This window comes from Syngnathus scovelli, chromosome 12 (assembly GCF_024217435.2).
Source record: "Syngnathus scovelli strain Florida chromosome 12, RoL_Ssco_1.2, whole genome shotgun sequence".
NCBI classification, from domain to species: domain Eukaryota; kingdom Metazoa; phylum Chordata; class Actinopteri; order Syngnathiformes; family Syngnathidae; genus Syngnathus; species Syngnathus scovelli.
Genome location: NC_090858.1, coordinates 9997648 through 10069736, shown reverse-complemented (window position 1 = coordinate 10069736; position 72089 = coordinate 9997648). Strand labels below are relative to the sequence as shown.

General features: G+C 39.0%; 2 protein-coding genes across 4 annotated transcripts; both read right to left on the bottom strand.

Moving 5' to 3' along the window:
- Positions 1-39095: 39095 nt before the first annotated feature.
- npas4l (neuronal PAS domain protein 4 like) lies at positions 39096-49649 on the bottom strand. The gene is made up of 8 exons (XM_049736615.1): positions 43314-49649; positions 43101-43246; positions 42918-43023; positions 42003-42258; positions 41817-41926; positions 41284-41425; positions 39906-41077; positions 39096-39831 (listed from the first exon to the last, which is right to left on the bottom strand). Exons 1-8 carry the CDS (start codon positions 43489-43491, stop codon positions 39803-39805), a joined length of 2139 nt encoding a protein of 712 aa, XP_049592572.1. The 5' UTR covers positions 43492-49649; the 3' UTR covers positions 39096-39802.
- Positions 49650-49659: 10 nt separating this feature from the next.
- On the bottom strand, positions 49660-69067 carry klhdc3 (kelch domain containing 3). 3 transcript variants are annotated; one of them, XM_049736616.1, is made up of 12 exons: positions 68921-69067; positions 67304-67369; positions 66651-66871; positions 65788-65964; positions 64994-65109; positions 63815-63886; positions 62881-63094; positions 62644-62730; positions 61236-61344; positions 52056-52129; positions 50614-50692; positions 49660-49845 (listed from the first exon to the last, which is right to left on the bottom strand). In XM_049736616.1, the coding sequence occupies exons 3-12, from the start codon at positions 66802-66804 to the stop codon at positions 49779-49781; spliced, it is 1149 nt and encodes a 382-aa protein (XP_049592573.1). In that variant the 5' UTR covers positions 66805-66871; positions 67304-67369; positions 68921-69067; the 3' UTR covers positions 49660-49778. The 3 variants fall into 3 exon arrangements, with proteins under 3 accessions (XP_049592573.1, XP_049592575.1, XP_049592576.1); XM_049736618.1 differs by lacking the exon at positions 67304-67369 and having other exon boundaries at positions 68921-69043; XM_049736619.1 differs by lacking the exons at positions 49660-49845; positions 50614-50692; positions 52056-52129 and adding an exon at positions 60545-61068.
- Between the last annotated feature and the right edge of the window lie 3022 nt (positions 69068-72089).

Genomic DNA, 72089 nt, shown 5'->3' with positions numbered 1-72089 from the left:
TAAAATTGAACACAAGGTCAGGAACGGTACAAGTACCTGGGGTGCGATATTAGTGTCACAAAAAAAAAAAAAAAAAAGTCTGACATTTCTCCAAAATACACTGAGGCATAAGATCAGGCTGTTTTTACTTACCGTATTCTCCAGACTATAAGGCGCACCGGACTACAAGGCGCACCTTCAATGAATGGCCTATTTTAAAACTTTGTCCTTATATAAGGCGCACCGGACTATAAGGCGCACCATTAATGCATCATGTCAGATTTTTAATCCAAATCAAATCATTCTCCATTTTATCTTTTTTATTTCGTCTTCAGATGCAACAAATTACTTTATAATCACAAAATAATGATCCATTTTGATTCATGATTCATAGTCTTCAGCGGGCCACTTATGATTGATTTCATGACACAATGCTTCGGGCCAGTTTAAATTTAGGAATTTGGTCCATATATAAGGCGCACCGGTTTGTAAGGCGCACTGTCGGCTTTTGAGAAAATTTTAGGTTTTTAGATGCGCCTTATAGTCCGGAAAATACGGTAATTGCAGTGACAGTGGAACATTACAAGCAATACATTGGGGGGAAAAATACGGCTGGTTCTCTCTGCTAATTGCCCATGAATTGTCAGACTAGAGACTGACCCATCCAAATTGTAAATGAGTATCTCTTTATTTTTGCTATTATTCGCGCCTGACAGCCACTTTGACTGCGCTTAGTGATTGAAAGTTCACACGCAAAGATTAATGGACTTCAAAGTAGTCGAAAAAGACAAGCACATGATTAGTTGATGTTTTGTGCAGTACGCTGTATGATTAACTTATGAAAGCGTTGTCGAAGCAAAATTAGATGACAACCCAATGGTGTTGCTTCCACTGCAGCAGCTAATAGAGCGAAGGTGTTTCTGTAAAATGGACAAATCCGCCATGTGTATTCATTCCCTCAGTGACAGCGCATGTCAAAATAGGATGGAATACGCCCCTGTGACAAATCCCCTAAATCCAAACGACACATGCAATCTTGTAAACACACAAGGGCACAGCCTGCAACACTGTATGCCGTGACTTATAGGTGCACGATAGGCCATCCTTTAAAAAGAGGAATTTCAAGCAGACAGGCCAGGGATGTGTGATAGATGACTTGTGTCAGCTTTTATATCAGCCATTTAAGTTGTCACCCCCTCCACACAAAACAGCCTCTAAGGCAAATAAACCTCATATGAGAGCTCGTCTCATTCTGCAGTAAAGCAGACTGAGATGTGATATAAAATTTGCATCCCAATATTCTTAGTTTAAAACAATATAGTATAATTAGCCTCAACGGGCCTCTGTTTTTGCTACTTTCTGAGTCATTCTTAAGTCCAAGTGGATTTTTTCCGCCAAGCATCCCTCCTTGCCGCTGTAATGATATTTCCTCATATCAGCCATCTTATCAAGTCTAAATTCTGATGATGGATAAGTCTTCCTGAGAGGATGCGCTGGATTGTCCTCTGCCGCTATCAATCTATGTGTTACCAGGTGATTGTTCCCTTCTGGGATGCACACCATTATGAAGGCCCGGCTGAGTTGCAATGCCCACAATCACTCAAAGCCCATTTCTAAGATTGGGCAGTTTTGTGTCAACAGGGCTTACCGCTATTAGTACAGTTTATCCCGCCTTGCGGTATAATTTTAAACATGCTGTGCAAAAGGTCATTTTTACCTCCCACTTCCAAATGTTCCATTTTCCGTAGGACTGTGCATCTACACAGAAACCTTTTCTTCTAACAGAAGTGGTAGTGTACATACATACAGCAATTTAGTTTCAAAATGTGAAAAATTGAAACGCTGTGCAAGAAGCAATATTCTCGAAAATGATTGTCCCAGCTTCATCGGCAGTCTACTAGCTGAAGAGGAAAAACAATCCCAACTGCTCGAAAGTGTAGCCATTTATCCATTTTCTATTCTGCTTATCCGAGCAGGATCGCAGAGGTGAGCCAGAGCCTATCCAAGCTGGCATCGATGTGAGAGGCAGGGGGTAACTATGATAAAGTAATTCAATAAAGGTAAAAAAGACTCACCTACACTATATGTAAAGTTCAATGCTCAAGAAGCCACTATATATTTCCATGGAAGCCACATGAATAAACTACTTGAGTCCCAGCAAAGAAAGTTGTAGGGTCGATGACATACGTACACTTATAAACAGAATTGAAATCTGTTGAAGTTACTTCTTGAAGCGTTCTTTAACTACGTTCTTCTATTTGAAACCTGAACTGTAGAGTTCTTATTATGGCACTGCACCTGTCTGTCTGTCTGTCTGTCTGACCCAATCCATCCATCCATCCATCCATCCATCCATCCATCCATCCATCCATCCATCCATCCATCCATCCATCCATCCATCCATCCATCCATCCATCCATCCATCCATCCATCTGTTCAGCCCACAGCACCACCATCTATTCTGCCTGGCAAAGACTCCCTAAAAATATACTTTGGTCGGTTGAAGCTCACGTGCATTTTTTTTCATCTGTAACATGACATGATGCCACCAGGGTTTAAAATTTTGAATTACAGCAAAACCCGTGGGCTACTAATAAAGACTAGAAGCAGTCTGTGTCTGCTTTGCGATTGGCTGGGAACCAGTTCAGTATGTACCCCACCTACAACCCAAAGTCTTTGTGGATAGGCGGCCCTCATGTGGATAAGCGGTTCAGAAGATGGATGGATGGATGGATGAATTTGATCTAAACCCATCTGACCTTAAAGTCTGATTTGATAGACTGACCCTCATATCATACCACAGATGACTTCACATTTATGAATAGATGTTAGAATCATCAATCATTGAACACTATGTTAAAGTCAGTACAGCTTGCGTAATTCTAACATTAATGTGGCCTTAAAAGAGAGTGGAATACACAATGTGAAACAAGTGAAACTTAAAGGTCATTCCTAAAGTTGTTTGAGTACCGAGACTAAACTGAAACAATATAGACTATCGACACAAAAAAGAAAATGGGTAATTTATGACCCATGCTCCCTGCTGGATCAACATTACACACTCTACGAGACCATGAATATCTCAAGACAAATAAACCCCAACATTTCCTGCATAACAAAATCCCCCTGTCCTTTAGATTAAATTAAGGTCCTTAAATTGGGTGCGTGAGCAATCGATTTCCTTTGGCTTTTGTTCGTCTGGAAAATGAAGCCTTTGTAACCAGTGGAGGGAATGATATTCTGGTCTTTGTAAGGGAAGGTAAATAAACACCCAAAGATGAAGGAAAGAGCACGGTCCCCAAATGTTTTCTGAAATGAGACCGATAAGGCTTACAAAGGGACTCCGCAATTGTGTCTGGCTGCTGTAAAAAAAAAAAAAAAAAAACTATAAAAAAACGATTTCGGTCCTTCCTAAAACTCTGAATTTAGACGCCGGCTCAATTTAGCATACTTTTCATTTTGTGGACCACATTTTATATTTGACAACAATATGGATTGACAGATTTTGGATGGTTATCGTCACATACCGAGCATTTTTGTTGCGTCTTGTCTCCCTCACACGATAAAAGCCTCATTGACGAAGATATTTTGTCCTAATTTCCGTTGCTAAATCTTTAATCCTAAACAAAGGTACCAGACAAGATTGCTCATTATCACTATTTGCTTTTAAACGTTTTATTGAACCAGTCACTTTATAACACAGAATTGCAGCATCTCGGGATTTCAAATAATCCCACATTGTCTATATCCCCTTATATTATGCGGATGACATTTTTACTATATTTAACAGCTCCACCCATTTCCCTTTTATCAGTCCATAAACTCATCAATAACTTTGGGACAGTTTCAGGCTACGCCATAACTGGAGTAAATGCGGGATTTTGCTTCTCATGCTTATTGACTGGTATGCTGATTTATCCAATAAACGTGGAACCCAATCCGTCAAATACCTCGCAATCGATTTCAACAAGCCCAAAGGAGGGCATATTGAAATTGGAGTTCATACTACCGCTAGTACACAACACCAAACAAGACTTCAGTCAATGGAATAAACTTGCAGGATTCCTAATTGCATATTTTTTTTTGTAGTCACTCTTAGGTGATCATACTGTTCCACACTTGTTCAGTAAAATGTGCATATATGTTTATTGAAAAATAAAGAAACTGCATTTGACAAGTGTCTCTTTGTGGTTAAGGCTGAAGAAATACTACATAAATGTCCTGAAATATCACACCATAAAACAGCATCATTAAATGCTCCATGAATAAGCAGCCTATTCTCTCAAAACTGGATGGTGCTAAATTAGATCAGAAATTCTTGCTTTAGGTTTTAAAACTCCACCACAGCAACCGTGAGGGCATTGAGTTGATTGCACACTGCCTGTTCATGGTGGCCCCACCTCTCTCTAAATCTCAGCTTGTCGAACTTCCTCCACCTCTAAAGGCAACCAATATGTTCAGTCAAGTTTTGCCTCAGCTGCACTTCAGCCATTACGTAGTGAGTTGAAACGCATAATTGCATCCCTGCTATGTCGCCTATCATCACAGTCCTGAAAAAGAATGCACTGTCAGACATCTGACATTCTGTGACATGAAAACACTTCACAATGCAGGAACATTGCTTTTGTGTGCACAAAGAGGCAGTGCTTGCAAAAAACATTCAGAAATAAATGTCCCGCATTTCATATAAACACTCAGACAGTTGTTATCGGGCAAATGGCAAATGCTAGCTTGAAAGCTTAAAGTTCTCTGAAACCAATTTGATGGTACATATTATGGAGGTATGATGGGGCTGAAAAAGCTAAAATGATTTGCTTTAGCTTTTTTTTTTTTTTTCATTTAAATTGTTCTCATCTAATTACAATAATTACTAACGTGGTTTTATTGTGCGAAACTCCACAAAGGAGGACCTGAGCTGAGATTCAAAACTGGAACATCATGTCGATAAGACAGAAGATATGTAGAACAATACCCACCTTGCTGTCCTGTGTAATATTGCACATGTAAAGTTACTCAGACCCTCCAAGTTATGTTTTATCGGTGAAAGGTGAGTAGAGAGGTGCTGTGTGATGATGACTTTCAACAAGTAATGTTTCATGACAATCGTTTCTGGACCATGAACTACAGTTAATGTATCCCACGTTCTCCCAGTGGGATATTGTATATTAAAAGTCCTAAAATGATGACAAAAAGTTCTGTCTTTGAACGCAATGACAGATTAATGTTGCGTAAGAAAATATTAGGATAAAGAGCAGCTTTGGTTTAGCGCATCAAATAAATTACAGACATGTGAAAAAGTTACTGGAAGAAAATGTACTTCTGAAAGTAAAAAAAAAAAAAAAAGTCAAGGTAGATATTAAAGTTTGGGAGGAAGTACTGCACCCAAATTAGGGCCGGTGAAGAAAAAAAAGAAGGGGTGACAGGATATTTTCTCTTTTTTCTTTCTTTCTGACTTTAAAGTCAGAAAGTGGGAATTCTCATTTTAAAGTCAGAATTCCCGCATTAAAGTCAGAATTCTGAGAAAAAAGGCAGAATCCTGTCACCCTGCTTTCGTTTTCTTCACTGGCCCTAATCCTCTTCCATACAAACAAAAAAACTCTTGCCAAAGACAACATTACTCACTGGGTGGAAGTAATAATGTAGTTGTTTAAGTATTTTTCCAATGTCTGTGAAAAGAATGAAAGTAGGAAATTTGCATGTAAAACTCATTTTTGCAAGAACGCATAAAAGGCAAAATAAGGTTGATTTTCTTCTCTGCACCGGCTCATGTAAAAAACAGTCACGTTTTCTTTCTGATCTGGCTATTATTGCAAGTACAAAATCTTTTGTGTTCTGAAAGATCAGTGCAAGAAGAAGAAGAAGGGGGGGAGAAAAAAAAGTAGGGTGAGCTCGTCCATTCGGATCAGACTGATAAGTAAGAGGAGGACGTCTCTTTCTCAGGAGTTGAGATGAAAATAATCCAAGTCTGCTATCACACCAGCACAGTTATGCCCAAGAAATCATCCTATTTTTAATTTAAATTTCCACTGTGTCCACTTTGACAGTGTTTGTGCAAAGGAAATAATGGGCTCCGAGTTCAGACGCCGGCCACGCCAATCCACTCCACAGCAGGTGTGGATAATGAAATTAATGTTGAATTTTATTTAGCACGTCCTCTTTTAAGCAGCTTGGTGCTTTGCATTCCATCTCGCTGTCACTGTCACAGCTTGCTGAGACATTAATAGAAAAAGGCCCGTTGTTAGTGTTATTAGCTGACAACGATATTGAGAACAACAAAAAAAAAGAAATGTTGGGACTCAGGGAACATATAGTTGCAATCTCCTTCCAACAGTGAATACCAATACTTTTCAGACCAAGTTAATTATAGTTAATGAAATGAAAGTGAATGAAAAAACTAAAAGTGAAAGAACATTTTTGCTCACAAAATCAAGTACCGTATTTTCCGGACTATAAGGCGCACCGGACTATAAGGCGCACTTCAACGAATGGCCCATTTTAAAACATTGTCCTTATATAAGGGGCACCATTAATGAATCATGTCAGATATTTAATCCAAATCAAATCATTCTCCATTTTATCTTTTTTATTTCAACTTCAGACGCAACAAATTACTTTATAATCACAAAATAATGATCCAAAGTCTTTTTGATTCATGATTCATAGTCTTCAGCGGGCCATTTATGATTGATTTCATGACACAATACTTCAGGCCAGTTTAAATTTAGGAATTTGGTCCGTATATAAGGCGCACCGGACTATAAGGCGCACTGTCGGCTTTTAAGAAAATTCTAGGTTTTTAGGTGCGCCTTATAGTCTGTAAAACGCGGTAGAATTAAAATATTTTAAAAGTGAAAACTAACTGAAACTACAGCTAAGGTTTATAAAACGAACTAAAACTATACTAACAGGAAAAATGTCATTTATATTTTTCGTCGTCCAATATTATTGACTGATAATTGACTGATAGGCAGAATAAAATAAAAACTAACTCTTGTGACATATCCAAAACTGTAATGGCCCTGCTTCAGACATTTACTTTCGAGCTTGTCCTAATTATCTAATTTACTGGAGCCTATTCCATCTGACTTTGGGCGAGAAACAGCATGCATCCCGGACAGGTCACAATTATTGACATCTACGCGGAAGTCGACCTCAAAATGATTCTGTCACATATCAGCAAAAGTTTGCACTTGCTGCAAGCTGTCAACCAACTTTTTAACGTTATCACGAAAAAGTTCATCCCAAGCTGCCCTGTCTGAACATTGTTGCCCCGCAATGGAGGCCTGCCTGAATGTAAATGCTGCCTGACAGTCCAGAATAAATTATTCTTGCCCGCACCCTCGTTGGGATTCTGCCGGGGACACAGCGAATTTAAAGACTGCAGCAAGGTAGAACAGATTGTGATATATCAGACAGGCCGTTGCTTGGCCAAGTCACAATTTGGGGTTTGTTATTCAACACTAGGTGCACCAAAGAACCGATGAGGGAAGCTGTTCAACACCAAACCTGAGGTGTTTTCAATTGAAGCTTTGGTTCGACTGAAGCCCAAAGAGCTCCTCATCAAGCAGAATGCGTGCAGCAGGTTCACGGGTAAAGTGTTTTGTGTTTACTGCACCGCCACCTGCACAAACTACCAGCAGGACTCATTCCAGAAGTCATTGAGCATACGCTCTGATGGACTGAGGCGGTGCAGCCTGTGATGTGGGACTCAATAACTTAGAATGGCAGCATATTCTCCAACACCGGGTGAAGTCTTGGGAAAAACGGTGACAGCCCAACACACCTGCGTTCAGCTCCAACCAACACCAATTACTTAGCGCTGGTTCCGTTAACACATTAAGCTACTCCAAAGGCCCGAATCAGCTCGTACGCTCTTTTTCCAAGTGGGAATGATACATTGGTGGCTTCCTTTAATTAGAAAGTTTAAAGTCGGGTAATTACATGTTTTTCGGGCACAGTGATTATGACTGGATGTGTGGGTTGATTTTCAGTAGCTTCAGGGCCCTGATACCAAGAGAGCCGCCACTCACAAAAACAAAAGTTCTGTGTCAAGGAGAACTAATTGGAAAATATCAACTGGAAAGCAAAGTATTATTGAGATTAATCACCGAATAAAAGGCACATCATTATACAATTATTTCTTGTTAATTAGAGCAACACACAGAAAAGTTTCACCAGTGCCATGGTGTTTGCACACAAGCTCTTCACTGTTAGCTCCATCGGGACTGACTGACTGACTGCTTGAGAGAGTTTGTTTCCTAGAAACAGCTGAGATGAACTGGAGCCAGGAATTAAAAGTGCTCAGGGCTCCTCGGATGCCCTATAAAGTGATGTGAAGCAGCAGCTGGAGTGCTTCATTGTAAGAAAATATTTTCACAGGTAAAATGACATGTCATGTTACCTCTTTTATTTGATAGGAAGAGAGGATGGATTTGCATATTTTTATGAGAACAAGTCGGGTAGAAAATGGGTAGACAGATGTGATAATGATTATTCCAACTTTGGTCGAACACAACAATAAAGCAACTGCCTATTAGTCTATATTCAAAACAAAACTAAGTCCAGTAACTCTCATGGCTGCTAAATCTGGAAACTATTTGGAGAATTGTTCTTTTTCCTTTCTTTCATTGCCGCACTTGCATTTCAAATTGAACGCTCCACTGCACGTCAAACAGTGTCACTCACGGGTCACCATTTTTGTTGAGCAGGCTAAAGCTTTGCAGACACACAATAAATTACTTTTGCAAAGAAGGCTCCGAGATTTCTATTCGGTTTTAATATAAATGTGCTTGAAGCCATAACAATATTTGATGATTTTATGGCGTTCCAGAAGAAAACAGCTGATTTCTATGCTTGTTGTCACATCACTGTTGTGTCGCTGGTATTATTTTGAATATGAAACTAATACTCATCCATGTATAATTGTAATGTACTGCGTGTTTTTACTTATTGCCTCTTTTTGTTATCATTCATCTGACAAATAAGTGAAGTATAAAACTTCACACACATGGGGCCATCCAACCAGATCACTTGGATAAAAGTCAAGAGATTGAGAACTATGTATTTTCCGAAAAACGCATTAAAAAACACTTTATAGTGATGTATAGATTGTAGAAATTAGGTACATGGTGAACATACGTCTGTTTAATATCAGGATTTAAGTAGCTGTCGAAGTTGGTTAAATGTACTGCTTAGCAATTCACCGTCTTGAAATATAATAAATCCGTCTTTTAGTACTCATCCTTAATATATTCTTCAGCTCATCATGGCGAGACTGTGAAGAGTTGAAGTCACGTTTTGCAAAGAATGAACTTCAAACGCATCTCGGGGTGATGCACAGAACATGTCTACAGGCAAATAAAAGTCTGGAAAGCTCTCGTCAACGCCTGCACGCCTCGAATGGTGCTGAAGTTTAGAGGTGCCGCTGCCATATCAGCCACAGACACGCATTGAAAATTCCCCCTCCGTGCAAAACACAAAGCTTTAATGTGTACTTCAGGGCTTTTCATGACTAGCCAAGATTCTTTTTCAAGGGAAAGCAAACCATCATAAACTTCATTAAAGCAACATTTCATTTTTTATGGCATTCACTCGCATTTTTATTTTTAATTGTTTATCTTTGTTGGCCTCCAAAGGCACTTGAAAGTCTTTATTTGGCTGGAATTCATTTCAGTCTATTGTGGCTTGTGCACATCGCATGCTTGTGGGATGCATCTGGGCTTCCTAATGGAAACACAAGAGTAATAATCAAACCCTTTCAGCAGTTTAGTTACATTATACCAACTACAGGTACTGAAATATATTCTTCCCAAGTACATTGCATAAACCCAGTGTGTGCTCAGGTCACATGGTGAATGAGCGGAGAAACAGTGATTCAGCGGGTGACACCATTTCATCAGAGAGCGATAATTCATGAGCCCCGAGATGTAATATTTTATACATCCCGTCAACCTTTCCGGGCTTCGCATCTGAGACAGAATGAACCATGCCTGCCTCTAGAGTCAGTACAGAGATGAATGGTCACATATGGTGCCACAAAAATCAAAGTGCTGGCACTGCGTGTGACCCACAGTTGCACCATTCTTACTGCTTCATTTACTTTTGCCGTGCCGGGTCACATTTCACACCACTACTTGATCAAATGAGTTTCTTATCAGAGTTCGATTTGATCCAGAAGGCTCACTGGATCTGAAAGTGAGAAACATTTCACAGCAATGACATTTCTTTGCGACGAGTTCAACTTGCGACATTTTATTGATAGCACCACAACATTATCTTGTATGGGCGCGCGTGCGTATGTGTGGTGCAGAATTCCTGCTTTATAATCCCCAAACAAAGTCCCACAATCTGCTTTATAACAGAGCTGCCAGTTCTTGTCAACAGATAGTGGCCCAGTTTTTCAGCGTTGCCAGTGGATCATTAGTTGCTATCGTTTTGTGCAAACTCTGCTCAAGTTGGAGTGCGGGGAATAGTGTTACTTTGTCCAGTCTAACTGGAAGTCCCTCCAAATGATATGCAGGCAGTGAGAAATGTTTTAGCTTCTCAATTGCTGGAACACTCTGAAAGCTCCCATCTTCATCATCCGCAGCCCGGCCTCAGTTGCTCTTGGCCAGCACAAGTAAATAAGCAAACACTTAAGAGCGCACGCTGACATGCCGCAGCGGAAAGTCAAATATTGTCCTACTCATCAGAGATCTGTTTGAAACATTACAAGCCCGATTTAATGTGACTTAATTGCTGGACCTAAACTAATCACTGATAACTATTCATGACACCATTTACTTCAAATGTTCATTCTTTGATGAATAGATGATGCACAGAATATGGGCTGTGGGGAAAACATGATGAACGTGAAGGAAATTAATTCATTCTGTGAGCAATTTTATAATTTATATCATTGGTACGTATATTAAATAAATAATCCCCATTGAGATAAGTTAGAATGCCATGGATCCAAACCAACCCCCAAAACCTAATAGCTCCCATGTACTTGTTTCTAATAAAGAATAACATTGTATAAAAAAAAGAGGGGTGTTACAAATACAGGTTTGAATTAGAAAATCGTTTTTAAGTTAAAAGATGTGAATGCATCAAATTGGACTGAATCATTTTAAATGCTGTATGTGGAGGTACGCACACCACAGCACTTATATACAGTACAGTAGATACGTCCATATATGTAATCACTTTGAAGGAAATGCCATATTTAAAGTACAGACGAGTTCATTGAGATTGTAAAATGACAACAATAAATTCATGGCATCATACACTCAAACTAGACTAAACTAAAAAAAAATGAGCAAGCGGCTAACCATAAGTCTAAAATTGCCTAAATTGGAGCAATTATAAGTCAAGGTACCACTTCTGACTTCAGAAAAAGCTTTTTGAGGAATGCCAGCTCACGGTTTGTAAAGCAGCTGATGCCTAACATGAAGAAGAGGCAGGCAGTTGTGCAACTGAGACAGCAGACATTTTGTTTGACGAATAAATTCTTGCCAATGTCTTGTCTTAGTTTCTTGTTAGTGATAAGACTTGAGTTGTTCAATCCACCATAGAATACCAAACAGGATTCAATAGCAGCAGCAGAATAAACTGCTTGACGAAGGCAGTGAAACTCTGGCTCAGTTTACAGAACACTTGGGGCATTATTTCAAAGGGAAATAAACATGGATTCCAATGGAATACATTTTATTGGCAAAAAACATTGTTGCTTGTTGGCCATCGATTTGGAAACTTATACATATATACTTGAGCTTTGCTCAAGGGCATCCTGATGGTCGTCAGGATTTTAGGTGAGCTGGGCAAAAGCATGTTTGGTGACCAGAAGGCCAGTAAATGTGTTCAAATAATAAGTACTTGTTTGCGGGCAACACAGTGTTTTTGTGGTTAGCCCATCTGTCTCGCAGCCGAGGTCCAGGGTTTGAATCTCAGCTCAGGTCCTTCATCCAAAAACGTGTGTTAGGTTATTTTAATTGCTCAGTGGTGTGAACATTGCACATTTTTAAATAATCTTGTTCTTAGCGCAAAATCTTTTCAAAGGGTGTTGTCTTTCAAAAAATACAAGGGAGATGTGTGTCCACTGGTTATCTTGCAGTCATACCCACCCTCATTTGAGCATACATTTTTTTTAGGGCAGCACAACACTCTAAACCCAAGTAGTCAGAAAAACACCCCAAGGCGCAAGCCCAGCACAGAATGTAGACATAAAGCTTCAGTTGTTGTCTGCACTGTCAAATCAAATCCTTGAAGAATCCAGAAAAGAAAAATTCAACACATCAGGCAATAATCCTCCTTGAGTCACAAGTGGGCGGTGACATGGACCACACTAAAATCAAATATGCATGATCTTCATTGAAAGGATGCAGGCAAATCTTAAGCCAGGAGCGATTTATCATGCCAGAAGATATTGCGTTGGCTGCATGCAAAGCCAAGGGCCATTGGGTTAACATTTGGATCAAAACGAAAGTAACTTACGAAGAAACAATTGTGGTGATGGAAGGATGTTACGAGCCAGGAAATTAACGAGCCACGACATGACTAAAATGCGTCATTGTTTCTCCAGAGTGCCAAACAGTCAGTAAGCATCATTAAAACTGATGCAACCTTTAATTTAAGATTAGCCAAATGTGTAAATCAGCCTAATATATATATATATATATATATATATATATATATATATATATATATATATATATATACCGTATTTTTCGGACTATAAGGCACACCTAAAAACCTAAAAATTTTCCCAAAAGCCGACGGTGCGCCTTGTAGTCTGGTGCGCCTTATATATGGACCAAATTCCTAAATTTAAACTGGCCCGAAGCATTGTGTCATGAAATCAATCATAAGTGGCCCACTGAAGACTATGAATCATGAATCAAAAAGACTATGGATCATTAATTTGTGATTATAAAGTGATTTGTTGCGTCTGAAGATGAAATAAAGATAAAATGGAGAATGATTTGATTTGGATTCAAAATCTGACATGATGCATTAATGGTGCGTGTTATAGTCCGGTGCGCCTTATATAAGGACAACATTTTAAAATGGGCCATTCATTGAGGTGCACCTTATAGTCCGAAAAATACGGTGTGTGTGCGCGTGTGTGTGTGTGTGTGTGTGTGTGTGTGTGTGTGTGTGTGTGTGTGTATATATATATATATATATATATATATATATATATATATAGAGAGAGAGAGAGAGAGAGAGAGAGAGAGAGAGAGAGAGAGAGAGAGAGAGAGAGACATATGTATATGTTCACTATTTGTAAACAGTCCACACAATGAAGAGTCAATTTTCTCTAATGAATTTTTAATGAGGCAAGCTCTCCTCTTTTAGATCAGAATACAAGATTAATAAAGATAAAACAGTTTTCTAGTCAAAGTGCCTGTACTCTAATTACTAAGACATCTGTTGGCGAAGTGCGAGGACTTGGTGTGAGCCTAAATGATTTTTATTTAGGAAATAAAGAAGTACAAATGTATTCTTATTTCTCTAGAGTGAAAAAATGCTCTTTCACTGCAAAGCAAAACGAGAGTGCAGTGTAGTTGCAGAGTGGATGATTGGCTAAGGGAAAGAACACTTTCTCATGGTTTAAATGTCAACTGGTCAATAAAATCTGGCGGCTGGTCACTTCTCATTTGTATTGAGACAAAGGACGATATTAAAAATTGAAACCAAAATTACCGGGCTGACATTTCCCCTTTTATTCACTGTTGTTTCTCATGTCCACTCCGCACTGCGTGTCCTTCAGTAATCGTGAATCGGCAGTCCTCCAATTCCTGAAAAACGTTTGACTTTCACGTCTTAACCTGAGATTCCACTCGGAGTCAGCCATGGCATTTGTCTTCAAATTAAAGCTGAATGTCACACTCATTGTGTGCCTTTTTCAAAATGTTTACTTGCAGGTCTTAAATGTTATAACATCATTCAGGCAAATTAATTAAGTTCTGAGGCCAATATTTAGGAAATGCTGGCGAACAGATGTTGGACCAGGCGAGCATATGCATTAATTATCTTGCCAAGAGCTATGTAAAAAGAATCACTTATTTAATGTTCAAATCTAGTGACAATCCATTAGCTCAAAAATCACTTTCCGTTTTTGACTTCCATGAATCTTTTGAGTTACGATCATCGCCTGGTTGGTGTTTTTTCTTTTGTGCTGTGTGCATAAAGAGAAATATGGAAAAACAAGCACTATTACCTGCAAGTTGCAACAAACTACAACAGTAAGCTTATGGATGGTAAATTAATTTTCAATGACTTGCTTTTTCATGCACAATTTTTTTTTTTAATAATTCTTTAATTATATAGCAATTTTGATCTACTATTATTTTTTGTGTGATAAAAAGTGAACTATTGGAAAACAAATCCTGTAGGTAGACTATTTTGTGGATGAGTAAGCAGCTGAATTATGATGGAAAGAATTAAAATGGGAGATGATGGCTCAGAGAAGGTCATTCTCCGAAAATACTAAATCAAGAATGAAAAAGTCAGCAACCAAGCCATCTCCCTTTCATAGATGCTGCCACACACAAAACTGTCATCTTTAAAAAAAAAAAAAAAAAAAATTCTTCATTGTCATTGTTCATTTCTCGTATGCCATCCCTTCCCTAAAATACAATGTGCAGATTAAATTGGCAACATTAAATATGTTAGAGTTTGAATAAGGATGACAATGCTGGCAATGAGGTGCCCTGCTGTCTGGTGATTCAACCGCTGAATACAAGTAAACAAATAAACAAACCACAGAGCCAAAATCCTGCCCACAAAAAAAAAAAAAAATTAAGCTAAGAGCCATGAAAGGCAGGCTGCAGATAAAACTACTCTCCTGGCTGGTCCTAATCAACAGACTCAAATCTCAAGACAATGACTGTTCTTTTGTCCCATTGAGAGAAAAACAAAATGTGCCTGGAACACTTCAACTTGTCATTCAGTAGAACAAGCTACTCCTAGCTTTGTAACTTCAAAGCTTCTAATCAAGTAAATTCTGAGTGCAAGCAATTTGTGACCCTCTCAGCAACAATGTGACAAAAACAAATTAGACACTTTGGCGCGCTTGAAAAGAAACAAAGAAGATAACAGGAATTGTCCATATAAGAGCAAAAATAAATCAATTAATACAAATATTTACCTTATTACTTGCAAAATGTTGACTAACTTTACAAGTATCATCCAGCAGGATTAAGCACAAACCACTTGGATGCTTTTCACTGAGGGAGGCTGAAACGTAAAGAATCAATTTGATTGTGGGGGCAGATCTAAAATGCAGGCTGCATACTAAAACCATCATCGTTTTGACAGTATGCACTTTCTCATGCGGTTGCTCTGAGGACACTAATGATGCCGCTGAAACAAAAAAAGGCATAGGCCCCATATGAACTAGAAATTCCAACTCTCCAAGAAATTGCATCTGAATGGTGGGAGATGACAGATGAAATGTAATTTCATGGTATGAAAATTCCAAATATCATGAAAATATGCCCTAAGGTTATTGTGAGAAGTGTAGGGTTGATACCAGAGCTCAGTGTTTCCTAAAAAGATGTCATATGGAAAACTGACTTTTCCACTCGTATTTGGATTTCTTGAGTCCCTGTCCACTTGTTCTCAAATTATTCACAAATCTCCCCTTGCTCTAGCTCTTACTTTAGCTCAAGTACAGTGTTCCAGCAGCCATGTTTCCCCCATTATTTATGCTGGGTAGTTGTTATGGTAACACAAAACCATGTTTTCATTGTCACACCACGTAGAAGTGGGCAGGGTCAGTAGAGTGGTTCATTTTAATGACACAGGGCAGAGAAAACACTAAGAGCAGAAACAAATGTGCTGTATTTATTTATTTATTTATTTATTTATTTATTTATTTGTTTGTTTGTGGTGACGTCACCAGCCCACCACAGAAGGGTACTAGTAATGACAAAGAATAAAGTGTGACAGAGCAACAGACCAAAACCTCCAACAAAACAAGCAGGGGGAGGGGAATGCAGAGAAAGGAAAACAGAATTTATTATACATGAATGGTTTGGAAAAATTAAGAATATTTGTTTTGTTTCCCTTCAATAATCACACGTAAAATAATTTCCCCATATCATTGGCTGTCTGTATTTTTTCCATTTCATCTTTTATGTGAATGCTTGTCTGTCAGCATTCCTGCAGTGATTGTTAGAGTGCACTAATCGATTTAATTGAGAGCTGTCGTGCATCTCAAACTTATCTCAATGATGTTGCTGCTGAGGCAGTATGTCAACGTGTCACTCAAACGTCTGGTCGCGTTATATCGTATGTCCGTTTTCTTATTAAACATGTAATTCCGCTCGTCTTAGCAACTTTATATCAGGAACATTATAGACGATTAGTGAGGAGGCAGAAGCAGGCGGAGAAATTATCAATTATCTGTCTCTCATGTGAATTAATTACACTCATTGATTACTATGTTTGAGTGTCCTGTTGCTAATGTTCTCATCTGCTCAGTCTAATGTGAGCTGATGTCTCTTGGGTGCTAGTGTAACATCTGCTCATTCATCTCTCAGGCCCACACTTTCTTTCCTCTGCAATAATTACAATAATTCAGCAGGATCTCCTCTGCAGCGAATAAATTGTGTTTGCATTAAAGAGAAGCGCAGGTTGGATTTCTGCCTTTTTGACAGTGCCACACAAAAACCTGTCATTCATCTGATAAGAATGATGCATTGTGTGTCACTCCTCTATAGAGCTGAGCAATTCCTGATGAGATGTCAACAGTGGTGACGTCAGGCCAGAAAGTTCAAGTAAAGAAAATGATTCATTTCAGTGAAGTCAAATGAATGGGTGAAGGAAAAAAAAACTCATCTGAATGCTCACTTTTGTCTGTTGATTCATTCACTGTCACCTTCAAGTCAATCAGTTGATCAAAGTCACTGAAACTTTATTTCAATGTTTAATAATGATAAAAACTATGCTTGATTCTGTATGAAATATAGTTCCATTCTTGGTGCCATCCATTATCCACTCCACACAAAAGCACATTAGAAGATGGAGATTGGAAATCAGTGCAAAACAGAGTTCACACATTTTGTTCCATTTAAATATTCGCACCAGACAGTAATATCACATAAAGAGGTGTGAATAACAGTGGTCTTGAATAATTAAATAAATATGTGCATTCAAGCGAAATAAGCGGTCATGGTTTAATTATTCATATTTCGCTGAGGGTTAATAACGATGCATTTGATTTCGTGGTGGTGAGATGGGGCATTATATAAACTCCGTGTTCACTCCAAAATGGTGTCACAGATCCCTTGATATTTTTCTATACTACTAACTTACTTTTATAAGATGTCAATTCATTTGAAGAGAAAAAAATTATATTATCAGCCATATAGTATAACTGCCCAAGTTCAATGTTATAGAGAAATTAAAAAATGTTTTTATTGAAAATGTATCTAAAAGGTAAATGAATGAATAAAGACAGTAAAAAAAAAAAACCTACCAGTGTGTTTTTTAAAAAAAATAAAAATAATTTCTTGTTTTCCCAAGGTATTGAAAATTGACTCGGGCAAAAATACTGTGTTCGACAATATAAAATATAGATTTGCCACCACCACTTACCTCTCACTTCATACAAAATTGCTAAGGAAGAACCCCAATGAGCCTGTTGCTAAGGTGCTTGCTTATTTACTTCAAGTGCAACAATTGACCCCCTGCTTCTAAACATACTCTTATTTTTCTAAATAATGTCAGAAAATGTAATGTAAAAAATTTAACATAATTATCTGAAGCAATCAAGCAAATATTTGGGCGAGACGCTAATAAAAGAGACATTAGAGTGGGGTAATTAAGCATTATGCAAAATTGGAACCCATCCCACCATTTAAATAACATGCTTTAGTAATTATAAACAAAACACTATATACATACCATCACAAAGTATCACATGTAGCTTTCAAACGTTTAGGCAAATAGAAACCTGCAGAATGTGCTGTGCATTTGTATGCAGCGCTCCCGCATCGATATTTTGTAGCAGCACCTTTCCCTGCAATTATAGCAGCAAGTCTTTCAGGGTATGTCTACCGGCTTTACGTATAAAGACACTGATTTGTTTTTCCCCATACTCGTTTGATGAAAGCTCAAGATGAGCCAGAATGGATGAAGAGCATCTGTGAACCGCAAGATGAGGGCACTACATTAAATCCCAACAAGAAACACTCAAGTTTGTGATTGAAAGGTCAATAAAAATGAAAATGTTTTTCAATGTATTTACGAAAATGATGTTGGCGATTTTGTGGCTTATAAAATAGTTTTTTGTAGCTGGGTATCACAAAGTGGTTCAATTTAACATTCACTCTATGAATCCATGACACATCCTCGCCTGACATTTGCTACCGTGCAACTTCAAAACTCTCTCAGCAATCAGTGGAATGTTTTGAAATCATTGCACTGCACTTTTTTCTCACGTAGATGTAATTAATTTCAGTCAGTCAGATGGTGAGCATTCATTTGGGCAAATAGTGATTAATTTGAAAAGAGGATAAGCTGTGATCATTATTTAAAAAAACAACAGACTCATATTTCATGGTGAATGGCATTTTTATCAGGCAGACACGCATAATACGGGAAAAATGGTCTGACAGTGAAGTGATGATTACATAGACAGAGCTTATCATTAGCATTGTGAGCAAACAAATCCAGAGCGATAGGAGAGATTGCGGGGTATAATTTAACTGGGATGAAATATTCATGTGCTTTGTCTGCCTTGATATTAGGGCAAAAAAAAATGGATTTCACCAGCAGTAATCGTATTTCCTTGTAAATTGCAAGTACCGTCCAGCTGGCCCAATTTAGCAAAACTAAACAGTCTGGTTTTAATGATAGACATAGAAAGAGACTATAAGATAAGATAAGATAATAATAATAACATAAAATAATATAAAGCATTATATGAACTTTTTTTTTTTATAATGACACTACTGAGTGCAATTCTAGCCGATGATGTGACTGCTGTCAGAAGTAGCAAGGATGAGTTCTCAAGTGTGTGCTCTTTGCTGATATTCAGCCAGATGCTAGAAAACTGATAAGATGGTGTTTCACAGTGCGGTTACAAAATGACCCGAAAGAAAAGAGAAGATAAACAAACGGAAAATAATGACCAATAAGATGTAAGATGCATGAAAGAAAAATATTCAAACTGTTTCATTTTAAATGCCAGTCAACATGTTTCTGTTTCCGCAAAAACAAAAGAGGTTTGTTTTGCATTTTGTCCCTTTTGTGGTACCCAAAGGGAATCGAGCCGTGACCTTAAAACCATCGATTTGTGATTAATAATGTGTTAGTTAAAAAAAGACAATATTATGTTACACAAAATGGAGAAAAGTTTGCAACTCCTGCTTTAAGCACAGCTCTGTTGTGACCCACAAAGAAATGGGTTGGCATACTTGGACGCCCCCATAACTGTCAGTGTTTTTTTTTTCCCTGAGTGACAGCTGACACTTGAGGTTGCAAGGCACATTTGAGCTAAAGCTGGGACAGACTCCAGCTTCCGTGTTGCCTCGAGTGGGACGAAAAACAAATAATGGATCGCTTGTCTACTTCAAAGTATTTCCCTAGTTTATTAGTTTAGGACAGTCCTTCAATAAATAACAGTGAAAAAAGTTATTCTCTGTGATATAGTGCACAGTCGATACTTCACCATAGAAACTACTTTGTGATTACACACACACACACACACACACACATGCACACACTCACACACACACATTGTATACAGTATGTGTGTAATTATGGTATTGTCCACATAATTACACAACCTTACTGTAAAGCACGTTACACAAGACTTTTGAGTCGTATCCACGTCTCCCCGAGGAGCTCGATGAGTCGCAAAGGACAAGTCAAGGCCGTGATTCGCTGAATCCCAATTCATCCAACCAGCAGATTATTTCACCTGCACTTTCTATTTGGACTCTTATGGAAGTTTCTCTGTGTTAATTCCTAACTGCAATTGCCTTATTAGGTTTCATATTAATCCCTGCAGATGCATGCAAAGGCCCTCCCTCAGTGCTTGTCGAGAAAATTAGCATGGGCGCTGAGAAATGTAGCATGACCGCTGAGGGCCTGAGACTTTCAAAGAGAGATGGGTTCATTTCCGCACAAGTCCCCCTTGATTTAAACGTGTGGGCTTTATTTCCTGAAATGATTGCACCGCCAAAGTGTCTCCAGTGCAGCAAAGTGAAGTCTCAGTGCAAACTCGGATGCACTTTCTGCTGACTGGATAGAAAGTGAGGTGCCTGCCTTGGGATAATTTGCTGCAATGCTGCTGAATTTAGTGTGTAAGTGTTCATTAATTTATGCTTCAATGGAGAGATAGCCTTAAGAGTCATTTCTCGGACACGTGTTGTGTTTCTGTATTTTTGAAAAGCTTTTGAATAATACATGAAAGTTAGGTGGAGGAGTTAAATCAAAGCTGTCGGCTGCTGAAAAAAAAAAAAAAAAGCCTTTTTTGTTAGCGGGAAGTAGATCATCGATACACTGAGGGAAAACATACGCGACAGTAGCGGGGCCACCCCACATCTACAAGAAGGAAAAATGTTGCTACCTGTGACTTTCCTGCCATTTTATCTTAGATACAGAATCTCTAGATCCCTTGATACTCTGCCACAATTCATTTATTTTAACTAAATATCTGAACTACAAATTTAAAATTGATGTGAAGGAAAACTAAAAGAAAATGTTTTCATTTTCATCTTTCTTGTCATTGTTTTTATAAAAGATATATACATTTGGCCCACGGGCCGGACTTTGGACACGCCTGCTGTAGAGGCTCAATATTGGTCCATACATAAGGCGCTCCTGATTATAAGGCGCACTGTCGGCTTATGGGAAAATTGGAGATTTTTAGGTGCGCCTTATAGTGCGGAAAATACGGTATATATACTATATATATATATATGACAGATAGCAGTGTGATCAATATTTCTTTCCAATCCTAGGGAAAGTACAAAGTAGAGCAGTAATATCTGAAAATGGTTCAATGTGAGGACTAATGGAAGACAGAAGGTCTTCGGGCGCAAGCAGCATAGCCTGCTCATCAAACTGTCTGCGCAGTGTGATATTACACACTTGAATCTGGAAAAGGGACATTTATGTGAAAGGCTGCCTCTGTTAAACATTCCAGACACGTATCAGGAAGGATGAGAATGTCATGCTGGTATTAACCAAGCAAGTCAATGTCATCTGCAAGAACGCAAACATGTTATTCTTGGAACCCGGTGACACTTTCCGTGCATACGGCAGCTAAAAGACGTGTGGCCTTCTCCGACCAATCTCCTGTGGTCAATTAGGAACGCCATTAGGATTTATCTTCATTTACTTTCTGCCATGCTGCAATCTCCGAAAAAGAAATTTCATCATCTGGCTAGTCTGCATACAGTATTTATTGAGCATCTCAACTGCAGGTAGCATAAAATCAACATCAAGCATGCACACCCTGTACAGAAAAGTTACTGACAACGATGAGACTGCAAGTCTATTTAGCTACAGCCCCCCCCCCCCCCCCCCCCTCTGTTTTCCCCGTCTGTCTGCAACATGCTAACTATCTGGTAGTGAGAATTTTTAATAGATCTGCACAGGCGAAGGCATTAGAAAGTGTGACAAATGGAATCTGCTGTGTATGCAACACTCTCCAGGGACCTGCTCTGCTTCTAAACAGGACAATGCTAAAGATGTGCCAAAAACAAATACAATTGGCAGCACTCCTGCAGGGAAATATCGGACCTTCACAGAGGATAATGACACTCACTTGACTTAGGGGACGATCATAAAAGACTTACACATGACAGCTCCCTGCCCTCTTCCCCAACCCCTTTAATAATTAAAAACTGGACTTGAAACAACAACCCTTGTGGGATGATTGTTCAAGGGAACAAAAACATTTTTTTTTTTAACTGCAAGCAGTTCAACAAGCATGATGCCGTTTAATGGCCCTGTTGACTGCCCACACACAATTTAGCGGAAACACAATAAATCTGAACGGCAAAAACGTGTCACTGTAATTAACACAAAGGGAAACATGAGGAACTTAACAGGTGAACTTATTTTTATACGTATGACAAATGATTCTCTAAAATTGCCAGAACAGTTAATAAGGGTTTTATGGTGGACATACACAGAAATAATTTGGCTGAGTTGGTTTGTGTGCAGATGCCAGCAGGCTGCATTTCTCTCTAAGTGCCACTGAAAGGTAATGAAACACTGTCACGGAATTTTCATGCTATATTTATTGCGGTTCATATCGAAAATGGCACAGGAGATGTAAAAAAAAAAAAAGAATAATGTGTTGTTTTCACAGCAAGGCAGAAGGATGCCATACATCAAGGTTACTGTATTTTAGTACACAATGCGCTGAATGACAACATGTTAAAGAGATGACATATAGCGTTTATGAAAGCGTTGCCATGGAGAATATGAAACCTCAGTGTGACAGTGTTCTCAGAACTCAGTTGGTGATATTGCTCCCACTGCATCTTGCTTTCTGACTTCGAGAACATGCAATTGATTTGCACACTGGTACACCTTAAATAGTTATTGACAACCGACCAGTCGCCAAACCTCAATCGACTTTTGTGACGATTGCAAATAGCGTTAAATGTATGATGAATGTCGGCCTATGCCGTTGGCAGGGTCACCGTCAAAAGTTCAAAGGTCTAATTTGCAGCCAAACACCATCTCAATCGCCACCTCGATCTTTCTACACTCATTGATCGCTAACATCTTAATGTGTAGAATGATGCACCAGATAAGTGTACAGATTGTAGAAATTGCTAACATCAGTTAGCCGCACAGTGACGCCATTTTACCTTGAGATTCCTTGCCCTGATCAAAATTTCCATGTTTTCTTTAAAGGAAAAACTTCAACACTATCTGATTCACGAGAGTCTGTTTTAAATATATAAATAAAGTATGGCAGAATGAGGTAAACAACCTCGGCGAGGGCACACAACACAGAAAAGAGATGATTGGAATAATTTTTAGTATTTCATATCTTTAATATTGAGGATCATGTACAAATAAAATATATTACAGTGAATATGTTGATGGAAATATTGGAAAACATCAGATAACAAATTTTATTTGAAGTTTTGCAGTCAAAACTCAAAATAAGTGATTTCAATTTTTTGGTTTTCAAGGCAAAAATTGCATTTTATGCCTAATCACATATTGAACAGCAATACTGAGCAGTACCAAAATCTTTTGCTTGGGTGGACGTGCGTCACCACGACATCTACTGAGGATCAAGGAGCCACTTCCACCGCACCAGCTAGCTATTGACAAACTGGTGACTGGTTACTCCTGAGGCTACTTTACATCATTAAATTGCTGGAACGCTGTGTGCTGCAAAAACACCCTGAATGGCAGGTATAGGCAATTATTTATCAACCATATATGGACACGTAGTATGACTTGCCTATGAATGTAATGAGGATGTTTTTGGAATATAGAAGGGAGACTTCCAACTGGGATTCGAACCCATTTCCTCTAAGTGTGAGGCAGATGGGCAAACCACTTTCCAATATGCTTACTCAATTATGCATATTTTCTGATGGAATCAAATTGAAATAGTTTGATAGTAATCCGAATTACTTTTTTGCAGGGCATATAGTTCCTGTCTTAATTTGTGATGTTGACGTGACACGCAATTAACTTCTCATCTTCTAATCATGATGCCCTTCGCGGTGGAAACTTAGAAACACATAAGTGAGTGTGTAGTCTTCATGTAAGAGTGGCATGAAAATCAATTGGTTCTGAGCTCGTTGGACTAAATTAGAATGCCCTCTTCAGTTTAGACTCCTCTTTCAAAACCTTGGAGTGGATATTAACAAGACAATGTATCAACATGGATGAAACGTGTCATGAGCACAAGGGCGAAACATCATTATCTCTTGATCTACTTTCAGGATGGAGCTGTATCAAAGTCTGAGAATGAAACCTCAAGTGACGCCGAATCAGTTTGCAAGTTGACTGATGCTTAGAGGAAGTCATGTTTGCAGTGGGAAATAAAACCCAGAGGAGATTAGTGCCGGATGAAATACTTTGAAAAGAGCTATGGCCTCAAAAGGTCAAATTATATCTGGTCTAACAATGGGACTTCTTGTCTCTGGGTGATTCTATGATTAATTTTCATACCTAAGGTTACGTCAAACAGTTTTCCTCTATGATACAGCTAATCTTGGCAATATTCTGACTCTTTTGTTTTTTTCTTTTCCAACATGGAGGTCAAAAGTAAAATCCCTGGAGCTAAAAGTGAATCAATTTCTCACTCAAGCACCCAGAAAATGGGCAAATTAGCTCAGAGAAGATGCTGGGAGGAGTTTAGGTGAATGGCATACAAAGCATCAGTAGGATTTGCATTAATTACTCTTGTAGCAAGAGAATACTGAGAATACTCAAAAGAGCTTAAAAACCTGACCCACGCTCCGATCCGGAACAGTGAATGAACAGATGGATCACTGATCAGTGTTTGTTTCCTGAAGGCTCACATCAGTCCCGTCTATTTTTCAGCGGTCACATTGTCAGAAATTGTATTCTACTCTGACTTTAATCTACATTTACAAGATACATACATTCTTCCTATCTGATGAAATCCAATTCCATCCATTTTGCCATGATGCATATCTGAATTATTCCCCAATCAAAAAAGTTCTCTGAAACCAAGCAGTGTAAACGCAACCTGACTGAATGACAAACGTGAATAAACAGTCGAGCTGATGCATTGAGTTTCATATTATTGTATTTGAGAATGCTGGTGGTCTTCCGAAAGGTCACTGATTCTAATGACATTTGGGAGAGGTTTGGTAATGGGGTTGACTGATGCATAGCAAGCAGTCACAGCCACAAAGTCACAGCAACACACAGCATGACGCATGTTTGCTAATTGATAATGGCACCTTTTTTCTCTCTTTGCCCTCCTTTGTTCAAATCTCTCATTTATTTACTGCAGGGTCTAACAAAATAGCTTGTCGATAAATGATCAAATCAGTATCATATGTTCTACTCTAGTCATTCATGGTCTGATTTGTGCATGCATGACTTGGTTTCTGGAGTGCTGCAAAATGCTGTTGGGTGTCAAAATACTAAGTCAGATCAATGTCACAGAGGACCAAAATCTTGACACACAGCTCTTCAATGAATAAATCGGTTGACCTCTTACTGCCCCCCAATGTTTCCTGTGGGTATGATGGCCAGATAACATAAAGCTCTTGAAAATCAAGCATGCATGGATGATGTGACTTCTGATAGAATTTCTGTTTGTTCGATGAACAGTGAGGTGCGTATGCCCATATTAAAGCCGATATGGTGTAACTGAGAGGACAATGCTTTAGAACGTAAATTGAAATATATTGTGAAGGCTATTGGAATATTCTTCAATGGCCAAGTCAGTGTCACTGAAGTGCGCCAACTTTCGATTTTTTAGATCAATGTCGAGCATCTGCAGATTTTAAGCCGTATTTGATTGCAAACGATTTTTATGCAAGTGATAAAAATGATGTTTTTTATGTGCAATTTTGTCATTTGCCCTTGAGCCTTTTGAAATGAAGTCCCTCAACCCTCAGTGCCAAATACCATATTTTTGTGACGCCTGTAAAATTTCAAATGAAATGAAATCCACAACTCAATCGCAACTTTCAGTGTTTTTGTTTTTAATCACAAATCACAGATTGACAAATGAAATATATGATACAAAATTACGGTCAAAATACTTTTTCGCAGTCACTGGACTTTAGGGACTTCAGTATGAGGAGTTTGTATGTTCTTCCCATGATAGAGTATTTTTTTCTGGATACTTCTATTACACGCCATAAAAAAGAATGTTATGTGTGTTGAAAGCTCTAAAACACAGGTGTCAAACTCAAGGCCCGGGGGCCAGATGCGGCCCGCCGCATCATTTTATGTGGCCCGTGAAGACAAATTGTGCATCAAATTTGTGTTTCATCACTACAATTGCGAATTGTCTTCATTTTTAATAATATCTTTTTTTTATTTTTATATTTGACCAGTTTTTACTCGTCTGATTTGAAAATGAGTTATTTGTCAGTTTGTTTTGTAGCTTTTACTGCAAATAATACGAGGTGCTCATACATTTATTTGGGTTGACAGTTATAATGGCGCTCCGAAAGAAGCTATGACTACAATGCAGCCTGCGAAAAAAATGAGTTTGACACCCCTGCTCTAAAACATCCAGTGGGGTGTGGATGGTTGTTATGTGCCTTTCCATTGACTGGCAAGCATTCCAGGAGGTATCTTAAACTTTATCCTCATCAGGATAGCAATTCCCTGGTGGTATGTAAATACGCCCGTAGTCCCTGACATAATGACTTTCCACATGTCCATGTCACAGTAGCCCTTGAGGATCAAGAGGCTGCTCCAAACTGCAGATGAATGAATGAACACATCGTTATTATCCCAAGTAGCGATGCCGGGTCTTCACCTCGACTACTCGACTGCATAGCCATCTCGTTTAGATTCCAGGAGCAACATTTTCCTATTTAGGGCAGTTAATAAGATGCTAATACTTTGAAATTTCAACCTCAGCAAAAGGACGTTGAGCATTTTAAACGCATTAACATGACCCGCGTGGAGCCTGCGAGCACTTGGAATGCAGTCGCCTCAATTTTCAGCCTTGCTACTCTGTTCTATAATCTGCAGACTTTGATTAAGTATAATTAATACATTACTCTTCATGCCAACTAGAGGGAACAACATAATCTCATCAAAGTTCCTACAAGGCTGCAAGGATAAATGAACTCAGCCATTTTCTTTAGGGGGGATGTGATAAATTGTAATTCCCCAGATCAAGTGGCACAGTTAACATCCCGAGCTGATTGCATGCCTTCCAAATGTAGGCTGCCATGCACGCCACCGATGGCTTTCGTCCACTGTGACACCAGAGGCATGAAAAGAGCATGTGACCTTTCCTGTGGACATATGCGTCCTGACTGCTGCTGATCGATAGGAGAGGGAAACGCTTAGAGCGGAGAGGGCTGACGATTGTCTTGCTCCAAGACACGTCTGCGCTTTACAGCCCTCTAAAGCTGTCAGTCATTGTGTGCTCTCGCACAGATACGCACAGATAGATTCACTACAACAAGGTAGCATCATCTATTGCATTGATGCAGCGACATGTTTATTCCACGGTACTGTACTGAACTCTTGACATGGTGAGACAAGGATTCACTTCAATGTTGTCATGTGTCAAAGGTGTCTCCGAATTTTGCAATAACATGATTGGCCTCATTGTGTCGAGAGACACTTTACAATTAGAATTATTTTAGAATTGGCAACAATTTTACTCTACGCCCCATAACCATTGTCATAATCTCAATACGGAGAGGAATCAACAATGTATTCTTTTTTATTACCGTATTTTCCGCACTATAAGGCGCACCTAAAAACCTCCAATTTTCTCAAAAGCTGACAGTGCACCTTATAATCCGGTGCACCTTATATATGGATTTGTGGATGAGGACTAATTTATTAAAGTAAGCTTTACGTGTTTATTTTGTGTGTTGTGTGATATTAACATTTGAGCAACGTTGAGTTATTGATATATTGTTATTGTTTTCACTATTTCGAGTGTTACTATATTGTGATTGCATTAACGTTTGAGCAACGTTGAGTTATTTATTCTATGCGCCTTATAATCTGGTGCGCCTTATATATGGACAAAGTTTTAAAATGGGCCATTCATTGAGGTGCGCCTTATAATCCGGTGTGCCTTATAGTGTGGAAAATACTTTACTTATCGTTTGACTTGATGGAGTTATTTATATTTGGGGATCTGCATATGAAGCTTGTTTCATGTGGTCCATGAATGTAAACAATGATTTCACTTTGCTTGCCTTATTTCTAAGGATGCCTTTCTGTGGCAATTTTAGAAATTAAATCATACTACCTTAAGTATCTAAACCGTAATGATGCAATGTAGTAGTAACTGATTTAAATGATCACCTTCAGAGGTATGGTACTCTCTTCAGGGGTTTCACTATATTGATTCAACTTGGCACAGAAGTAAGAGATCCAGGAACTAAAACAAAGAGAAGTGAAGAAGAAAACTTATTAATGATTTTTTTCTTTTAACTTGTAGTGTCAAATGAGGTATGCCTTTTGTCTCGCAAAAAGATACATGTTCAATTTTATGCGTCGCGCACCACGTCACAAACGGTCATATTACCTCTAAGTTGTTTTCAATTTCCTTTTGCTTCTTTAGAATGATTCTGATGTGTTGCTTTATCTCCTCCCCTCCCATTACACAAATATACTCCCGTTTATGGAGTTTTATGACCGGGACAGAATGCATTACAGCAGAAAAAAGACACAAATGGGAGTTGAAATGTAGACTGGAAATAGAATGAGTGTTTCAACGTAATAGAAAAAGTGGCATACACAAAAGTAATAAAATGTTCTCATCGAGATGAAAAGATGATGTTTCTGAAGTCTAACGAAAAATATTCATAAACATAAAACATAGTGTGTTTATAAAAACATAAAATCATATTATATGCCAGATTTATTGCTTTAGAATTGAAGGATGCATTTCTACAGCAGCTGCCTGTGGTGTTGGGATAATATAGAATAGAAAGTCTCTTGTCACAACTCACTGAGTCCAATAAAAGACCAGACTTTGTCAGGATCATAATGACAATGTCAAACCAAAAAATAAATACACCCACAGTGTATTTTGCTGCTGTACTAGAAAGAAAATTCAGTATCACATAATTATGTGGAAAGTTTATGTTAGAACTGTGGAGGGCCAAATTGCAGAGACTGGAGATGATTGACCAATACAATGATGACTCTATCAAGCCAAAGGTAGTTTGCAAAAGTGGATTGTTCCAGGTCCAGTTTGGAAAATGGAATCCAATGTTTCGAAGTCAGCAAGGTGCGGAGCTTAACACTGGCAGGTAGAGGTAAAGGGCAAGAAACAATTGGAAAATTCAAGTAACAAAATGCTTGATAATATTCCAAAATGGCTTGTTCGAAATGTTGATCTGGAGACAAGGTGGAGTTCAGGTTTGGCTTAAATATGAGCCCGACACCACTTGTCTCTGGAATCCTGCACCCCCCTTAAACCTCAAACAGGAAAAAGGAAGGGAGGGCCTCAAGACACGAGCATTCAAAGGTTTGGAGTCACCCAGGCAATTTAGTGTATTCCATCAAAACAAACCTAATTGCACAAAGGTTTTCTAATCAGCCATTAGCATTCTAACACAATTAGCAAACACTGGAGCGATGGTTCCTGGAAATGTGCCTTTACACACTTATGTAGATATTCCATTAAAATTCAGATGTTTGAAGCCTGAATAGTCGTTTACCACATTAACAATATTCCTGATTAGTTTACTGTTCTCCTCATTGAAAAATTGTGTTTTGATTTTAAAAATGAAGACATTTGTAAGTGACTCCAAACTATAAAACAGTAGTAAAAAAAAAAAAATTGGATGAACTCCAGGAACAGAGCTTTTTAGAATTAATCCATCTGTCTGTCCATCCATTCATTCGTCGAAATCTAATTAATGCTTAAATCACGTGTTTCTACCACTTTCAACCATCCTGGTACATCCAAACTTATTGCTATCTGTCTCCATCAGGTTTTTTTTGTCAAGGCCACAATACATTTTTGTCGTAAACCACATTCATTATCGATTCCTCTATTTTCTCTTTTCTTTCTTTTCTCAGCTTTTTTCACAGTAGAATTCTATCAAAATCTTTTATCACTCTAAAACCAATCCGCCACCATTTCTCTTGCCAGGGTTAGGGTTAAACAGAACTGTCAACAGAACTCAAGAAAAGCACAGATAGTTCTCGAGTGAGAGAAAAACATCACAAAATCCGGACAAACATTCCCCCACCCGTTGATGAGTAAGGAACAACGCAACCTAAAGCAGGTTGGAGCTTCATTTCTTTCTTCAGTACAACCCGGAGCATTTCAAAATCCTTATCGGAGTCCTCGTGCTGATAACAATCTCCTCCACGGTGCTCAATAATTATACAATCTCACAATGCCTAAAGCTAAGCATAAAGATTTAATCTTGATGTTGTATGCACAAGATCAAATATAATTGAATCATGTAAACAAGCCATATTCTTGCGTAACACTTCATCATTTACCATTATTATTCAACATGAAAATATTTTTCCATCATAAAATAAGCACAAAGTAACAAAGTCAATGAGCAACAGTAAATGATAGCTGAGGTGTGAAGCAAGAATATGGCTAGTTTACTTGATTTAATTAAACGTTTGTTTGAGACGGGGTAAGATTCGGTGGATGAGATTGTTATCAGTATAGAAGGATTTCAAAATGCATGTGGTTGCACCAGAGAAAGCAAAGATCAGACATCATTGGATTGTGAAGCAGACGAGCTGCCAGAATCTCTTTCCGCTAAATTAAGCCTAATTATATACGGATATTATATATGGATATTTAAAATCACACAGACTTGGTTGTGCACATCATCACTTATTTATATTTGATTTTGGGCAGCCAGCACAGATTCATGTAAAAGTTCCATTAATGGATCTGTGATCATCATCAAAATTTTTCCTTTTTGCTTTTGCTCCCCTTTTGTAGTGTAGTAATAAATAAATAAATAAATAAATAAATAAATAAATAAATAAATAAATAAATAAATAAATAAATAAATAAAAGCAGTACATTTCTGCATAGTCCATTAATTAGAGTATATTCTGCCTAGAAAAAAAATACACTTAATTTTATTTTTTTTCTAAAGAATGGGTCCTAATATTCCTTAAATTGATCATGTCACATAGTCCCAATTTGTGCTAGAGGAAAGAAATATAATGATACCCGCGCACTCATCGGTCCTCAGGGCGCCTCATTAGTGTGGCGAGTCACCGTCAATGCACAAATTGAGTAAATGTATGGTAGAAGGTGTCTCTCTGGGTGGCACAGCCCAAGAACATCTCCAATGAGGAAGCTACTATAAATCACAATGTGTCAATACCTTAGCATTTATCACGGTAAGTCCCAACTGGTTTCATTAAGTAACAGTTTTAACAAACCGTTGGGAAATAAAAGATATAGAGGGTAAGTCGACAGTCAGTGTGAGGACAGAAAATTGTCAACTCATTTGCAGCTAATTTACCTTTTATCCCTTTGACTCCAAGAATACTTTATGGCGGTAAATCTGTGGTCATTAGCACTATTTATTAGAACCAAGTTGTGTTAAATATTAAACAAAGTGGCACTCCATCCCCCCCCAAAAAAATCGGACATTGTTTGATTGCTTTGTGTATATCAATGTTTGCATGCAGCATCTAGCAAATTGTTTGTTTGTCAATCTGATATTGACTTTTTTATGTTTAGGAGAGAGTGCACAATTTTTAATTTGAAAAGCACATAGGTGGGGCAGACATTCGGGTGACCGAGATACCCGCTGGTTTGTTAATCTGATTAAGTGAAAAAATATGAGCAGGTGATATCACAGTGACACACAGGTATCTCAGTATAATCAGGTTTGGCATTGAACTAAATAGTGATTGGCTAAACCAATAGTTCTTTCCTTTTTGCTAGTGCAGCTCACTCAAAAAGTATAGGGTGTCATAAAAGTCTAAAAAAAATTATATACACAACTGTGGTATTTTCTCCTTTTTTCTCCAAAGTTCTAGTCCTGATTTTGAGAAGAAAAGAAAAATAATGCATCATTGAAGCGTACCGTGAGTGACACTCTTGCAGTGCACGTCACTTGTCATTCCACATCCTCATCCTCCAAACAGCATCTGGGTCACCCTCATGGTGACCCTATCAAGCTGAGTGTTTCACCTGACTCGAACATCTCTTAGAGTAACATGTTTGTCTTGGAGTTGCACAGTCCTAAACCTCCTGTGGTAACCGTCATTCCACTTCATTCATATGAGATGGATGGTTCTCACAATGGTTTCACCGTCATAACAGTCTTTGGAGGGACACCATAACTAAAATGTGGCCTGCATCAGAAATGAGTTTGGCACCGCTGCAATGGCAGCACCGTGCGTACAGCATTTGCAAAGACATCTGTCGGGTACTGAGTCACATTAAAATTATTATACAGATAAACATTTTCACCCTCTTGTGTTTGCAACTTGTGTTTCTTATCCATTTATCAACGAGACATTGCAAAGCTGCGTTTAGCTGCTGAGCTGTTTATTTGCTCATTTGCACAATTGGGTCGTGAAATTGATTGTCAAATTCAGCTAATTTAATAACTCTCAATTTGTTCTTTTATGAGCACTTTAAAGTGTACTGGGGAAATCTGTTTTTCTATTAAGCCCCAACTGTGTTATTGTTGTTCTATTATGATCTAAATATTGTCCATAAAATTTCTGTGCATATGGTTGTGCGGAACTGATGAGGTCAATACGTTTTCTAGCTGGTTTTCCGTGCTGACTCGTGTATAGTAGGTAAGCGTTGGTGGTCACTTTTAACAATGCATGTAAACCTGCAGTGTATGGATTCGAACAGTTGGTTGGTCGGTCGGTCGGTCGGTCGGACAGCTGGATAGATACAGCTCAGCTTCAGAAAACTGGCGAACTTCATTCATTCATTCATTCATTCATTTGAATAGGGAAAATGCACATTAATGAACACCAGTATAAAAACAAATCAGACGTAGTCCGCAATTGATAATCGCAATTGTTAGCTCACTCAAGGCACCAATGTATTGTGTTACTTTTTAAAACTACTTTTGATCATCATTAAAGCCACCTAAAAAAATTTTTTTTTTTTTCCTGGGGCTGGGCATTTCAATTAATTTCATTTTTATTTTCCTGGGGCAGGGCATTTCAATTAATTCCATTACTAAAAATGATGAAAACAATACACCACTGGATTTGAGTACAAAATAATTATTGAGACGGTAGATAATGTTTTTGAGAAGCTTTGTATCGAGTTGCAAACCCACCACAGACATCAAACATTCATGTGCAGGTAATAAGCACTCTTGGGTTGTTTATTTTCACTCCCTCCCAAAAACGGGAAGCGTTGACTCTGCGCGACTGGAATCCGGTGTTAAATGGAAGCTGTGCTTGCAACCACGGCGACAGGAGGAACTGGCAGGATCCTGCAGGAGGAGGCTGCAGCCCATTTTAGGTCTTTGAGTTTAACCCAATTAGAGTGCCTGTCTGCACTGGCTGAACCGACAGCAGCCATGCGACTTGAGAAGTGGAGCAGAAGCATAATAGGCACGGACATGCGATTCAGCCAAGACAATAGGTAGTTATTTGAGGACAAACATGTACAGACTGCAGTCTTATGAGGAACAGGCCATACTTTGCTGCGACCTTAGTGTCGCGTGCACCTGTCCTAGAGTCCCACAGCGATTCCTTTTTGCAGCTAAGCTGTCATAGGGCCCACAGGCTTTGATGAAACCCCAATAAAAAACATAAAGCCGCTAAATAAACGAAGCAGCAGGAAGAGGCACCTGGGGCACCTCTGTGTGGGAGCCGGTCCAAATGCAATAAAGAAAGTACACATCTGTGAAAAGCCGCCAGTGAGGCGGCAGATGAAAACCCGGATGAGCTATGTAAAGAATCCTTATCCAATGAACAGCTCTGTTTTGAGTCCCTGTAAAGTGAAACCAGAGATTTGTGTATAAATACATGACGCATACTATGTAGTGGCAAATCGTGGTGATTTTTAAAATTTATTTATTTATTGGATGTGGCTAAAACAAAAGCCAGTGATGCACCTGGTATCAATCACCCCACCCCTGCTATATAAAAACTAGTGCTGCCCAGTGATGTAGTTGGCTGATGCTTAGCAGTCACATTATATATATTGCATGCTTATTTTATGACTCAAGGCCCGGGGGCCAGATACGGCCCGCCACATCATTTTATGTGGCCGCGAAGACAAATTGTGCATCAAATTCGTGTGTCATTACTAGATTTGCAAATTGTCTTCACTTTTAATAATATCTATTTTTTTTTTATATTTGACCAGTTTTGACTTGTCTGATTTGAAAACGAGTTATTTGTCAGTTTGTTTTGTAGCTTTTACTGTATATAATATGAGGTGCTCATACATTTATTTGGGTTGACAGTCATAATGGCCCTCCGAAAGAAGCTATGACTACAATGCGGCCCGCCAAAAAATTAGTTTGACACCCCTGGTCTACAGTAACTCTTCATTGTTGAAAGTGATTCATTGACAGTCATTCATTTTTCTTAATTCATGCATACACTGGTAGTGGTACTGTCAGTGAACAGTCGAGCAGGGTATTTCAGCATATTCAGGACACGCCCACAGTGTTTGAGAGTGGAGATAGTGGCTTAATTTCTTTACTTTTGTTGACTATTTGAAGTCTCATTTGATATACTTTGTGACAAATTTGATTAACACTACTTTTTGTGTCAAAATTACAAATAGTTTTTGTTTTATTTACAAGATCATTGTAAAAATGCTTCATTGCCTCCTGTGAAAGTGCATTTTTTATGCCCTTCTTTTTTCACTTCTAACTGTTTACCTGTATCTCCATCACCAGTGCAGCTTTTACTTCAAAAGGTAAGAGTCATGGCCTCATCGTCAAGTCCTTTCATCCCACACCTCCACTGGCACACTTTGACGCTCTTATGATATGATTAAGCTATACTCCAATCTCTCATCATAGCTGAATGTCACACAGACCAGAATTGTTACGTCAGTCTAATATCCAGGTTGTCGTCATAGTGTATTTGCGTATGCACTTTTCTGATTTCCATCCATTCATCCGTCCGTCCAGCCATCCATCCATTCTGATTCTAAAAAAACTAGTAGCAGATGAACGAGATGATACTGTATGCCAGTTGACATGCACACACTGGGCTGGTCGCCAGTCAGTCGCAGGCCACCTGTGCAGAGAAACAAGCATTCACACATTCATTCACACCGAGAATTTTGTGTCTTCAATTAACCTAACATGTATGTTTTTTGCAATGCGAGTGTGGGTGCTACATAAACGATCCCTTGGCTGCGTAAAGGTTGGGAAATGCTGCAAAAAGCAATACACACAAACTACATATAACAGCAAATACTAAAGTATCTGTAATATGACAATGCTTAATGTTAAGTACCACAATATAGCACTAATTTAAACAAAGATATACAGGTTGTCAGTAATAAACAGATTGGGGGGCATTCTCACAGTACAAACATAAACATCATTAAAATAATCTCTGGCAGAGTCAATCAGAATGTTTGATTTCGCCCTTGAATTTGTTTGATCATTTCTGTTTTTCAGAGCTTGACCACACTATCCAAAGTAATGCAACCAATCTTGTCATGCAATCTTCGTGGGAACACAAACAGTAATACCAGCTGTGAATTTCATCATGTAGTGTCTTTTCTTTCTTCTTTCTTAAACCTGGCAGGTGGAGAGCGCGTGTGTTCGTGTGTGTACCACTGACGTGCAGTAAGGTTCATAGCTGGTGAGGCACGGACTCCATAAGAGTCAGATGTACAAATATATAAAGTGTTGCTTATTCAATTGGATACTGCTTATTTTGTAGCTCATCAACATTGCTCGCATGCACACTGTTTGTGGTCTTACCTTTATTTGTAGATGAAGTCCATGCATCTATGCTTCACCACAAAAATCCTCATTACTTTGCTGTAGAAGTCCTCTTTATTTTCAATTAGTTTAGGCACCTTTTTCTTCAATTTTTTGGCCTGCACCTGTCATGTCTGAGCTACTAGATTTTCACAACGGCTGTCACATGCAGGAATGGGGCAGGGCGACCAAATGCAGCTTGGACCAGGGTTTATTGAGGGAAAAGGGTGTTGGAGGAGAGGATGAGGGGAACAAACAAGCAGGAACAAGCAGGGAGGCAAACTAATAAGACGGGCTAACAACGACGGGACTGACTGACTGGGTTGGCTGGCTAACAGATACAGAGTAACAGTAGGAACCGACAAACAAACAGAACAACCTAACAGGGGAGCAACACGCAGACAGGACTTAAATACAAGACAGGTAATGAGAGGCAGGTGATGGCCATTACGCTGCATGATTATGGGTAGACACAGGAGGGGAGGGGTGAGTGCACAGAGATGCGAACGGAAACCATGACAACACTTCTTCACTTCACAGTCCACATCAATTTTGGGTAGATTGCGCCAAATAACAGATCTGTGCAGCAGCAACCATTGACCCATGGACGCCCGCCTTCAGTGCAGCAAAGTACTATCTGCCGCAACTTGTGCCTATTTACTTGGGTTTTGTGTCCCATCATTAAAACCAAGAGTTTTACCGTTGTATTTGAACAGGAAATATGACATTTCGGCGATTTTGACTATAAAAATGTTCAAAATTAGTCATACATAAAGATTAGTGGACAAATAATAATAATGTCCATTTTATGTTATGTGTTTTTTTTTTACTTGTCATGATGACAGGTGAGGCAGGCAGTATGTGTGTGCACTGAGCTGCGTCAATTAAAAGTGTGTCCCAATGCCTTGGAGAAATCTCTGCAGTGACTGAAGCAACAGATGTGGACGCTCGTTGAGAAGTTTATTTGCTATTTTACCCTTCACAGGACATCACTTCTAATTAGCTCTCTATGGATAGGACTGGACTGCTGCCTCATGAATTAACAGTGGTGTGCTTTCATGCGTAATGCTCAGTAATACACACTAAATACATGCCCAAAATCAGATGGGTTAGCCTGTGACTCCATTGAGGAAACGTTGTAGGCCTGCAGCAAAGGATGACATCTTTAAGTAGCATCTTCGCAAGTGGAATTGCACCAAGTAGGAACTCTTGTTGATGGTAAACATTTGGCACTTTACGCCCTCTGGTGGACATTGTATCCTGACACATTGGGAGAGCCTTGTTTTGTCTGGAGAACTGTCCAATTTCTTCATTTGACCTTTTGCTGCTTTTCTTTTTATGGGAAACCGAATAAATATTTAAAATAATTTGTGAAAATTAGACTTTTCCTTTTAATTGTTTGGAATCAGAATTATTTGGAGCAACAAACATGGCATAATGGCTAATTTGACCATAGGGGTGTTCTCAAATTTGTGGTGATTCAGTTAGCCTATTTAAAGGGTGACAAGTTGTTTGGTGACATGATGTGTAAACACACTAAATATGCACCACGGAAAGCAGAGGAGAAATCTGTCTCAGGAGATTATTGTAGACTGACACTGTAAACATAAACTGCAGATTACAGAAATACATTATGTTACACCCATCCTATTTCTATCACATCTGATTCGGCCTGCTGCACACTGAGCAACAAAGGTGCCTGAACCGGACAATTGCAAACAAATTACAGTCCACGACTCACACACACACATCTGACAACTGACGAGAACTGTAAACCCTGATTTCCTATTGGGGGAATTACATATTGATGCACCACATCCTATCTATCATTTTATTTTTCCATAAATGACATGGTGCAATTCTGAAGGAGGAAGTAGATTTCCCTGGTTGCTCCAGCGATATTACTATATTAATACAAAAAGAGCAAATATGCAAGTAGTAGGGAGCGTGTGGATACTTCAGTGGCTGTTAGTAATGACAGGCTAATTTATTGACTGCAGTCTGGCGCATACACCTACATTTTGGCAACAGAGACTGTGTTGCTTGTTAGTTCCAGGTGTATACATAAAATTATAAATATAGTTAATTATTGCAAAACACATCCGTAGAGTGTATGTAGCGCGTATTGTATTTCTATGGATTGGTTGTTTACATCTTCGCCGTTTATCTGCAATTGAAATTTCGATTAACAGTAAAACTTGCCGACAGTGGCTCATTCATAAAAATTTGTTGCAGAATCCCACAAACTGGGCATCAGCAACAATCCACTTTACTCGTGTTCTGTGTGTGGCGGGCCTCAAGGAGGTGGGGCCTATACAAGGTGACTTTTGAGAGAGGCAGTTTAAGAGCAGGACTGGCCAATCACAATGCATATTGTCAATCTAAAAATAAACATTAACACCTATGGGCAATTTTGAGACTTTAATTAAGATGTGCATGATTGGGGGAACTGGGAGGAAGCCGGAGAACTACAAACTACACATCACGAAGTAAAACTGACTTTTGTTTAATGACCTGGAACAGTTGCCAGCATTGATTACTTCAGCTAAAGCAGCATTTACAATGACTGATATTAACCTCAAGGCTAGATAATGGTTAGCATTGTGGGAATTATTTACCCTTCTGGCAATTAAACAATTCAATATTTTTGACATGTGACGTGACATTTAATATGGACCAATTATCAACATAAGACATACAGACCCCCCCGCCCCCCCCCCCACACACACACACAGTAATCTCACTAAATCAGAGCTTTTCATTTTTAAACCCAGTTCGTACAATATTAATGTTATCTATTCTTGTTTGAATGTGTTGATATTGATTTAAAATTGTGCTTTAACACTTTAAAAATGTTTAGGTGTTGCAAATGCCATAAAAAAACATGTCTGGGCTGAAAAGTAACCACAGCCATTAATGAAGGCAACTGTATCATTTATAAATCCCTATCACTTAAGAGCACTAACTTAAAATGTAAATATTAAAAATGGAACTTTGTACTGTAGCTTATACGCAGTATTTTACAAGAACTCTCAAATAGTTATGCGTGTTGTTCTTGTATAACATGTTATGTGGGGATGCAAAATATTGTCCCCTTGGGTTTATTTTTCCCCACAACAATGTTTGCTATAGTGTAAACTCCCTCCACACCGACAAAATGAGGCTTTCTGTGTGTTTTCTCATTATAGCATGATATTCAGTGTTTCTTTATCTTCGAGCAGTTGGAAGCAATACAACTGCTGCATAGTTTCATGTTCAGTGTTGTCAACATGCCTTTAAACGGTCTTGCCTGATGCAGTAAGGCAAGTTCATGCGAAAGGTAAAGGAGCAGCTTCAAAGTACGCAGCAGGACCTTGTGAATGAGCCCAAGGCAAATGAGATGTCAGTCACCGAGAAAAAAAACAATGTAGCTTTACGTGTGCCAAGCAACATCGAAATCTCTTGGCGAATGAAAGCAAAAATCAATGGAAAATGCACTGTGTGAGAATAAAATAACAAGGCATTGTAAATTAAACACTCATTACTACTTTAGAAAATAAATATAATCATAGCCATACAACAATAAAAATGTTTTTGGGCTTTATTTCCATTTTAAATGTATGAAAAAATGAAGCAATTACAAGATAGAGGTCATTCATTCATAGTACCATTTCAGAAATGTTAACCACATCATGCTTCGGAATGTAATAGAAAAATAACTTTACACAGTTAAGAAATGGTAAATTCAACGAAATAAATACAATGCACTTTTTCAAATTCAGAATTGGAATGTACCGCTGAGGTAGCTTGTGGAAACGATCATTATTTTATCACAGCGAGAAAGAAAAAAAAAAACATTTATTATCTCCCAGTTTCACACGAACATAATGAAAATAGAGGGCCTCTGTTAAATGGTTCAATATAAAAAATAATCCATTGAAATGAATGCTTTGATTCCTTACTAATACTCTTGTGGCAGGGACATTGATAAAGTGCTCAACAGTGAAGTGTGGCCACTTAGTAGGAGAATATTTCCATTTTAATGTTTTTTTTTTCTATGGAAGTCAGACTTTTTAAGTACCCTTTTCAGTTGAAACTAAAGAGCAAGACAGCATTTTTGCAGAAAATAAGACAAATATCAACTCTGAAGATACTTGACATTCAGAGATACACATTGAGGGAAAATTATGTCCTTGAAATATCTTTGTTGTACTATTTTTTGAATACGCCAAAGGACAATTTTCCTGACAATATGTCATACAAAGGGCAGCGTCGTAAGTCACAGACTTATTTCAGTACAGGTTTTCCTCGGCAAGTCCGTCTGAAAAAAAGGCAGCAAACAACATTAACCAAGACTAACAATGAGTCATTATGAGTGTCCTTGATAGAAATTACCTTGCTGCAGGTTACACTGGTGGTTGAGTTGATGCAACTCAGAGTTGTGGTCATGACACCCCAACTGCAAAGTGAAGGGATCCAAGATGACACTGTTTGGAGGCAGCGAGTTCTCGGAGGTGCTCGGACTCAGACAGAGTGGATCAAAGTTTTGGGAGGTGCGCACCGTTTCCTGGTGGCAGCTGAAATCGGGAACATGCGCGCCTCTCTTTGTGACTACATCCAGATCATCAAAGAGGCTCCCTAACTCGCCATCATTCATCAGTTTAGTATGTAGGGCAGAGGGAACAGCAGCCTGGCTGAGCCACTGACATGGGGAGGAGGAGGAGGAGGAGGAGGAGGAGGAAGAGGGCAGGCAGTCAGAGGTGCCCACACTTTGCAGCAGATTGAGCGGACCAAACATGTCAAAAGTGGAAGCCAACGAGGAGATCTGCTGAGCCAGAATGCTGATCTCCGCTTGCTCCATCTGGCTGTACTCCTCAGACGTCATGGATAGAGGGGATTGGCCAGGGCTGGGAAGACTGGAAGGTAATATATACTGGGGAACACGGTGCACTTGGTGGACGCTGCCCTCTTGTGGGTGCTCCAATTGGAGGCCAAAGTCATCTTGATGCAAGGCACAATCCCCAGAGCTCTCACTCATTTCAGACGTTGCCAAGCCGTCTGGAACTAATCTGGCACCGGATGCGCAAGATGGGAAATCATAGGTTGAAGATGAAGGGGAGGCCGGAGAGAGAGAATTGAAAGGGATGAAGACTCCCTGATCAAAGGTGTTCTGTGAGGGGAGGGGACGCTGAGGTGAAAGGTGGCAGGTGAGCACAGCTTCTGGGTAGGAATAGTAGGAAGGAGAAGCCTCCGGGGAGGACAGCAGCTGATCGGCGTATGTGTGCACGTGGAGGACGAGGTTCAGATCCTCCTGCTGCACAGTAGAGCTGGAGGACGCAGGGCTGTAGGGAGGGGTGAAGAACGCAGGGCTGGCCCCTAAAGAAAAGGGGGAGCTATCCTCATGGTGGATGTTTTCATGCCATTCCAACCTGGCTTCAGAACAGGCCTCCTGACTGTTGGGAGTCCCCTGCCTCTTACAGTTTTTGGGGGGAACACTCTTTGTGGGAGATGATGGGCTTAAAGCATCATCGCTCATTCTCTTCTGCAGAAACTTGGCCTCTGTTTCACTAAAGGATCGCAGAATAATTTTGATTTTTAGAAAAACCAGGAACAAAAGCATCTTCTTTTGTTGGGAAACACAATATCAAATCACTTCCAATTTAGAGACAGAAATGTCAAAAATTGTCCCAGGATGTCAAAATATTGCTTAACCGAATCAAAAATGGCGGAGGGTTTCGTTTTAAATTAATAACAGTTGAAACATTTTCCATACCTGATGAGGAAGTTAGTGCAGAAGATATATGCAGTCTGGCAGCGAGACTCTTTGGTAGCACAAGTGTAGCTCCAGGCCCATGACAGATCTTTGCACTGAAGTCTCATCACCATCTGGACCTGCAGGCTCTCCTCTGCTTGCACTGAAGAAACAAGAAGCACATTATCATGCACAGTCACAAACAATTCTGCTCAGAAATCACAGCTCGAGCTAAGTAGGCAAAGTTAACATTGTTTGATCACTTGCATCCAAAACAAATTGGCTCGTTTGACAAGTCTCTGAATGCCGTGTCAAGCACATGCAAAAAATTTAAAATTTCATGTAAATAATTCATGAAAGCAATGTAGCTTTTGATTGTCTGAGTGACTTACACTCCTGCCAAGTCCAAACTGTTGGGGAAATACTTATTCAAATGAGGGACCCTGACCCAAAGCACAGTTTACCGAACAAGAACACTAAGAGTGTTTTTCTCGTCAGAGCAAAATGAATAATTAATGATAACATCTTGGCCATTGAATAACTATGTTACTTACGTAAACGTCTGTGATGATTCACACTTAAAGATAGCTCTTCAGGATGGACTAGGTTGTACCACGAACGCCCCACCATTTCTTCTGCCGAGTACCCCATCAAATATAAAACACTGAAAAAAAAAAGCACAATATTGGTGTGTAAAAAAATACCATGAATTGGTCATATTCATTCGGGTTTGCTCATACCTGTCTGAGAGCTGAGTGAAGCTCATGTCAAGGGTGTGTACACTTTTGAAACTGGGGCACAAATGTGACTCCACACCCCGGAGGCGGTCCACTGTGGGGGTGCACAGAGCCACAAAGAGGGTCTCGCCGACAGTACCGTTGGGGGAGAACCAAACCTCCGGAAAGGACTGGAGGCTGCCTTGAACCAGCATTGAACAGACACTATGCTGCTGCTTGAACGTCTTGGAAGTTTGCATGCTGCATACAAAACTCCTCTCTACAGGAATAAAGCAAGTAGAGAAATGATCAGTATTTAGGTAAATAATGAGTGATACTTACAAAATGTTCACAAGTTTAATAATTCAAAAAAAAAAAAAACTTGATAAATTGGACTCGTAAATTTGTTATGGTTTGATGAACGCACGGGTGAATTTTGGGGGAAACGCAAAATTGATGTTACTCTTCAACTGGAATTTGGAGCCAGGCAATTTATGAATGATTTCAAATAATTTCAGTCAGCGTGAACACAAAATATTCAGGCATTGTCAGGAAAATGTGTATTTTGGGGTCAATCAGAGAGTCGTTCAATGGTTGTTTACTGAGTCCCATTTAACAGGAGTTTGAATGAGATCTATTTATTCTGAACCAAGTCACATGAGCAGCTATAAAAGGGCGGGCACACTTGTGTAAGCATGTCAGAAATGTTGCTTACGACGCAATTCTGCCGATCACAATAAAGTTTTGAAACCATTTATTATGGTCTCATTTTTATATTACAAAAAAAAAGTGGCATTTGAGACTGTAGTTTCACATTTTGCGAAGAAAGCACCATTTTGAAATGCGGCAATATGTAATTTTTTGTTAAATACTGGTGAGATCTGTTTGGCATTCATCTGTGAAGGACTATTAATATTCCCCAAAATATTAAAATATTACCTGATGATGGGGTCTTTTCATTGTGTCTCTTCAAGATGGGCTCAATAATGCTAATGTCCTCATGTTCCACCATGTCATATATGGTGTCTCCTTGAAGCACGTCTACCTAAGAATGCAATGTTTGACCAATTCAGGAATCCAATTGTGTTTGTAAAATGACACCACATTAAAGCGCAGACTCACCATGGAAAGGCCGAGATATTCAGATACATTTTCAGACACGTAGACCAGCTTGCCTTGGACAGTAGTGACGAGGATGAAACCATGCAAAGCTTGAAGAAAGGCCCCATAAGCAAAAGAACAGGGGAGAGCATCTCCAGTGGAAAGTCCTAAAGGAACAAATGTGTGAGCTTGTCCTCAACAAGTCATAAAAGAAGCGAGGTATTTTCCACTTACCCTGAAAGAGAACCGACTTCCTGATGTAGGTGCACACGGCAGCCATCGAGTGCAGGTAGGAGAGGCGCTCCTGGTCCGCCAGGGGAATGGGAAGCAGAGCTCGCAAATTCCTGATCTCATGATTGATGTGGTCCCGCCGTGCTTTGGATGCGCCTTTGGTGGATCTGTGAGGCACCATGGCAGCCAAGTTGAAAGAAACTAAAACCGACAAACTCACCAGTGCCTCACTCACATCCCAAAAATGATGTCTGCATTCATCATTGGTTTGTGTCAAAAAGAGAAAAGAGCACCGATGGCCTAAACTAACCCACTCTTGAAAAGAATCGAGCTTAGGGAGAGTGAACGGGTTTCTTTTCCTTCTGTATAAAAGTAGACTTTGAACATGAATGGTTCCTATGGAAACTGATGTGATGAGAAGCTGTCGTGTCTGCAGTGGAGGATGAGGACTCTCAGTGGACTTGGGGCGCGCGTGTGTGTGTGTGTGTGATCATTATCTGTCCTGAGCCTTTTTATAGCTGCCAGGGGCTTCAGTGTGGGGGCGTCACACTCAAAGTGGAGGCTGGGCTACAATGAGAAAGGGCACCCCACATCACAAGGACATTCACAAAAGGAGAATCATGGTAATTATTTTTATATCCGCTTGCTAACAATAAAGAGGCGAATAATTCGAGAATTAAAGACAGTGAGCTTGAGGATGCACTGTAATTATCTGAAGACAAGGAAAAATAATAAAGGCTATTTTATGTGTTTTACATTGTACCGTATTCCTTAAATAGATGAATATTAATTGAGCAGGCTGCCAAAGATGGTCTTTTTTTTTTTTACATGAAATTGCCACCTGGGAAATAAAAACATTTCACTTTTAACAGACAAGTCTTCATTAAATCAATGCATGAAAATATCAAAGATTGAATTTGAAATTTATTATTGTGGATATTCTGATTACCGTTCAGATAAATTGTGCTCCTAGCCACCTGTTTGTGTCTTTTTTTATAGGCTCAAATCCAAAATCTGTCATCCAAAGGGGGAGGGAAAATGGGATAGTGTTACTTGTTGTGACGATGGCAAACCGCACAAGAGGGTTATATTTAGTGGAGAACTCCCCAAAATAATCCGTGCGTGAATACCAGCTCTTGCACACGAATCAAACAGAATTTCGCAAGCAAAATAATGGTTATTGAAAAAGATTGATCACTACAATTTCAACCATATAAACTGTAACGTTGTGGGTTTTGTACATTATATGTAGCTGAACCCTAAATCAGCAAATAAGTTGGAGACAGAGGATGGAACAACTCCCCATTGACAGGAAGAACGGAAATAGAAAGACAGAGAAACTTTTTTTCCAACTTTGAATAAACTGTCATAGGTAATTTGAATAAAACAGCAAGAGTAATCCCTTTGCCTGTCAAATATTGAGCCAGCTTAGTCTGTTTCTGTTTTTGATAAAACCGAAGTACCTGCCCTAATTATTCGTAAGGCCGAATATAGTCATTACAAATTTCCAAACAATTTTGTGCTACCATTTTAACCTGACTCGTTTGATGTTATATTCCACCGTCACTATATTGTGCATTAAATTAAAATGTAAAATACGACTGGGGGGTTTGACTGAACTAAAAAGTTTCCAAAGGCTTTGAACTATTACAGCATTATTAAGAATCTGCATATGGATCCTCATCATTTTGAGGATTTGTGTGAGCCAATCATTTGTTTCAGTTTGTCTCGAGAGGGATCATTAGTCACCCGATTAATCCCGATACAAACTAAAGGTTTTGAAAATGGAACACACTGAACCTCATCACTTGAAATAAGATCCATTAGTTGATGAAGAGATATAGGGTATCATACTCCATGACGATATGACGAAAGCAACTCATAATAATATGGAAGAAGCATGTCCCCAGAAATTAAATGTGCTTTCTGTCAACGGCTCTAGTCTTTCCTTGAAAAGCCATGTTTTTTCAGGCACCAGCTTCTATCCTCTTGGGGCTATTTAAATGCCTCTTTTCACAAATCCCCCAATTTAGTGGCCGTGAGCCGAAAACTAGAACTTGAGTGATGGAATCGGAGCGGGACGTTGCGAGACAAGACAAAACAAACCACTCTGAACAAATCCTCAGTCTGACTCTCGAGGACCGATGGGATTGTCTGAGTCCTAAAGGGAAATTAGAGAGTAATTTGGCCGAGGCTTTCCCCGCATTAACGCCTGCGTCGTGGAGCGAGGAGAGCTCCGGGGCCAGACAGAGGGACCCGCCATTGCCTTGCTTCCTGTGTTCTGTGGGGCCAGGCGGGACAGGGTGTCTCTACTACCTCACTTTGAGATCACCCTACGTCTGTGGCCTGCACTTAACAGTGGAGATAACGGTGACTTTATAGCTGAGGGCTGGTGACAGACAGGAACACAATGCCAGGACGCCGCTACTGGTGGCAGAGGCAACGACTTGTTGGGTCTCCCGCACTAATGAGAGGGACGCCCCAATGCAGCCGCACGCGTCCGCTTGAAAGTCATTTGACGTGTGGGGTTGGGGTGCCCGATGTTTTAGACCAGGGGTGTCAAACTCATTTCTTTCACGGGCTTCTTTCGGAGGGCCATTTTGACTGTCAACCCAAATAAATGTATGAGCACCTCATATTATATACAGTAAAAGCTACAAAACAAATTGACAAATAACTCGTTTTCAAATCAGACGAGTAAAAACTCTTTCAAATCTTCTATCTTTTTCAAATATTTAAAAAATATATATTATTAAAAGCGAAGACAATTTGCAATTCTAGTAATGACACGAATTTGATGCACAATTTGTCTTCGCGGGCCACATAAAATGATGTGGCGGCCCGTTTCTGGCCACCGGGCCTAGAGCTTGACACCTGTGTTTTAGACATTGAAGGCTATCAGACAGGGCGACTGCATGGAGAAGATATAAACGCTCTGGAGTTGAACAGGAAACATTAAATTGAGAGGCGAGGGGCTTCAAAGTATTCAAGTGATACAAAATGGAGCTGAAACAGGAATATCCAGTCATGAGTTAAAGCGATGCCAAGATGTGAGGTTCATTACCTAAATTTAGTGCGCTATCTTTTCAAAAATGTTAAAGTGTGATGAGTTCCATTAGTGTAACCTTGACAGTGACGTGTCTGCTGAGAAGGCAACTGAATAAATATTGGAAATAATATTCAAGAGCAGAACTTGAAATTCTCAAGAGATTTCCGGTTTGACAGTTAACAAGATGTAAAAAAAAAAACACCTGCGTGAAGGTTTCTGTAGGCTTGAGTCAAAATTAAGCCTTTTAAGACATTTTTGACATTCATTAACACACTATAACCACATTAAAGATAGTCACGTGCATACCTGACACAAGTCTCTTCTCCCCTCTCTGACACAACCAAATAATTACACAGGTCTGCATAAAAAAAAAAAAAAAAAAAACACAGTAGCAACATTTTCTACAGCAATTTTGGATGTAGAAACTTTTGCTCAATTTTTTTGCACAGTTGTAAAATATATTAAAGCAGTGCAGGGGTACAGGAGTACTTGTATTTGCTTGGCAGACATATCACTTTAATACTTGATGAAACATTAGAGGTGTCAAATCCAGGTCAAGAAAATAAAATCCCTGCCATAGTTTGGCTTTAGCCACGGGTGCTTTTACGTAATTAATAGGCAGCAGGTAAATGAGCTCTGCACATACATATATATTTATATCTTTTCCAATTGGTCATATTATATTTAAAAAAAAATTAATTGGTTACAGCCGAAAATATATATTATTTCAGGTGGTGCGATCTTTATTGCCTACAAAGAAGTTTGTAAGCTTTTTGAGGAAAAATTAGCAAAGATGTTGACATCGCATCGCAATTTTGTAGTGAAGTGCAGTCGAACCCCACAAAAAGACAACTATAATCAAACTGTCTTAGATTTATTACTGATTTTGTTATAAATCATATTGCAGAGGAAGTCCTGACCATTTTTTTACAATCGTCCCCAAAACAGTAAACAATAGAAGGAAAAAAGTGAGCAAGGTGAAAGGTGAGGTATATGTGGATAATTAAATGTTGAATACACTCTATACTCTGTCCCTTTACCGTACACAATTTGTTAATAATAACAAATGGATACAATATACCAATATGCCATCTCACTGTGCACAATACAGTCGCTGGTACTACAGCCTGACAGCGTTACCCATTTTGGAAACCAAGGCACACCCCGCCAACATTTTTTAAAATTGTATCTTAAAGGGTGGGTTAAATCACAGCCATTAAAAACATGAGGTCAAAATATTTAAACAAACGCTCCCATCAATCGCATCATTAGTGAAGGTGTATGCATCATTATCAGAGTAAAATGTGTTGCCCAACAGTGTCCTTCAATCAATGTGTTTTTGTCCCTGAAGTGTTCCATCACCCATATTACTAAACAAAAAAAAAAGGAAAAACAACATCACCATACAACAGAATTAGAAATAATAGCAAATTACTGATGGCCATTCAGTGGTTGACTTGTTTTTAGGAGCTGGTGTGCACTAATTTAGTGAGCAGTATTGTGTGTGAGGTGTCCATGTGAGTACGTAAATGTGCGTGAGTGAGAAAGAGCGTTACAATCCATTTTTGCTTTGTGGTCTCTATTAGATTCTAGATCAGCATTTTGTCTCCTCTGACTGTCCTGATATGCTTTAGTGCCCTAATCTGCCGTCTTAAACCTGGAATTTAATGTAAACTGATTTGTAAACATTTATGACGCAGGCCGATGCACTGCGAGAGCCCAGGGTGCAGCTGCTGGGTTTCTTTTAGCCATAATTTCTTCTGCAACAGTAAAAAGCTCCTATTGCTTGTGTCACAAGAACCTCATAGCACTTCTTACCCTCCATACAAAGGTAACACAGTGAGTTGAGGCTGTAAATATGGACTTGACTGAAAACAGTCTTCAATAAATGTATTTTTAGTCTTTTTTTGAATTAGGTTAAAAAAAAAATGACAGTAGAGGAACAGAACTTGGTTATGCATACAGCTACTGTACAAACATTTTAGCAATGACAATCACGCATGAAAAGATACCCGAATAGTAGTAATCACAATAATAATAATAATCTGTCTGAAGTCAGCTGGGATTGGCTCCACCGCATCAGCGACACTCATGATGGTTAGCAGTTCAGATAATGTATGGATGAATTATAATAATAATAATAATAGTGAGGATAAGCGGTTTAGAAAACAAATGGATGGATGGATAATAAGCAGCACCCTAATGGAAACAGGAATTGTAGTATTCCCTCAATAATACTAAATGTATCTGTTGTACTATTTACTGGTTTACAATGTCAAAATGAATTCTGTGAAAGAGCTTAATTATAAAACAAGGTGTATTTGTCCTGTATATCTGGTGAAAAATTCAGCTAGACTTTTAACAGTCAAACATAAAAAAATAATGCAACTGAATAGTTGTTTAGCGATTTCAAGTCATGTGCAATAAATTACACACGTTTTATGATATATACTTACAACTAAATGAATCTGGGTGAGCGTTCTAGAGAGGAAAATTTTAAGGCAGCCCTTATGCAGTTGTATCACCTCACTTATGAGCATGGAAACATGTGCACGCTCCCTCTGGAGTCAACAAGCAAGTAATGAGAAAAGTGTCTGACACCACGTGGATTGTCTAAAAGAGAAAAAGTTTGGTGATGCATATTCAACAAGTGTAAATGTCACACGATGCAATTACACTGTGATTCATTTCTTACATTTGGCACAGCAAAGCAGGGGTTGTTTAGCAGGTGAGTAACAGCACAGCCACATAAATGTTATGTATTGACATGGAAAGGTCTTGTTTAAGACAATGAGATGGATGAAGTGGTCACAACTGCCTAGTAAATGAGAGTTGAGTCACTGTTGGGCAGTGGGTGGCAGTGGGGTGCTCCCGGCCGGGTTGGTGATGAAGCAAGAGCAAAAGTTAAGCATCTCAATAGTCTTTTGTTTTTAAAACCAGCACGACACCCAATAATAAACATTTTTACGCATTGGCTGCAAATGAACAAGCCGGGTATATATAGACATAAAAGTACATTCTCAAGAACTGTTTAAGTCTCCAAATAGAGATTGTGTTCTCTCAAAGAAGCTTAGTTGTGTTTGATGACATCAACATTAGCTTTCTTTTCTTTTTTTTTTTTTGCTAGTTCTTTCTGTGCTTCAAAGTTTATGATTATCATAGGCTGATTGAATTTCAAATGACAACACCCCAAAAAAATTAAGAGAGAGGGAGAGAGAGCGGGTGAATGGGTCTCACCCATTTTTCTTTTCCTCTTGTGAAACATCCTGAGCATGAGAAAGTCCACTGAGTCCAACGGGACATTTTTGGATAAATGAAATTAAATCCAGCACAGATCTGTGTTTGACAAAACAGTTCATCCATGCTCAAGTGGACATGGCAGAAAAGAAATATGCTTCTGCTTCATATTCAGCTATCTTTCAGCCATGGGGGGAGACGATTGGCCTGCTGATGTTGCTGTTGGTGGTCATGGCAGACAGTTCCCACCTGGACGGAAAAGAAAGAGACTTCTAAAATCAATGATGAAGATAACAACTTAATAATGAAATGAATTGAAAAATAATATTAATAACGTTTGCGTCATTTGATGTCAAGCGGTGTCACAGAAAGAATCAGGGGAACCTTTGTACAATGGTCAAGATACAACATCAATTTTCATCCAAGCTGAGACAACTGACCACATTCCTTTTCACATTTTGATGAAATTAAATAAGAACACGTGACAGCCCTAAAATACAAAGCAGTTGTAATTAATGGTGTGTGACATCAGTTGGATGAGGGGAGGCTATGATGTAATATGAGAACCGGGAGCAGTGTCTGACAACAAGGTCTAGTACTGACCTGATGACAGGTCAGAGGTTGAGCTCCAGATTGTTATCACTGGCTCTGGTTTCAACACTCCGTCCCTCTCAATGGCTTTGTTCGTTTTTTTGTGTTGTGCGTGTGTGTATGTGTTGGATTGGCACAGGGGCAGGAGATTTCATTGAAGAGTACCGGGAATTTATCAGAATTTTATAACCTCACAACGTCTCTCTCACACATATACGCACACAAAAGAAACTTTAGGTTAAAAAAAACTCTGAACTTTAAAAAGAACTGCAAGGTGGTAGTGATGATGCAAGAGAAACGACGTCAAGTGACAAAATTGAATTCAGTTTTAATGTCCATGTCTCTTTAGACAATGGCAAAGCACAGAAGAACAACAAGGACAATTTAATAAGTAGCATGTGTTTAAGAACAGGATGTTTGTCAGACCTGATATCATGCGGGAGGCCCGACTGCTCCAGACGGTACTGAATTACAGCTATTTTGCATAATGTTTTCAAATTAGGACCTGAAAAAAAGAAAAGAGGGATGAGTCATAGGATAGAGACATTAGTGAAACACAATTTAGAACAGAGCCACGTCACATAATTAAAAGCAGTTAGATCTATGTTATGAAAATCACATTGTTCAAGTTATAAAGTGTACCACATAATAACATGAGGCTTGTGTGAAAACTGAATGAGGCATTAACATAATCAAATGTGCCTAGCTATACAGAAAACACCCACACCATTCATTCTGGACAAAATCGCATAGCAACTGAATGTGTTATGACATATATAGGCTGTGAGCACGAAAGAATTTAATCAAGGACCTTCACCTGAGAACAGGAAGAAAGTCGATTTAGATTTAGACTCAACTTAAATTAATTAAATAGATAATTTTCATTTTAAGTGCAGAAATTCAGGTGAGGCCTGTTTTCCTAATTGTGTACAGATGGAACCTTCTTGGAATATATTTGAAACTTTCAATTGTATTTTATGTCTTTTTGGGAATTCTTCTGTGTACGGGGAGGTCCCAGGTGATCAGGGCCATCGTCCCATAAAAGTGACCTAGTATGTGCAGTGTTGCAAAGACCAGCAAACACCACTGCAATGGTTCCTTGTGAAACTCTGTCCTTGTTTATAAAAACACGTACTTTACGTTGACTATCAACAAATTCAACCACTTCGAAAACAATCCGTCTCAACGAGGTGGGTGAACCATAAGAGCTACAGTCGCAATCAAACCACAAAGTGCAACTACTTCAAACACTTCACTTCACACAATCCCAGAGGAGCTCAGGCAAATCTGCATTCAGCTCAGAATGTACTCAAATGATGCTGAAGGCAGAGTAAGGAGAATAGAAGAAACAACTCTTGGTGTCATGATGTGCTAAACAACTCATTACCTGTCAACCACAGTAAAGCCATTTGTATTGCACTGCTGATAATGGAATAGGCTTGAGTGGCGTGAATGCTGTATAAGGACTGTTCATCATGTTCATCTAAATGCTATTAAAGTGATGCAGAGGATGCGTATCATCTAAGATGAATGTATATATGAAGCAGAAGCTTGTATAGAGCTTGTACTTTGGAGTTGGCTTACACTTCAACGGCCATATGTCTGTCTTCAGGCTAAAAGAGGGAACATATACGTACATATGTACACACAAGGGGCGCACCGATCGACCGATCGCCCAGGATCAGAATGGGCCCCGATTTCCTTAATTTTGGGGGACAGATAATTGGCCGATCCCTTAAAATAAAATCAATCTTGCTCACCAAACTGGCTTTTGTCTGCAGAGGTCCCAAAGATTTAACAGACAATGCCCCTCTACATCAGTTTGGAAATATGTGGGGGGGAAAGCGATGGGTGACAGAGATACTCACAGAAATCTAAGATGTAGAGGTCTGAATGATCCATGAGGTCAAATTCATCACCCATTCCTTGCTCAGGACAGGGACTGCAACAAGAAAATAGCTTGTAGTTATCAAAGAGAAAGAAATTAACACAGGGCAGCATCACCTTCTGCTCCACAAACTGCATTACAAACTGGAACGTAATTTAATTCAACTTCTTTGCACATTTTATCACTGTTAACCAAAAAAAAATTACAGACGATTAAAAAAAAAAAAAAAAAAAAGGTGTGCTGGTGACACATCGTTCAGCTCTCCTTATCACGGCCAGCTTGATTTTAAGCCCACAGGAAGTCGAGCAGTGCAGTAAGACAGGCTGGCCCATACAGATAGCCTCCCAGACATGTGCTGCCGTTCATATCACTGCACATCTGTTTCCTGCCATGGCAACATGCACATATGCAAACACACCTGTAACACACTCGGTGCATCACTGCCAAGAGAAGAGAAACTAAACTGATAAAATAAATAACAATAAAACAAATTTGATTTATTGGACACCTCTCAAGTCGGAATTAAAAGTTAGCACCTGATTCAAACTAGTGCAAACAAGAAATAATACTGCTGATATTTTAAATGAAAACAATACAATGGTATTTATTTTGTTGTAATGCATTCATTTATCCGTGACGTCACCGATTCATTTACAATCATAAAGAAATCAAGTGCATTCAATTTGACTAATCAGATTTCAGAAGTCACAATGAACACTCAGCAGTAACATTAAGCAGCTCTCCAACTTGCCATTTTATTCCCCATAATACAAATTAGTCCAAAACTCCAAACATCAGTCGCAATAACTGACGTCTTTAAGAACACAAAAATAAAGCAGATACTCTAAACATACTTTCTATCGTGGCGGGCAATAGGACTAAAATTGGGGCATTTCTGACACACTTGAGTAGTGAGGACAAAGGGAGATTCAGATGTAATCAACATACATCATCATGATTGGCCAGTAGGGTCCAAATCTATTTTCTGGCAAATTCATACCTTCTATTGAACATCCTTTTTATACCACACACCCGTACATTAAAGGAGAGAAAACATGGGACCAGTACATCCCTACTTGGGAGTTGATTAAATAGTTTGAGGATCCCCCACACCCTTCCAACTCATCAATCTCTATTTCTCTTTCCCGCTGTCTCCGCCACCGCGTCTCCCTCTCGCTGCGTGTTCAGGATGTTGTAAGGGGTTTACACTCCTAATCTTCCCCAAACAAACATGTTTGAGGCTTAAAGCAGCCAGGAGAGGAGCAGAGCACGAGCACAGTCGTCCCAGAGGGCCAGCTGTGGAAGTCATTACGCCCCCTTCCCCAAAAAAAGGTGATCCACCCAGGCTTATAGAGAGCCTTCAATCGAATACCTTCAACAACCCCGTCCCATCATCGGAACACCGGTGACTCTTATCTTTGCTTCCCGTCCTTCATATAGGCCGACTGGCAGTCACATCACTCACGTGTCATGCCTAAAAGGTTTAGGGCACAGGTGTCAAACTCAAGGCCCAGGGGCCAGATATGGCCCACCACATCATTTTATGTGGCCCGCGAAGACAAATTGTGCATCAAATTTGCGTCATTACTAGAATTGCAAATTGTCTTCACTTTTAATAATATTTAATATTTTTTTAAATATTTGACCAGTTTTTACTTGTCTGATTTGAAAATGAGTTATTTGTCACTTTGTTTTGTAGCTTTTACTGTAAATAATATGAGGTACATACATTGATTTGGGTTGACAGTCATAATGGCCCTCCGAAAGAAGCTATGACTACAATGGGGCCCGCGAAAAAAATAAGTTTGACACCACTGGTTTAGGGGTAGCAGGAATGTTGGTAAAGAAAATACCACAGAAAACTAGATGGAGGGAATCTATGTGACATACCGAACTCAAGTAATGGGCACTGCACGTAAGACAAGAAGAAGCAGGCTTGTAAAAGTGCAGACCGATTCAATAGCACCAGATAATGGAGGATTATTTTCACCTATCTTAGTTGCTAGTAGTATCTAGTTGCTGTAGAAAGAAACAGATTAAGTTAGCAATTTACATGCCCGCTTTGATTTTGTACATTTTAAAACAAATTGTGATTTATAACGTGTTCTATTGTGCATTACAAATGGTTGATAATTGCCAAACTGCTATCATAATGTGCTAAACTAATGAGCCCAAGAGACAAGTAGAATAGTTTGTAAAAGAGAAAAATACGCCTGAGCCATTAAGGGTTCAGTAGTTCAGGAAGCAAAACCAATTATTGTGACATAATCATCATACGTGCTGTTGGCAACTCAATTTGTTTGTTGAGTTTTTAATTCTTGTCAGTGCCTCAACATTTGTTGTTAAAGGTTATGAAAAGTTGAACATGTTGGAATGACACCAACAGTAGCATAAGTAACTCCACTGTCTCGAGAACACAATGCAGCGCACTCGCTGTCAACAACTCACACAGCGAGAGAGTGTCAGCTTTGGATGCTGATGCGTGAAAAAGGTACAGATAAGAAAATGCCTTAAGATCATCAAGAGAAATGACAACTATATTGCTGGGACACAACTTTCTCGCCTACTCATGGACAATATTAGCCTGGGTGTGAAATCCAGCAGCACATTAATGTTTTATTGCTCTTTGTAAAACGAGCCAAAAAGATCTTAGAAGTAAGGGAAGGAAAAGGGGGAGTTGATGGAAGCGGGAAAGTCACAGTGTTTGACTTTATGTGGCGTCCTGGTGTTTGATGGTTCACTTTGTTACTCGATCAGCAAAGTATCACTACGTGTGAAAGTTGGTTGTCCCGACCCCGCAACAACGCTGGTTCCCAGTCTAAAAGAAGCCAGAGCGATACTCCCCCACTAAGACAACAGTGGTTGCTATTTCAAACAACACTCATTGAGGGTGTCTAATCACCCAATTGCCGTCTTCTCTAGTAAAGCGCTGACGTCTCCACCTAATTATCTTTGAAAGTAGGCCACTGAAACAGTAGAAAATCAACTACTGTGCTAAAACTAATGAGGGAACATTACTGAGCCAAGGAGGATTCCAGATTGGGAATTCGTCCATGTAAATGCCAAACCGTGTTGTAAAAACACCAGCAAGAAATGCCAAGTGTTGGTTGGGAAAGTTACCGCTGATGATCTGTTGGAGTGTTTTGAGTCATTTCATTGGCGATATCCTCATTCTTGGAATGATACGATCTTCATCCTGTTCCTTTCGCTACAACATCCTATTGAACTTTGCTCCTTCGGGACCATCTAGCTCACAGGAACTTATCGCACACACTACAACTTCCTGTGAAACACCTTATCAGGTTGAACAGACACTTTTAATTAGTTTTGTAAGCCTTTTAGAGAAGAAGAAAAAAAACAAATGAATTTACAGGGGGAACAGATGGTTCTAGTAAAAATTATGGCAAAAATTAATCAACACTGGGATACAGATTCCGTCATAAAGCAAAATCTGCATTTTGAGTCCCACTTCTGAACCTAGATGCGTGATGCACTGGTTGTAGGCACAACTATGCGTGTATCCAAATTTTACATCGGACTGCTGACGGTTGGTGATGTTAATTAAGCTTCCTTTGCTTACCTATTTTAAAATGGCATAGTGGATTCTTGAGAAACAGTAAACGACGGTTTCGTCAATCCAATTGTTATCACTCATTGTTAGATTCTCATCCATTTTTTTCTGCCTTAATCTTTGCTGTCTCACCAAGTCTTACCAACATATCTGTGCCCCCTCCTGAGTGGTGGCTGGATGTTGGATTAAGACCTGTAGCCCCATGATGAGAGTGAGACACTAACTACTTCTGGCTCCTGAAGATGCCTGTCTTCAGATTAGACAATGCCAGTTGCTAATTATATCTAAATGTCAAATTCTAAGATTTGATTACAAATCTAATTTGCCTTTCAAATGGAGCAAAAGTGCAAACTGGCCCATTCACACATTTATTTATTGTGCTTCTCTTTGCAGGGTTGTTTTTTTTTTTTTTTAATCACATTACACCGACACAAACTTGGAGCTGATGGAAAGAAGGAAGACATGAATTACTATTTTGGGCGTAACACAGCTGGTTACAATCTATAGGAGGTGGTAGAGGTGGCATATTAAAGTTTTAAAACTCTTGCCACATTATCCAGCTGCAATTCATAAAATGGGTGTCAAGGCCAAATGGCGCAGGATACTCAAGATGATGCTGTAATACTGAATAATGAACAGCAGAAACAGGTTGTCTTTTTATGGTTGATCGCAAACCATATGTGATGCCTTTAAACCTTGAGTTATAGAAATCTTTTCTTCTAGTCACAATTGGTCAAAACTAAAATATTTAAATATGTAATAAATGAATCATTGTTCTTCAGAGCACATTTGCCACAAAATACCATGACAGGAATATTGAATCCAATGTTCGACTTTTATTTTACATGTCATTTTACTTGAATGACATTACAGATTGTCACCTATGCAGGTTGTTTATTTGAGCTGCCGTGGAGCACTCACCCCTATGACACCATAACGTATACAGGCTGTTGGTGGGTTAAGGAGGGTTAAGATGGAGATGAAATACTAGCATGGTAATGTCTTTGAAGGGTAAATCACCGAATTGCTGTGCTGCCCAAAGGTCTTGTACCGCACGTGCGAGATGCCCCAAATCCATCTCAGGTCACCTCGCTGTTTGACAAGTTTTATCTCAGCCATATGAAACACACACAAAAGCCGACTGTCAATTCCTAAAAGGAAACCTCTGCAACCTACCCTTTGACACTAAAGGGATAATGACAACATGTGTATAACTGAAGAATTGATCATCGTGTTTGCGTGGAGCCAAGCGTCTCCGTAGCATGTCTTAAAATGGAATACGACAAGTGTAGCTGCAATGGACAACGATGTACAAGGGATTGACCATAAATTCAAAGTTAAAATGTATAAGGTGTCATTAGCATTATATAAAATACAGTAGGAAAGGACAAAAAAAAAAAAAAAAAAAGGTTCAATAATCAACTGGCAAAGTCCAACGTAGTGTTTAGTCTAAAATTGAAACTATCAGGTTCAGTGGTGATAAGCTACACTTTAGCCAGCTGGACTATCATAACAGCAGCCCTTTCCGCCATTGATAAGGTGCTAAATGGTATTATAGGTGATATCGAGGCACCAGACTTTTGACCTCCTGATCGGCAAAACAAGATCAGTGGACAAGGTAGAAAATCACTGGCTCAGCAAATTGCTGTTTTAAATTCACAAGTCAAATTCCACCCAGATTAAATATCATGGTGAGATTTTGGTGGAATAAACAAGAGGTTTTGTGTTGGGATGTTTTGGCTACCAGTGAGATTACCTGCTATGTGGTCTCCCTCGAAACGAGTCGTAAGAAACCACACAGTCTCTCGAGCTAGACACATGGGCCAACAACTTGAAAACTATGACTTCTATACCACCAAACATCTCAACCATTTTGTAGACTGCTTACCTTATTCAGTAATGAAAATGATTTGCTTTAAGAATAAATTCAATTTGGCAAGATTGGTTTGAAATTTACAAAACAGCTTCTACACTACAATTAAAGGCTTTATTAAAATACTACTTTTTAAACAAAAGGAACTACAAAGGTGTTGAAACAACACTGCATTTAATCTCAAGTCACTGCACTTGGGAATGCTTTACATTTTAAAAGAAATATAAGACGTTAGTAATATTTTGAACTAATTACAATATTTGTTAGTGTAGTACTGTTGGATGAATCAATTGCAATAATAATAAAAACTTAGAGATTATGTCAAACAAGATTTTATATCTATATTATGGTACAAATACAGTTTATTATGACAAGCAGTAGATTCTCCCAAACAGCTTGGAATCTGTCTGCTCACAGTGTGCCAATCTGTTACGTCCTTGTCCCACTATACCCCTCAAACGATGCCCAGTTCCCAACCTTAAAAATAATTGAGCAATTTACCATTCCCATAGAATGTTGTGCACTCATCTTAGCTGTGCCACTTAAAGCTAAACAAGATAATTTATAAAGCTGGAGTATGTTCAGTGACTTGCATGGAGCTCAGAGATATTGGATGTTTCACTTTGCAGGGTATGCAGTTAATTGCTTTGGTAGGTGAAGGTCAGTGCAGGTGGAGTTAGTCATGCATGGGTCGTCCTTCGTGGGGCAATGAGCAGGTCTCGGCAAATGAGTGTAGCAGAGGTGGTAAGGGCAGATCAAATTGCACTCCGTGAGAAAGAATGCTCCCTCAGGTCATAAATCAGTGATGGGGCAGAATTTCGCGCCTCTCTGGAGCTCAGCATGCCAATTTACACTAACGTAAGTGGCACTCTAGGCTGCCAAAACTATCCAGCCATTTACCCTTAAGCAATGTGTACACTCCATTTGTGAAGCATGCTATAAATTGGGTCAATTCCTGTGCAAAAATGACACATGGACTCTGAATAAGCTGTATCAATGATCTTTTTGTCTAAAACCAATTTTTACATCCTATACAGAACAATCGGTATTAATGATCGTTTTGTCTAAAACCAATTTTTATATCCTATACATCTTACTCACCTGCTGCATTTAGCTCAGACTGATCATTTCACACATCAAAATGCCTTTGAAAGCTGGGCGATTTGGGAGTTCCGGGGTTTTATTGTACTTCACTAAAGCAATAAATAATTGCCAACACAAATCTAAGACTGAGAATAAATATCAACAGAGGGGCTCTGTTCAAGATCAGTCTGAAAGGACAACCAACCCAGGAAAACAAAATGTGAGCCATAAATTTGAACACAATTTCCTTGGGCCGACCGACCAAATGAGCAGACTCACAAAAGAACACAAGCAACGTGTCCGGCGCATAATTCATGGGGCCTGTGCAAGCATTCGTCAGCTGCATAAAGACAGATACCAATAACTTTTTAGGCCTGTTAACTGCCCTCCTGTTGTTAGGTCATGTAAAAACAAACACACGAACCAGGCCCCTTTATAACAGAATAGTTTAAAGTAAAAATAAAAACATTTAAAAAAAGATATTGTAGTGCAAATTAACACGGATGGGCAATCTTGATTGCAAATAAAAAAATAAAGGAAGTAATAATAATAAGAAAACAAACTACTTAGAAGCCACTTAGTGAGCATTTGTGCGTCTTACCACAGTGTGTACTCGTTCTTATGGGAGTTCCTGTGCGTAAGAAGCTTACAGGTGCTCATCTAAACAAACATGAAATGCCAGTCAATAGAAATGTGTGGTCAATTTGTGACAGGAATCTTAACCTATGTGGATAGTAACAAAAACAGTGGTTTGGGCCAGCCAAGTGGACTAAATTGAGAAGACCATTGATTTGAAGATTGTGGAGTTAGTGTGTTGTTACTTTCATTGTTCTGGTGATTCTAACCACACTGACTGATGAATTTTACCAACTCAAGCCCAGTTTGTTCTCAACAGGAAATCGAGTCCCTGTGAAATCCACTATGGGCTAATCCTGGGGATATGGATATCCAGGGGAAACAAAACAATGTTTAAGTATGTTTGACTGTACAACACAAATTGGAGGCAGGATAACTTTACAAGACACAAAAACACAAGGTACATTATTTATCATAAAATGGTTTTCATTAGTGATCAGTATTTCTGGTTCACTTCAAAATGATTTTGCTTAGAGTAGTGTCCTGTGAATTTAAAGTGTAACATTACACTTTTTTTTAATGGTGCTTAAAAAAACGTGACTGATTACTCATTTGCGATTTAAGTTTAGTGTTTTGCTGTTCAACAAATGTAAAATGAAGACCTTATTTGTACACTTACGTCACCATTAAAAACATGTTCAAATATGGCTTGTACATTTAATAAACGTTTTATCATGGGACGGTGCAACTTTCTATTAGGTCCTGTTAGGATTTTTTCTCCTCAAATCATCAAACTGGATATTGCCCAGCATCTCGGAACAGATTATATTCAACATTTAAGATTACATTGTATTTAAGGTATATAAAAAAAAAAATTAAAAAAAAAATCAAACACAGATTATTGTCAACATCTTTAGTCTGCTGTTACTTATCTGAATAAAGCCATTCGGAAAAATGTGCTTCTCATACTGCAAAAATGCCTCACTATAAACCCGTGATAATTTTATGATTATAAATTTTAGGCAACAGATGGAAATTATTTTTTTAAGAACAAGAGAACTTAAAAGTAGCACCTTCCCAAGGCTTAAACGAATTCAAAGTAATACAAGTAACACATTTCGGGACATTTTCTGACCTAAATTGCTGCCAAAATTTGCAATGCTTACAATATCTAAATGAAACACAGTTTGACACTGAGAAACCGAAAAAAAAAAGTTTTCTCAATTTTGATAAGATCCCAGAGCAGTGCAGTTATCGATCATTACTGTACTGCGGTTAAAAGAATGTAGCTCTGATAATCACTGAATACTTTAGGTGTGGTTTTAACCAAGAACCGATCTCAATCTTACATGAACAGTGGAAGGAGTTGAAACGTCATCAACATTTTATTACTTCAGTCAGTTGCAAATTATTTTTGTGAAAATTGTGGCGTTTTCTTTCATTAACAGAGGGGAACCAACAATTTTGTCCATGTGTGGAAGTAATATTATTTGTACTGTAATTAAACCTATGATACAGAGGCCATCCAGACTGAGTTATCATGATTTGAGGTCTGAAGGATTTCGGGCCTGTAGACGTAGTGGGGCTGAGAGGACTCTTATCCGCAACCTTCCCATCTGCACTATCAGGTTTTCCCAGTGGGGTTTTGACTGATAACTCAGCTTTGTGATAACAATAGCCCAGGTCCCAACTATGCTGGGCCATCTAAAAGCCGTTAGTTACCTCATTAGTCCGCTGGCTACTGGCCTAGAAACAGCACAGTGGCACCTTAGCAGGTACCAGTCAGTTATCATTACTGCCTTATGACCACCAATGAAATCATCCCAGGCGATCGTCTACAGGAGCCAGACCATCACATTGGCATGTAGGGAAGAGAGAGCAGTCCTTCCTCTAAATTTGATCATGATTTAAATTAGAAGTTAAACTAATCTGTCTTACTTGAGAATGTCAATAAATACGGCGAGTAGTTGTGTATCAAAGCTTGACTAATCAGTGCCTAACATGCAAAGCTGTATCTACTGTATGTGACAAACTATTTAAATCTTTTTTTGCTTTACCTGGTTCCTCCAAAGAGGATGATTCGATCTCCAACCATGCAGCAGCACTGACGTCTCCGAGGACATGGGCCTTTCCCCTTGGGTTCTATTTTTGTCCATAAAAAGGCTTCTGCACAAACACACGTTGATAATGATGTTGATTATTTGGGGATAAAAAGATGCATACAGTACCGTATTGACATGTTATACATACAAACCCGTTCACTGATATTCAGTGCTTTCTGAACTACATTAACCGTGAAGATTTTACTTTCTTTAATGCAACTTAAAAAATGCATACTACAGTTCCAACGATTAATCGACAACTAATCAATCATCAAATGAATCGATAGTCATTTTATCAATACATTTCTGCCAGAGAATATTCTCAAATTTCCGTAGTCTTCCATGAATTCAGACCTAATTTTTTTTTTTTTTTTAACTTTGCTTTGCAAAACAATGATCAATAATTGTGTCTATTTTCTAACATGTTACATCCCAAACAATCAACTAAATCATTACTAATATTAGTGCATTTTCTGCACTTTCCATTTAGAAAATGTTTCTGCTTTGTTATGTTTTTCCCCATTCATTGATTAATCAACAAATAATCAACAAATGTATCTATTATAAAACTCATTATTGGTTGCCCTAATTAGGTGATCAGGGGTCACCAACCTTTTTCAAGCTGAGATCAATTTTTGGGAAGGGCTACCTACCAGTTTGGTACGCATTCCTGAAAAATAAGCGAAGACATTGATCACGCTAATTACATCTCACAATATTTAGGAAACAGAATAAAATCATTAGGCAATACTTCTATAGATCTACTTATGAGATTCTTGGGAGCCTGTGGGCACTATGTTGGTGACCCCTGCCATAGAGCAAAAACATATAACCAGGCATATCCACAAGTCAGCCGTTTGAAGTGTAAAACTCTTGATAATTCTTCTGAAAACCGTTCACTTTAACTTTGAGGATAGTTGTGGTTCAAATTAGGAGGACTTATGAATATTTCAAAATATGTCCATAAACATATTCTTAAGTTTGTTTGAAGTGTCTTCTTATTTATTGAATATTTTAATATATTTACTATATTAGCCCTGAACTGCCTGCAAACATTTCGCCATCCTGGTATATAGGGATAAAACAAATCCTGAGGGAGACCGTGCTTTGGGAGATACAACATACACACATGCTTGGCAAAACATTAGATTGGTTGACTGCACTGAACATTAGAACAAAGATTTATCCCAGATTGATAATGGAATAAAACCCATTTATTTTCTGAACAGCTCATCCTCACGGGGGTGTGCTGGAGCCTATCGCAGCAGTATATGGGGAGTAGGCGTGGCGCACTCTTAACTGGTTGCCAGCCAATCACAGGGCACAAGGGAAAGAGCAACTGAGAGATGTAAAAAGCATTCACCTGGACTGAATTTCCAGAGATCATTGAAGTGCTGGTCCATATTGGCATTGTATCCTCCAAATATGTACAGCTCTCCCTTGTAGCAAACTACATATGCACATGGACAAGAATGAGAGATTATATTAACCATTGAGCATGAAGATTAATAACATTTGCATATATAACATAACTCGCTGGGATGAATATCAAGATTTGAAGCTAAATGGCAGTGCAGTGCAAGTTGAATGAGTTCCTTACAAGCTGAGTGACTTCTTCGTCCATCAGGTGAGAGCTGTGTTGCGGGGCTGCTCAGCCAGGTATTGGTCTGCGTATCAAAAACTTCTATCTGGTTGCAGTAGATCTCATTGTGGGAGTGGAATGGACCAAAATGGTCTCCTCGCCCTCCAAATACAAACATTTTTGTACCAATGATGGTTGCTGAGTGGAAGTCTCGCCAGCTTGCTGGAATGCCCTAAAAGGAAAAAATAGAGTGCATTTGTTTAAAAATAAATAAATAAAAACAAACAAATCAAAATAACGGAATGATCACAAATAAGATTTCATATCTTTTGACCCCACATCACACTGTTGTTATCTTTACACTGAGATGAGACATGAAGGGAAATTGTGACACCTAGCGGACGCTCTTAAAAGAAACAACCAGAGTGCCAGGGCGGAACGCTGTTATTTTGCAGTTGGAATAGAGTAATCAAAAGAAAAATAAATCCAGTTTTATGGAATTTTAACTGAAAGTGATTGCAATCAAATGGATGGTAAATCGGTAAGATGAATAACACAGCATACAATAACCCTTAATAAGAGTCAAATATGTGCACTCAGCATGAATAAAAACATGTCATGTTTAATTGATGTAAAATCAACAAGTAGAACTTTACTTTAATAATTCTAAATAATTGTGCACATGGCAGATGTGCTGTAGAATATAAGATGCTGATTTAATGATAGTGTTTATTGCAGAGGTACTCCATGCACTGGACACTAATAAAAAGTTCTAAATTGTGTGGTTGGCCTTTTAAAACATTTGCATCCTCTAGTTAGAATGCGTATGATCCTGAAAACTAGAGATCATTGCAGGAGTGAATGAATTAAGCCTTGCTGGATGAGCTAACATTTCCCTTCTTTTCAATTAAAGATTAAAAAAAAATATATACGTATATTTTGTTAAACTTACCATGGTATCAATTAAAGACCAATGCATGGTAGTGGTGTCCAGCTTGTGGATATCATTGGAGAAGCAATCAGCCTAGAGAGCAGGACATGAAAGGAATTAAATACTTGAATTTTCACTAGACCAGCGTGGTTACCAAAAATTCATACTAAACTCAATTTGCCAACAAGTCTAAAGCACACATATACGTATATTAGTCACCATCTGAATACTTTCTAAGATAACACATTGGAACACTGCATATTAATCTTTTCCCCCCTGTTGGAATAATTGTTTTTGCAGAAGCGCTGGTCGGCCTGAACCGGAGGCCTCATATATTTGCTTAAACAAAGATCTCTGTCTAGTTCCGGGGTGTTCTTAGAGTCCCTTCCTTTCTTACCTGTGAGAGGCCCTCACTAGTTATGAACAGAACACCTTTGTTCTTTGAAGTTCTTTCTCTTAATAAACCTTGTAGTTTGTATTCATAAATTGTTGTTGACCGGGACAGTTTTTCTTTGATATAAAGTGTTACAGAAAAGACATTACATGTTGAAGTAGTTGCACATAAGTTATCCCATATTTACTCAACGTTTGCTTAAGTAGACTTCATGCAAGTTATCTCACATTTACTTAATGTTTGTTGGAGTGTTTGCACGAGAGGTATCTGATTATTTACTTATTATTATTGTTGTGTGAAACTTAAGAAAGTCTAGAGCATTGTTTTACAGGGACACGGCACCCAGCACGTTTGGAGATCGCAGCCGAGGACAAGGCTGCCAACCAACTAAGGACAGACTCTGCATTGCTGGGGTCACGAATCGGCCAAGGCCTCGCACCACACAACATTCGTTAGTTAGCTAATCTACGTTGCTACAGCTACAATCTCCCCCCCCTTTAGTGTAGCAACGCCTTTTGTAACCAGGGCAACCAAAATAAAAAGAGGAGATAGTGGAAGAGGAGCTCAGAATTGGTGGAGGTCTGTAACTGGGCCTTCTACGTAATTTTCCTCGCGAGCAAAAAGAATACTGGTTGTCTTCTCCTCTTCTTTCAGTGTGTAAAATAATGTCTGATGGTACTTAGACCTGACACCCCCCTCATCGATCTTCATGTATGTAGTTTTTCCAAGTGGAGTTACTGGACAACTCCTATCTTTCGCGACATATTTTTTTCCATTACCCAGAAGGAAACAGGACAAAGACTCACCAGCTGCTCGTAACCTCCAAATATATACATCGCCTTCAAGAGTACACAGGCCGAGTGGCCATCTCTTGCCCCTGGAACGGCCCCAGAAATATTGGGTGTGAACCATCTGTGGGTATCTAGAGAACAGGGATGGCTTGAATTAATTGTCAGTACTTGACATCAAACCTCTGGTAAAAAGTAAGCAGAGATTTGGTGCGTGTGTTACACGTGCTATTTTGGCCTAGTTGTATTATATAGCAAGAAATAAATATCTGCATTGGAGTCTTCAATAGTGGGTTCAATTAAAGGATAGCCTGTAAAACAGTCTTAACAAAAATATACCACAAACAACGCAAGCTCAAATTTTCTATTCTTTTTATTCTCATGAGTGTCGTAGGCGAGCTGGAGTCTATCCCAGCTGATGTTGTATTTTGATTCACCTGAAAGATCATCAGTCTCCTTTTGGGGGGGACTGCACAAATTTGAGTATATTTACTGTTGGGTGAGAGGCTGAAATTCAACTACAGGATTTCGACAATGTGAAATTTATCAATTATTTTGCTAATTGATTAGCAATTAACCATTGCACCTATAAACTACTTGTTTTAAACATTTGTTAAACAAAACTTCCTTTGCCAAGTAAGAGAAAAATGTGGATTTTGTGAACCATTCCAACCCTAATTTACACCTATGTGTATATATCTTATATATTTTAAGTACAAGAAAATTGAATATGATGATTATTCCGCTTAAAGAAGTGCCAGACTATCAATGCAGAAAGGTTTGTAGATATATTGTGAGCATTCTCTACTTACTGACGTCGAATGCATACAGCACATTGCAGGCCCCTTCGGTGTCATTGCGCCCCCCCCACAAGTAGATGGTCTCATCCAGTAGCACCGCCGTGTGACCATAACGCATGTATGGCACTTCACGAGCCCGCTCATGTCCCAATGGCCTCACTGGGGGCAAGTTCATCCAGCGCATGGACACTATGGCATTAAATTGTCAAGGAATTAATAAAATGGTAACGCAATGCGGGCAAGTTTAGACCTCTCTTACATTCCCAGATGATTGGTTTGTGGATACATTTTCCTGAACTGTTTCATTTCTGTTTGTCTTGCTGGATAATATTTCACCAATTACTCATTTGCAGCTGACAGAAGGGGGGGGGAAATATTTTTAAAAATCAATCAAAAGGTAAAACGGCGTGACAGTAGGCACTGCTGCGGAACTGACACCAAAGGGAAGTCTCGGAGAGCATGCAACCTGATGAAATCAGGAAACAACAGCTGAGATGTTCTCATCTCCAATTCAAATGAGCATAAGCATCTTCAGGAAGGTTTGCTTGCTCTGATCTTTTGGCACACTCCTAATATGAATGCTCAGTAACTGCAACTGCAAAACCCAGGTTGTTGTCACCTCTATTGTTTTGTGAACAATTATTTATAAATTCTAACCAAGTGGAGGCTGACTAAAACGAATAGTAATAAAAAGTGATGCAAAATGTAGGCAACTTCTCAAGCAAGCACATTCTGTACATTTACTTCAGTATGACATTTTTAAAGGTCATGAAAAAAATTTAACATAGCAGCAACACAAGACATTTCAATGCAAACTTGACTATTTGCACTTGTTGACTTAAATGGAAGCCTTGCGTTTATCCATTCTAACTTACCAGTGTTGAAAACATGCACATCGATCTGACGGAGCGTCTCATAGTCTTCGCCGGAGCAGTAGCCCCCAAAGGTGTAGACCTTGTGCCCCACGGCCACTGCGGCATGATTGACTCTCCGTGGCCCTCCTTCAAGGTGGACCGACCAGCGCAACATTCCACTCGCCTGCACCTCTGCGTAGTCAATCACTTCATCACCATCAGACCAATTGCCACCATTAAACCTGTGAACACAAAAAGAGGAGTTTAAAAAAATATTTAAAAAAACTCTGGTGATAACTAAAGAACATTTCCTGGACTAGCTTAACTCCTCATTTCATCAAGACAAGTTAAAAATTGTACTTCAAACATTACCTGTGCATCTTAGGTCTGGAAAAAAAATCACATTAGATTATTTCTTATAAGACATGTATTTGTTTTGAAATGTGAACAACTCTCAAGTCACCCAACGTCAATGAAAGTTGTTTCCAACTTTGGAGGGGGGAGGAAAAAAAAAAAAAAAAAAACCTTGAACAAAATTGTTGATTCCCTTCCAAAGAAAGAAAATAGTTACAACTGGTGGGACTGGAATTTGGCAAAATGCATAACAGGTTTTTTGGTATTTTTTTTTTTTTTTACAGAGACTAAATGGAGGCATAAAAAAAAAAAAATACTACCGTAGTGAAACATGGAAGAAGCTTGATTATGTTCTTGGGCTGGCTCTTGCACAGGGTGTCTTGGATCTGTGGAGCATAATATGAAATATGAAGATCAAGTGGAGCAGGGCGATACAGCACAAAAGGAGGGGGAAAAAAATCTAACTTTAAATTAAAACTTGCAAAAAAAAGGTAGGGCAGGAAAATGTCAACTCTAATTGGCTGTTGTGATGTACATTTCCACCGCATCTGATCACGTAATTATGCTCACAGTAATCAAAGTATCATGACTATAATCATTCTGAAATTTATGATCACAAATCTCAATAATCTAAGAGCAAAATGTGCTTCTCCGCTAAAACCATCCACGAACAGCAAAGAACAAAACCTATGACTATTCTGAAGTGACTTCCTAGGATAGTAGATCTAAATGTTACCGAATATCTGTGCAAGGTGCCGAAAATTGCAGACAGGCGAATACGCCCTTAAAATGTGAGCCAGCCGAAGCAGTTTGCTCATGAGAAGTGGGTCAAAATTCTTGCAAGTCTCAATGACTTACAGAACTCGTTTGCTGGTAATGTTAATCTGAAAAGGTTTAGCCTGAAAAGGTTGTGCAACAAAATAGTAGATAAATCGCAAAGTGTAGTCCATTTACCATAACCTAATTTTGTCCAGAACAGTATTATTTGTGTGTATTTGACATATCATGCATTTTTGCACAATTGAAAAAAGTTCCTATGGGTGCTAATAACAGGTCTCTGACATTCTTTGGTCTCATTTAATGGAGGACAAAGAAGTGCAGCACACTTCCACTCGCAACACCATGAATGAATAGTTTGGGAGGGGAGTTGATAAGAAACACATTCTTGCTTTTATGATCTAATACTCAGTATTAGAGACCGAATATTTAACAATATAGGCCCATGCGAGCAAAACATTTTGCAGCCCCCACTCTGTTTAATGACCCACTTTCTTGTTGACCCCCAACCTTTGTTTGCTCTTAAAAATACATCCCTACGCGACCCTATCTATTTTGAGCCCCCCTATCAGAGGGGTAACACCAGATCTAAACTACGATTATTTTACTTTATCAAACATACTGTAGATGCTGTGCTGTGTATTATACAATACACACATGTCTGTACATACATTAGAAGCAAGGCTGGGTTTGCACAACGGCATGTTGTCTTCTGCAGAAGGTTTAAGTATAACCACCACTTGAGAGGTGGTGAAATGGGTTCACAATCCAAAGTGTCATAAGCGATCATGTGTCTGATTTAGGAACATCAACATTAGACTCAGTGGGGCAGAGCCATAACACCTTCCCACAGCTTCATCCACCAGCTAGTTAGGTTTAACAGGACGTTTTTACCGTCATATCTGTAAAAGACAGCGAGGTTGTCACAACCAACATAGACGATCTTAATGTTATCTTGTTCCGCAGTCAAGCGATAGTATGAGACTTGGCGAGTAAGCTAGGCTAAAGCTAATCTACGCTACCTTATTTAGCGCATGCAGGACTAGAAAATGACAAGAGTTATAACAGCGACGTTTATTTGGATAAAACACCAGGTTGGTGAGTGCACGCCACGACAGCCAATAAGTTCTCATGTTAGTATGTTTAGCATAGCTAGCTACCTTGGAGAAGAGTCGGAGGTGGTTCACTGATGATTTTGAACACTGGCAGCAAGGCAGGCAAGGGAGCCCCTTGAAGGGACGCTGTGACGTGTCGGCAAGGGAGCGAGTGCGCCCCCTATCGCCTCATTCACGACTCAACTGTCACGCTCATGGCAGTCATGTGACGGACACCACTTACAGTTCCGGTTTTTTTCTGGTAAGGCACGGCGTCTAGGAATGTTAATTGTTCAACGTGCATTGCAGGACTGACCAGTTCGCTTCCGTAGAAGGAAAAGTAGGGCATCTACTGCCTGCTTATGTAAATAATGTATTCATATCATGACTGTCATCACTATCATAAGCCTGGTAAGGCACCAGATGGGGGCGACACTGTCATAGTGCAGTGGTTAACCCCACTAGTTTCATATGCACAGTCACCAAACCCCTCTTTAATGGAAAATAAAATTATTTTTTTCAAATTCAAGACATTTTTTTTTTTACTGGTGCACAAAATGAGCCATGCATGAACATCACCTTGTTCAAAAAACAAAACCAACACAACTCACAACAAATTACACACCTGCAAATCAGTGTGACTTCTGCTGTTGCCTATCATAAATTTACACAATAAAGCAGGTATGTTCGGACCTCCACAGTGGAGCTCTGCCGCACCCCTAAGACCGACTCACCGAACTCCTAGGGTTTGATGGAACCCAGGTTAAGAACTACTGTGTTAGTGGCTTTGTCCTTTATGACTGTAGGTCATTTATTTGGTCGCATAGTTATGTTAATGACATAGTTCCTTATTTGTTCACATAGGATTAGATACATCATTTTCTCTATATGTTGATTGATTGATTGATATCTTTATTTCGAATATCCAAAACAAAAAACAAAAAAAAACAAAACAAATAACACTCTAAAGTGCCACATATAAGTCCATACAACAAACAAACAAAATATAAACCAACAAACAAAAAAATACATAAATAAATAATAATAATAATACATAAGTAAATAAATCAGTAATATATACTATAATATATACTTGAGTTACTCAGTTACACTTTGTCAGAAATGTTTACCTTCTACGCCTTCTACGTTTTTGTTGTTACTTTGAAATTTTGTACATAAAGACTGGTTTCCCACTCATGTCTACTGTCTGCTTCTAGGTCCAAATCCTGCATTAAACGTGACAGTACGTACTGACCATCATGGACCCAGCAGACTCAGAAGACCCAATTCACCGAGCCGTGAGGCACCAAGGACCATTACTCGGTCAACGTGAGCATCTTCTGAAGACTGTTGTGGACTCTATTCAGAACCTTTGCACCATCGTGAACTCAATAGCCGCACAGATGGCGTCCAGCGTCCCATTACTGATTTCATCACCTGCTCAGCCCCGCATCTCTAATCTGGGAGATACCAACTCACTGACAACAGCTTTTTTCCCTCACTGGGAGCCCAACATCCCATCGCCTGAACAATATTTCGGGGATGTAGGAGCTTGCGGCTGGTTCCTGTTAAAGTGCTCCCTGTTTTTTTAGCAACAAGCAAGTGCATATTTGGACGATGGCTCAAAGTTGGCCTATGTCATCAACTTGCTTCGGGGAAGAGCAGGAAGATGGGCCAACGCCTTATGGGAATCAAAGTCAGAAATCTTGGAATCATTTGCTTCATTTTCTGAGGAGCTGCAAAGAGTTTTCGATCAGCCTTTCATTAATCCAGCTAATACGTCAGGACTCTCAATCAGCTGCAGACTTTAATTTACGGACTGTCTGAGGAGCTTCAAAATCAGATGGCTTCCCGAGATGAACCTGAGACTCTTGAACAATTAATCTCTGTAGTAATGTGGATTAACAATCGCATCAGAGAATTCACCTCCTGATCTCTCTTTGATTCCTCGTGAATATCACTATTTAGGGGAGGTGTTTTCGAGCGCTTTCCCGGAGGGAGGCAGACCAGTGATGAAATCAATTGATAGGTGGGAACTTGTCGATTGATTTCATCACTGATTAGCCTCCCTCTTTTGGAAACATACTCATATTGACTGTGGTTGACAGATTCTCCAAGATGGTTCATTTTGTTCCATTGCCCAAATTCCCCTCCGCCATTGAGAAAGCTAACAATGGTGGATCATGTCTTCAGTTTCATATTTATATCAGCCTCCACTATTCCCCTCCCAGGAGCAGGAGATCGCTGTCTTGCACGTATCTGGCTTCCCAAATGTATTGGTCGTTAGTGACCCCAAGAACGGGACAAGTGAAGAGCTCGTGGACCTGTTCTAAATTATTTTATTTTTTTTAAGTTATGGGGCATTGTGATTTCCTAGTAATTGTGTAGAAAATATGAAAATGTAAACACTTGCAAAGTTTTCTAGGAATAGTGTTTCATTTTGACATTAAAATGTTTCCCACCTCAAAAATCCTTAACAAGATTGTCTTCGCATGGGTGAATACCATCAGTTATTAATAATAACATAATTTGAGGTAATTATCATTTTTTTAGACTTAGGAAGTGTGTATCCAAGTTTAATAATACATGTTTAAAAACATCGCTGTATAATATATTTAGAAAAAAAATCTAAATTCACTTTACAGGGTCTATAATAAAAATACTAAAAAAAAAAAAAAACGTCATAAAAATATTCAAATAATAATGAAAATGTGGCAAAAAGTGTTATGGAAAAGCTGTCTCTCATCACAATCGATAGAGGGCGCCCACCAATTAATCCTTGCTCCAAGGTTTTGCAGCATGCAGTTCCTGTGCTTCAACTGTTGTCGCTGTAACATGACACGTCTTCTAATATCGGGCAAATAACATGAGCAGAAGCTCCAGTTGGATCACAATTTTTTTCAGCATTCCACTGCAGCTATCCATAAAAAAAAAAAACGCCTGAAATATAGACCATTAATCATTAAGCTGTCAGTAATAGAGTACAAATTATTCTAGATTTTATAACCATGTTTTTTTAACATCAGAGAAGGTTCATATTGGTTGTGCCGTACTTATTCCAATCAGTGTTGTAGCATTTTTCTAACATTGCTCTCGTTGTTTAGGATTACCACATACATTTTCCTTTTGGTCTAATGGGCTAATTAAATGAACAACTGACTTTATTAGGTTTGGTATTCATGTCTGCAATTTTTTTGCATGCGGTTCAATGAATTCATTAGAATAAACATAAAGT

Bases quoted from the DNA above. Each gene is read 5' to 3' on its own strand.
- npas4l (XM_049736615.1), bottom strand. From the start codon at position 43,491: ATGGTGCCTCACAGATCCACCAAAGGCGCATCCAAAGCACGGCGGGAC. The intron at 41,426-41,816 runs GTAAGTAACATA...TTGTTTCTTCAG, and splicing joins GAATCATCACAGACGTTTAC to TGCAAGCAGAGGAGAGCCTG. The intron at 41,078-41,283 runs GTATGGAAAATG...GCGATCCTTTAG, and splicing joins TGCACTAACTTCCTCATCAG to TGAAACAGAGGCCAAGTTTC.
- klhdc3 (XM_049736616.1), bottom strand. From the start codon at position 66,804: ATGTTGCGCTGGTCGGTCCACCTTGAAGGAGGGCCACGGAGAGTCAAT. The intron at 52,130-61,235 runs GTAAAGCAAAAA...TTCTTGTTGCAG, and splicing joins ATCCTCTTTGGAGGAACCAG to TCCCTGTCCTGAGCAAGGAA. The intron at 49,846-50,613 runs GTCTGACAAACA...TTTTCCGTCCAG, and splicing joins GGCCTCCCGCATGATATCAG to GTGGGAACTGTCTGCCATGA.